Source organism: Dendrobates tinctorius, unplaced genomic scaffold (assembly GCF_039654945.1).
Source record: "Dendrobates tinctorius isolate UK_male_01 unplaced genomic scaffold, ASM3965494v1 ptg000124l, whole genome shotgun sequence".
Classification (NCBI taxonomy): domain Eukaryota; kingdom Metazoa; phylum Chordata; class Amphibia; order Anura; family Dendrobatidae; genus Dendrobates; species Dendrobates tinctorius.
In genome coordinates, this window is record NW_027361792.1 from 5442958 (window position 1) to 5514222 (window position 71265).

A 71265-nucleotide genomic window follows, 5' to 3' on the forward strand; every position below is an offset into this window, starting at 1 on the left:
GGTCTTCAGCCTCTTGACAATCCAGGCTTTGGTCGCAGGGTACACAGTGACTGCACCAGCAGAATAGTGAGTGCAGCTCTGGAGTATAATACAGGATGTAACTCAGGATCAGTACTGTAATGTATGTACACAGTGACTGCACCAGCAGAATAGTGAGTGCAGCTCTGGGGTATAATACAGGATGTAACTCAGGATCAGTAATGTAATGTATGTACACAGTGACTGCACCAGCAGAATAGTGAGTGCAGCTCTGGAGTATAATACAGGATGTAACTCAGGATCAGTAATGTAATGTATGTACACAGTGACTGCACCAGCAGAATAGTGAGTGCAGCTCTGGAGTACGGTAATTTTATGTATGTACCTTGTGTTATATAACACATTGTCATCTCTCAGAAAATTAAAAAAAAGAATAAATAAAAAAGTGAACTATAATAATACCATTTATTACCAAGAAATACTGGTGAACTAGTGCAAACAAAAAAATAACAGTATGGCCATAGTGCTGAATCAGATTGCAATCTTCATATTTTAACCTTCAGCAGGAAATTAATAGCCAAAATCTAAGCAGGAATTGTAATGTATGAAGCGCTGACTTGATTAGTTGCGGATACATCTATAGAGATCTGAGCACTGCGGAGCGGAGATCATGAGGACAGCAGCAGCAGAGCCGCAGCCAGGCTCAGGAGCAGGACCGTGCTGGGGGAAGCCGTGAGGCCGTCGTTACACAGGTCTTTCTGGCAACATTTTAATTCAAAGTTTTTCATTCCATTGTTTTCCTGGCTGACCAAATCAGAATTGCACTTGCTATAAACTCTGCAGCTGTATTGGCTTTCACCGGTTGATCCTGAAAAGGATGAAATGAATAATAATAGTGTTAATGTGAGAACTGCAGCGCGACTATTACACATTCACTCCGGGAAAACACGGATTTAAGATGTCCTAGACAACTTTTGAGGAGATTCTGAGAAGGCATGCATGAAAGTGGTTCACCCAAGATTTTAAGTTATCACCCATCCATAGTGTAGAGGAAAAGCTGAGGGTCCAACTACTGGGACCACCACTAATCCCTAGATTTAATATGCGCCCCTCTGTTCCATTCATTGTCTATGGGACTGCTGGAGACAGAGTCCAGTGCTTCATTATCTCTGCCAGTCCCACGGTGTGTCTGCTCCACGTCCTATGGATCGGACATAACTTACAATCAACCGTTTTGAAAATTTTTTTTCCTTATTTTTATAGCACACATATGCATTGTCTACTTTTATAGAACAAACCACCAACCTGGTGCCTTCAATAGACTTCCTCACACCCCAAAATATAGATTTCTAATACAGACCCCCCCTAAATACTGAACCAGAAGTCAGACCTCCATCGATCAATAAGTTATCATCTATTCATAGGACAACTTACAATATTAGTAAAACTGATTGCTATATTATTACTGAATAGATCTCTAGGATCATTGAATCTCTAATAGATTGAATGATCCTAGAGAAAGAGCCGGAAACAGAATTCACAAAAAACAAGGTTATAGGAACACCGGTGACACTACCCGGACGTATCAGAAAGAGGACGTAGGTGGTCAAAAACCTACAAATGACTGCAGTAAAATTTGCTGTCAGCAGGTGGTGAGGTTTCTGCTTGCATGGTAAAACACATACTGTACTAAACAATGAAGGTCTCCGTGCCCGAACTCCGAGAAGTCATCTCTACTGACCCAGAACAACAAGAAGTGTCCCCTCAACAGAAGTGGAATTTTTCAGGACCTATGGATCAGCAGTATGTCTGGAGAAAGAAAAATGAAGCATGCCCTGAAAAGAACACCTTGCCCACAGTGAGGCACAACGGAGGCTCCATGGGGCCTACAGTGAGGTGTGGCGGGAGCGCTTTGGGGCCCACAGTTAAAAGAACACCCTGTGGGGATAATAATGAGACCCACAGTGAAAAGAACATGTCTGAAAATAACACCGTCTACAGTGAGCAGTGGTGGGGGCTCCACGTTGCTCTGGAGCTGGAAACTTGTAGCATTTGGAGGGCAAGAGGAATTCAATAGTCTATCAGGAAATCCAAAGGGAAAACATCATGCGTTTCACGAGGAAGCTGAAGCTCAGCATCACTGGACCCTCCACCAATCCCAGCACCTCAAAGTCTACAAAGACTTGTTTTCAGAAAGACCCCTGGAAGATTCTTCAGTGGCCATCACAGTGACCTCACTTGAATCCCATAAAAAAAAAAAAAAAAAATCTTTAGTGGGGTGTGAATAAGGAGGCTGCAGCAAACCCAAAAATATTAGTGACCTGGAGGTTATTGCCCACGAGGACTGGGCTCAGATTCCTCTGGAGTTAGCGTCTAGCAATGCATGATGTCTGCGGCGGGTCATAACAGCCAGAGGGGCACTAGTAAGTCATGAAAGAGAATAAGTGAGACAGCAGCAGTCAGCTACTGCATACCTCTACACTACCACCTTCTAATTATACAGTATGGAGTCACCACTATTAGGGGACTTCTGCATTGTAGCATTGCCACCACCTTATTGTGGCACGTCCATACTGCCTGGCAGGTGGAGGTCAGTGCAAGATAATAACATATACGGCACATGTATACACCGCTCAGATATACATACGTGTGACCCTCATGCAGGCGTCTTCCGAATCTGCACAGGTGGCATTGGTGACACATTTTGAAATACTCCAATTGCTGCAGGTAAAGCATTTAATAGCCTGGACTGAAAGAGAAAAAAAACGGCAAAACAAACGGATCAGAACTTATTGGAAAGTACAATCTTTTGCGTTCATGCACTTTTTTTTTTCTCCACTCTGCCTATATGCGACATCTTTTCTGGTGACCATTTCGGTGTATGTAGCTACAGGATGTCACCCAGAGAGGAACATAAGTTTTTGATCAGTTCTGTGACCCTATTTGAAGTCCCTACATGTGCTAATAAACCAGAAGCCCTAAGTACACCGCAGAAGGCTGTGCTGTATTGATTTCCCGAGCGCTCGTAAAACAAATCTAATTAATTTGGAGTTCAAAAGGCATAGAAGAGAGTGGATTTCGCTTATAAACAATTGGCGCCCAAACAGGGATCAGATGCGTGCGTATTATTCGCTCACGCCTGTTAAGTATTACTTTTATGCTGCTGCAAGACTCCGCGCCACACTCCACCTTATGCCCCACATAGGATACTTAAAAATTTCCATACTTTATGTGCCTTTTCTCCATGGAGTAAGACTTACCTGTAGAGCATAGTGAAAGGAAGACCAGGCCGAAAGTAAGGAGAACACAGCCGATCCCAGGAGACCTCATGATTCCTGTATGTGGAGAAAACAAAATGTCAGTGAGAGTCATTTTTTGCGTAAAGATGTATTTTGAAGCTACAAAAATTTTTGCAATTGGGTTTTATTAAAACCATTTGCCTTCTAAAGCCTGTGTTTTACATTGTTTATTGCTGACTGCAGAATGAGTCAACGGAGGATCCCATCAGTGAGAGGTCAGGAGAGCAGACTGTCAGTCATTACATGTCTCACACTGGTTACGCCCCATTTTATTTACATAACATCTTTAGGTGGATTCTGTGGAAGATCTATGTCCGGCCCATAGATCTTAACAACTCATTACCACATTAAGATAGAAATACGATGAATGATTCTTGAGAAATCCATGTATCGAAGAAACCAAGGTATAATGTTATTAATCTCCCCATGACCTACATGCCTAAATAGACAGGTTAGGAGAGTTGATTCTGACAGTTTTCTTTTGAGGTGAAACTTGAACATTAGGGAAAAAATAATGTCCAAACCCTCTCTAAATATACAAACTACAAAAAATAAATATACAGTATAACTACAAACTGTGCAGAAAAGAAAATTCTCCTGCAAAGAAATAAGGTCATGACAACAAAAAAAAGGTTGTCATTAATACCATAAGGCCACTTATAAATTATTAAGAACCGCTTAAAGCTGTCTGGTCACTTGGTCTTTCATGTGACATCACACATGTGTAGGGATTCGCTCTGGTAGGTAATGGCAGGGCGGCAGTAACGAGGCAACACACAGGCAGAAAGTCCAGTGTCAGTGGTTTAATGTCACTTAGTAACCAGCAGGTTAACAGAACATAAGGAAAAAACCATACACATACTCCAGCCTGAAGAAGCACTGGTCCCAGACTCACCCCTTGCACGGGACGGGCTTAACTAAGCGGCTGCCAGGTCCTGCAGCTTCCGCCAGGTGTCATAGTCCTGCAGCACGGGGATCCTGTATACAAGTCTCAGGCTGAGTGCAGCCAAGTCCCTGTAGCTTCCAGAAACACACACACCCCTTGTGGCAATTATCAACCTCCATTACATAGGGCCCAACCCCTCCCACCAGTGGGATAGACATCACATGGGCTGATCACGTGACCCTGACATCATCACAGGTCCTGTCTTTAGGGAAAAACCCGGCCAAACATTAATCTGCTGGGAGAAACAGATCTCCCATCCAGTAAAACACCCTTTACTGTACCACACGATATAAACTACAGATCTGTGGACACAATTACAGGTGACACTTAGGGCCCCGTCACACATAGCGATACACCAGCGATCCCGACAACGATATCACCTTGTCAGGATCGCTGCTGTGTCGCTACATGATCTCTGGTGAGCTGCCAGACAGGCAGCTTCACCAGCGATCAGGACAGCGACACGCGGGTAACAAGCGCGCACGTCGCTTAGAAACCCGCTGCTTACCTTGGTTACCAGCTCCCTGCACCAGCGCGCTGGTAACTAAGGTACACAGCGGGTAACTAAGTGACGCACGCCCTTAGTTACCCGCAGTTTACATTAGAAACCAGCATCCAGCTCGCTGACCGTTGCTCTCCCGCCTGCCACATGCAGAGATGCGCTCTGGCCAGCGGGAGACCAACGATCAAAAAAATGTCCAGGGCTTTCCACAACGATCAGCGATACCCGGCAGGGGGCCGGTCGCTGATAGGTGTCACATACAGCGATCTCGCTGGTGAGATCGCGGTTATGTCACAAAACTTGTGACTCAGCAGCGATCTTGTTAGCGAGATCGCTGTGTGTGACGGTGGGGGGGCTAGTCATTAACTTGCAGTACAATCACTCAGCAATTAGTAATATGTCTGGAACTGTTAGGTTGTGTTCACACACAGCTTTTTTTAGCATTTTTTTTTAGCATTTTTTTTTAGCAGTTTTCACTATAAAACCGCTAAAAATAAGCTTCCCGGTCATTTCTATGCATTTTGCACTTTTTGCGCACATTGATGCGTTTTTCACCGCGAAAAAACCGCATCGCAGTAAAAAAACGCAGCATGCTCATTAATTTTGCGGATTTTTCCGCGTTTTTGGCTTGTTCCATGCGTTTTGAAACCGCTGCGGTAAAAAAACGCATCAAAAACGTTTAAAAAAGGCTGCATAAAAAAAAGGTGCGGTTTCTGGGAAGGGAGTCAGGTTTTTGAGCAGAAATTTTCTGCTATGTGTGAACTTAGCCTTAGGGAAAAACTAACAAACAAACAGCAGACCATAAAGGGAACCGGTCATCGGCTCTGATGCTCAACTGTTGTAACTGACACTTTCTATCTAATTTATTCTTTAAAGGAAGTCTGTCACTCCATTTTTCGAGTATCAGCTGCCGGCACCGCCATCAGGGGCTTATCTACAGGTTTCTGTAATGCTGTAAATAAGCCCCCCCCCCGATGTAACCTGAAAGATAAGAAAAATGAGTTATATAATACTCACCCAGGGGCGGTCTGGGTCCAGTTTTGGTCCGATGGGTGTCGCGGTCCGGTCCGGCGCCTCCCATCTTCTAACGGTGACGTCGTCTTCCTTGCTGTCTGTCGCGGCTCCGGCGCACTGCTCGGCCCTGTTGAGGGCAGAGCAGAGTCCTGCAGTGCAAAGGCGTCGGGAGAGGTCCGGCACCTGCGCACTGCAGTATCCTTCTCTGCCCTCAACAGGGCCGAGCAGTGTGCCGGAGCCGCGACGGGCAGGAAAGAAGAGGACGTCATCGCTACAAGATGAGAGGCGCCGTACCGCGACTCCGTCCGGACCCGGACCGCCCCTGGATGAGTAGAATATAACTCCTTTTTCTTCTCTTTCAGGTTAGATCGGGGGCTTTAGGTGTCCACTGGAAGTTTCTGCAATCTCCTGCCATCTAGGTTTGATGGGCATCTCTTTGCAAGGTAGGGCAGGGAGAGAGTCACAGACCCCTCATTACACATGGAGGGCAGGGGGAGAGTCACAGAACCCCCCCCCCCAGCACTACACATGGAGGGCAGGGAGAGAGTCACAGACCCCTCATTACACATGGAGGGCAGGGAGAGAGTCACACAGACCCCCTCATTACACATGGAGGGCAGGGAGAGTCACAGAAACCCCCCCCCCCAGCACTACACATGGAGGGCAGGGAGAGAGGGACAGACCCCTCATTACACATGGAGGGCAGGGAGAGAGTCACAGACCCCTCATTACACATGGAGGGCAGGGAGAGAGTCACAGACCCCTCATTACACACGGAGGGCAGGGAGAGAGTCACAGACCCCTCATTACACACGGAGGGCAGGGAGAGAGTCACAGACCCCTCATTACACATGGAGGGCAGGGAGAGAGTCACAGACCCCTCATTACACATGGAGGGCAGGGGGAGAGTCACAGAAACCCCCCCCCAGCACTACACATGGAGGGCAGGGAGAGGGTGACAGACCCCCTCATTACACACGGAGGGCAGGGAGAGAGACACAGACCCCCTCATTACACATGGAGGGCAGGGGGAGAGTCACAGAACCCCCCCCCCCCAGCACTACACATGGAGGGCAGGGAGAGGGTGACAGACCCCTCATTACACATGGAGGGCAGGGAGAGAGTCACAGACCCCTCATTACACATGGAGGGCAGGGAGAGAGTCACAGAAACCCCCCCCCCAGCACTACACATGGAGGGCAGGGAGAGGGTGACAGACCCCTCATTACACATGGAGGGCAGGGAGAGAGTCACAGACCCCTCATTACACATGGAGGGCAGGGAGAGAGGGACAGACCCCTCATTACACATGGAGGGCAGGGAGAGAGTCACAGACCCCTCATTACACATGGAGGGCAGGGAGAGAGGGACAGACCCCTCATTACACATGGAGGGCAGGGAGAGAGTCACAGACCCCTCATTACACATGGAGGGCAGGGAGAGAGGGACAGACCCCTCATTACACATGGAGGGCAGGGAGAGAGTCACAGACCCCTCATTACACATGGAGGGCAGGGAGAGAGTCACAGACCCCTCATTACACATGGAGGGCAGGGAGAGAGTCACAGACCCCTCATTACACATGGAGGGCAGGGAGAGAGTCACAGACCCCTCATTACACATGGAGGGCAGGGAGAGAGGGACAGACCCCTCATTACACATGGAGGGCAGGGAGAGAGTCACAGACCCCTCATTACACATGGAGGGCAGGGAGAGAGTCACAGACCCCTCATTACACATGGAGGGCAGGGAGAGAGGGACAGACCCCTCATTACACATGGAGGGCAGGGAGAGAGTCACAGACCCCTCATTACACATGGAGGGCAGGGAGAGAGGGACAGACCCCTCATTACACATGGAGGGCAGGGAGAGAGTCACAGACCCCTCATTACACATGGAGGGCAGGGAGAGAGTCACAGACCCCTCATTACACATGGAGGGCAGGGAGAGAGTCACAGACCCCTCATTACACATGGAGGGCAGGGAGAGAGGGACAGACCCCTCATTACACATGGAGGGCAGGGAGAGAGGGACAGAACCTGGTGTACAGGAATGTTTTCTAGATGCCATTATACCCCAACACTACAGAGACCATTGTTCTCCGGCCCCTCCTGAATATGCCGGAACATTCCCGGAATCTGTGGGCACAAACACAGAACAGTAATATCAGGCGTCACACGGTTCCGGGGCAGATCCTGAGAGTCTTCTTTTCATAGATTGACGTCTAACTAAAAACATGGAAAAGTCACAAAGTTTTGAGCTAAATGAACAGAGGCGAGCGACGGTCACTGCTAGTACACAAGGGGGGCGCTGGGATTTTGTTGCTTTTTTGTTTTGTTTTTTTTAAACAGAGCCTTTTGTTTTGTCACAGCCAGCCCAAAACATGCTGCACCCCAGGAGACAATCTGCACCCCAGGACATTACCCTCCCTACCAGGGGTGCAATATCTGCATTACATGGTGCCAGGCAGCTCCTGCTGATGACAGCCACCCTCCTCCCAGAAATGACAGGCACAAATGCAGCCTCCCCCACAGCAACCCATGCCAGGAGCAGTATACAGGGGACACCTTACCTCCAGAGCCTGTCTCTGTGCTGGAAGTGGAAGCCTGGGCTGCAGTCATCTGCTCCTCCAGGCCTCCTCCCCTGTCCCCTCCATGCTGTAGGCGGGGACTCCATGTTAACCCCATGACTGACAGATCTACATGAGCTAATCCTATTATTCCAGCACTTCCTCCATAGAGAGCTAACTCCTCAGCATAAAGTCAAAGCATTTTGCCCAAATATTTGCAGACACATTCCCTATAAAGTCTATGGGTTCATCAGCCATTATGTTTGGTGGGCTTTATTGTTTTATACCACACCACAAACGATATGGGGGCGACGCCGTACCCATCTGTTCTTGCTTTTAGAGGTCAACTTAAAGACGGGTTTCCATTAAAATTAGTCGGGAAAAAAAAAATCTTCCCCAAAAAGGTGCAAAAAATACAACTAAAGTCAATTTCGTCTTGGATTCTTTTTTTTGTTTGGGGATAAAAAAAAAAATAAAAAAATCATTTTTGCATTTTGGGTTTCTAATTTTGCACCATTTTCCGTCTGCAGCTTCTGTGTTGCACTGTATCATTGGTTGCAAATTGGAACATGCAGCATGAATCAGATTGGTAGAGCTCAGGAATGCTCCGGTGTTTTGGAGAAATTATACATTAAAGATCGGCCCGGAGACCATAGAAATAGATGAGACTAGCCCAGCGGGGACCATAGGAATAAATGAGACTAGCCCAGCAGGGACCATAGCAAGAGATGAGACTAGCCCAGCGGGGACCATAGGAATAGATGAGATTAGCCCAGCGGAGACCATAGGAATAGATGAGACTAGCCCAGCGGGAACCATAGGAATAAATGAAACTAGCACAGCGGGGACCATAGAAATAGATGATGAGACTAGCCCAGCGGGGACCATAGGAATAGATGAGACTTGCCCGGCAGGGACCATAGGAATAGATGAGACTAGCCCAGTGGGGACCATAGGAATAGATGAGACTAGCCCAGCGGGGACCATAGAAATAGATGATGAGACTAGCCCAGCGGGGACCATAGGAATAGATGAGACTAGCCCAGCGGGGACCATAGGAATAGATGAGACTAGCCCAGTGGGGACCATAGGAATAGATGAGACTAGCCCAGCGGGGACCATAGGAATAGATGAGACTAGCCCAGCGGGGACCATAGGAATAGATGGGACTAGCCCAGCGGGGACCATATAAATAGATGAGACTAGTCCAGCGGGGACCATAGGAATAGATGAGACTAGCCCAGCGGGGACCATAGGAATAGATGAGACTAGCCCAGTGGGGACCATAGGAATAGATGGGACTAGCCCAGCGGGGACCATATAAATAGATGAGACTAGCCCAGCGGGGACCATAGGAATAGATGAGACTAGCCCAGTGGGGACCATAGGAATAGATGAGACTAGCCCAGTGGGGACCATAGGAATAGATGGGACTAGCCCAGCGGGGACCATATAAATAGATGAGACTAGCCCAGCGGGGACCATAGGAATAGATGAGACTAGCCCGGCGCTGCAAAAGGCGATTGACAGATATGGGAGAAACCTGTCAATCACATGTAACAGCCCTGGGACAAGCTGGCCGGGAACCAATTTAAAAAAAGCTTTTTTTATCCTTAAATACATGCATTTAAATATAAATATAACTATAAAAAAATTCTGCAAAAAGAGACAACACACACGTGCTCAACAGAAAGCCTGCATGCCTTCAATTTTGGAGGCATTCAGCGCTCAGCAGAATGTGTCTGCTCCTTCGTCTTCGTGATCAGTGGGCGACTTGTTAAGTTTTTTTTTTTTTCTTTTAAAGTGCAGTTACTTTTTAAAGGTAACCTGTCAGCATGGGTTGGCACTTGAAAGTAGCATTATGGCTGACTTGAGCCCACTGGAAGGGAGTCGTGCAAAACGCCTCTTACCTGATGGCATCCCCGGCTCCTCTTGTGATTAGCCTGGTTGGCGTGATGTCATCACTGCAGCATGACGCACACAGCTCAGCCGCGCATGTCCGGTAAGAGGCGATTTGTAGGCCTCTGTCTAACAGTCATGTAATACTGCCTGGGCTGCTGAACTGGGATCCTGCAGATTCTCTCCTCTCTACTGACCGATTCTGCTTCTTCCAAAGGCATTGACACGCCCCTATGCACTTCCAATCTGATTTGCATATGACTTCTATGCTGGATTTCTCATAACTGGCTGGCCCATCCGACCTCTGCATAAAAGGTCTCATTTTCATTGGGGGACAGGCACCAAAACAGCATCACCACTAAAAATGTGCCAGCAGGTTCCATTTAAGACATCAAAACGTGTGCGATCGAGTGATTCCCTAGCTGGACTGTAAGGGCTCATCATGACGTCCCTGCAAATTGGTCTGAACGTGAACCGCTAATGAACAGACTGGCAGCGTTTCTCCCGACCTGAATGGGACAGCCTTATAGAAATATATGAAGCTGTCACACTCCGGTCCGGCCGTGTCCAGTCCGTCTATTGCGGGATCAGAACGAGATCCACAGACGTCTGCATGGGCATTTTGTGCTGGATTCAGATCACAATAACTAAGTGAGCAGATATAGTTTACTGAAACTTTATCTAACTTTTAATCTACCGCCTGACTTGATGTCATGTGTGGGGAGCCGCCTCTGCGTGCTGGTGCATACGTCCATGGCGTGGTATGGCTACAACAGCAACCGTCCCGCCAAACATTCAGGAGCTTCAGATGTGTAGATACAGTGGTATAGGGAGATCTCCATCACCAGAAGCATTGAGTAGGCTTTAAAGATATGTAACTCACAGATCCGACAAAATATACTCAGTAATCAGCAATACCCATTGAGTATATCTAGCAAAAAAAAAAAAGACTTTTTTTTTATTATCCATCATTTCTATCTCACGCAGAGGCAGAGCACGCTTTGTGGTTACTATCACTTAGCTTAAGGGTTATACTTGCGTTAGGTGGGAAAAGGATCCTTTTGCAAAACTTCATTATATGGATAAGATTGTTTCTTTACCGGGGCGCAGAGGACGGTGACCCCCACCACTAATCCCCCAATAGATTAAGCAGCACCGCACTAGAGATTGCCCAAACTCACTGCGCCACTGTGTGACTACCTCATTAGGACGGCGTCCTCTACCTCAGATTATTTCAGAAGGTTGCACCAGCCTCTTGCATAGATACAAGTACAATATTTACCACCTTTCTCCAAAAATTTCTCATGACCACTGAAAGTGAGTGCAGTTTCCAGCAACCACATGATCGGGATCTGCACAGTGCGCAGACTTTCGCAAGTTACACCACCTCTTGCTTCTCCAGGACATTGTGCAACAGGAAAGCAATGTACGTGCTGATTCTACAGGGAGCGGTCAGGCTCTTCTCGATAAGGTGTAAGTTACTCCCAAACACATAGTTATGAACAGGTTACTTGGATGCAACAACGCAGACAATCAGATGGCGGTGGTGGTCAGCCGACACTATGCCTAACGCGGGTATAGGCGCCACTGGTCCAAACAGGGGTCACCGGTACTTTCCGCTAAGTCCCCAATATGTGAGTCAGCTGGTACCAGTGTGTTCATCACACTGCCCGCCTGGGTTCTCTGAAACACGGCCCCGACCCGCACCCTGTACCGTACGTCTGCGCCGGAAGTAACGGCCCAATTCACCCAGGACTTTTCTTTGTAACGCTAATGCCGACGTCCCTGCCTGTTCCCTCTCCCTCTTCCCAGCAGGGATGCTGACATACTCACCACCCCAGCCGCTCAGTGGTGTCTTCATTCCCTTCACTGCTTCCTGGTTCCCCCGGGCCTGCTCTGGTCTCCCGACGGCGCACTTAGTACACGCATTTCCCTGTTCTAAAAGGCAGACTTTGGAATAGCCCCCAACTACTAGCTGGAAGGCATCTAGTATTAAAGGCACGCTACCCTGTAGGTAGGTGCCTGTGTAACAACTTTTTAGGGCTAGTTTGTGTTTGCCCCTTCAAGTTACTTGTCAGGTCCCTGAACCTATACCTGAACTTATTCCTGACCCTATTCTGTTAGCCCCTGAACCTGTTGTAGATCCCACTTAGTCTGAAGCTGACTAAGACACATGTTGTCTAATCCAGAAGGCCTGGTTGCACCCTGAATATAAATAATGTACAAAAATATATAGAATAAATATGAGATATTGGTCTATATTTTGGCCATGATATGCAAGCTCGCAACCCACCTCAAGGGTTCTCACATTTGTGAGTACGTACACTAAAATAAAAGCAAAGCCACCCCTCAAGGGTCCTCACATTTGTGAGTACGTACACTAAAATAAAAGCAAAGCCACCTTAAGAGGAATTAAAATCCCCTGAAAAATTCACACAGAAAAAAAAAATGCAGCAGCATTTGCCTCTTAATTCCCAATTCCTCTTATTGTGGCTGATTTTATCCTAGCGTTACTACGTCTCCATCCCGGTCTATTATATTTAGCAACTGTGCTACCTGACCTGGAGTCCCCTTCTAGCTCTTCCCTCTGGGAATACTCTCCCCATCTTTCAGTTCCTGCCTGTTCGGTTCAACCAGCAGATGGCAGCATTTGGTTGTGAATGTTGTGGAACATTGACTAATATAATTTTCCACTTCCCACCCCCTTACATAGTTACCATCACGATTAAGGATGAGCGGACCTGTGGATTTTCAAGTTCGCTGGGTTTGACCAAAGTTTGGTTCGGGTACCAGAACTCTACCCAAACTTGAACTCCATAGAAGTCAGTGGAGACCTGAAAAATTATCATATTAAAGGCTAGAGGTCTCCCTCTCTCAGTTCTCCAGAAACTCCAAAACACTAAAAGCACCGTGTCTGGTACGAACCCCGACCTTTACAGTTATTATTATGAGCAAGTCTCAACTGGTTTCGATCAAGAGTAGACTCTTACCCATATGGTTCCCGGATGGAAATTTCAATAACCGGCACTGCAGATTTGCATGTTAATTTATGCAATGCAAAATTCAGAGCAACCCCATAGCAATTTTGCAAATAAATCTACAGCGGTTTTCTTTGCCGCTACAGAGTTTCATTTGTGGAAATAACACAGTGGCTATGCCATGTAGGAACATACCCGGAATCATCCGCTCCTGACATACAAATTAAGATCACTCCCTTTTTTTTTTTTTTTTTTTTTTTTTAAGGTTCGCTTGGGGTGTGGAGTTTGTTTTCCAGAAGTTTGCCACCAATTCCTCAAAAGTCACAAAAATGTGGCACAAATGTACTCCACTGCCTCCATGGAGTGATTTTGTATACGCTTTAAATTTTTGCAATAAAATTTTGTGACCTTTTTGTGGGACATGTAATTTTTTGCTCTAAAAAGGCACAAAAGAGGTAAGAGAGAGAAAAAAGAGCATTTTTTTATCTACACAGAATTCATAAAACCGTGTGTGCTATTTTGAAGAATTTAGGGCGTAAAACGTAAATGAACGCTAGACCAAAAAAAAAGTGACCTACTGTGTAAGAAAAAAAAAAAACAACTGATGAATCCCAAAGTCTTTCTTTTCAGACCCACAAGCTCTCTGGCTTCTTCGGTGATATCTCCGAGGGTCCTCACAATCCCGCTGAATACTTCCATACTTGCCAACTGTCCTGAAATTATTAGATATAGCATACGCTACCGCTGCAGCCAATCATAGAGTTAAGCACTTGAACCCAAACAGTCTTATATATGGTAGATGTCCTTCAAATATTACAGCCACCCAAAACCAGCCGGATGGGAAATTACAGAACCGTAAAGCTAAAAATGCCCTATTTCATGCGACTGTCACCCTGTTAGGGTTCAAGATTAGGATCGATCTATATTACCTATGATCCAGAATATATGTACTCACACAGTTTCAGTTCATAGGCTTCCTCTTCCTGAAGTGTGCCGGAGAATATGAAGGGAAGTTTATGAACTCTGGCACACCTTATTCTTGTGGACAGACGTACTTTAGGAGGAAGTTTGAGAACACAACCCAACCTACTCGAGATGTAATCACAGTGTCAGACTGAAGAACATTGGACCCACCAGAGGATTTGATTCTGAAGGCCCACCTTTCTTATCCACCCAAGAGCCCAATTTCAGTGGTAAGGTTTGCACTATGTAATCTCCTGAAGGAGAAGTGAGGGCCCACCGGAGGATTCTCTGGTACTCTGGTGGGCCAGTCCAACCCTGCACAGTGTTCATAAAAAACCTACAAAAGACAAAATGAAAAAAACCCTGCAGTAATTAAATAAGTCAAAAGCAAAAGTGCATTTAAATCATACAGAGTTCTTAGTAATACTGTATTTGATCAAACATAGCATAAAAGCCGTCCCACCATCGACAAGGTGACTCTGTGGTCGGGGCGGTCCTACCCTGTCTAGTATTAAAAACCTTATCATGTGTCAAAGTTGACGTCTGTGTGAATAAGGGCAGACAAGGACCGGGTTCCAACCACTGTAAGAACTCTGTATGATTTAAATGCACTTTTGCTTTTTACTTATTTAATTATAGCAGGGTTTTTTTTCATTTTTGTCTTTTGTAGGTTTTGTATGCTTTTTGGCCATGTCATAAAAAACCTACAAAAGACAAAATGAAAAAAACCCTGCAGTAATTAAATAAGTCAAAAGCAAAAGTGCATTTAAATCACATAGAGTTCTTAGTAATACTGTATTTGATCAAGCATAGCATAAAAGCCGTCCCACCATTGACACGGTGACTCTGTGGTCGGGGCGGTCCTACACTGTCTAGTATTAAAAACCTTATCATGTGTCAAAGTTGACGTCTGTGTGAATAAGGGCAGACAAGGACCGGGTCCCAACCACCGGACACCAGTCAGGGGAAGCCTTTAAAAACAATTTCCAGCTCAGGAGAGGGAGGCCACACTCCAGCTTGCACAGAATGCAAAAATACAGAGAAAAAACACAAAAATTGAGCTTGGTTTGAGTTGGTGCACATGCAGCATATAAATGCATGTTCACGTGGCCAAAAAGCACAAAAAAACTACAAAAGACAAAAATGAAAAAACCTCCTGTAATAAAATAAGTAAAAAGCAAAAGTGCATTTAAATCATACAGAGTTCTTACAGTGGTTGGGACCCGGTCCTTGTCTGCCCTTATTCACACAGACGTCAACGTTGACACATGATAAGGTTATTAATACTAGACCGTGTAGGACCGCCCCGACCACAGAGTCACCTTGTCGATGGTGGGACGGCTTTTATGCTATGTTTGATCAAATACAGTATTACTAAGAACTCTGTATGATTTAAATGCACTTTTGCTTTTGACTTATTTAATTACAGGAGTTTTTTTCATTTTGTCTTTTGTAGGTTTTTTATGCTTTTTGGCCATGTGAACATGCATTTATATGCTGCATGTGAACCAACTCAAACCAAGCTCAATTTTTGTGTTTTACAGTGTTCATAAAGAGAAGGGAAAAATTATCCCCCCCCCCATGACAACCATGATAATAAGAATCTATCTGGAGCAATCATGAATGCCAATGTCATACTAGCGGAGGTAAAGCTCCTCTCCTAAAGTTCTATCGGTATGTGCTCTGGTTTGTCAATTTGTGCTGTCAAAAATGCAAGTACTTACGGCGGCAGCCTAAAAACCGGTAGTGCGAACACAGTCTGATTATTTCCTTGATATTTTTAGTGATAAATTACAATAAAAAAATAATAAAATAAAAATACAATTAGAAATAAAAATAGGAAAAAAAAAAAAAAGAGATACTGATATATATATATTTTTTTGCAGAACTGTTGAAATAAAATTAATTAAAGAAAAACTAAAGAAAAGCTTTGTAGAGACAAATGACAATAAAACCTAAAATAAATAAGTTAATTAAATAAAGACACAATTAAAAATACAAATAAAACAAGCATTAAAAAGACTACCGTACTTAAAAAGTTGCAGTGCTTGTTTCCCCCATGTGAGAAAAAAAATAATAAAAAATGCCAATACTTCTGTCCTTTTTGTCTGAATTCAAACAAGCGTAAAAAATGGTCTGTTTTGCCTCCTAAAAAAAACAACGACATATTTTTCATGTTTTACGCTACTGTTACATCGGTATGTCCTCTGGTTTTACTTACAAATGGAAGATATGTTTTATGTCCTAAATAAAAAAAAAAAATCAAATCAATTTATGCCATTTTTGCAATAGATTTGTAAAAAACAAAACAGAGTCCATGTGGTCTCCATTTTTTTTTTGGGGGGGGGGTGGGGGTGGCAGGTATTGAGTTCAAAGAACGAAGCTCGCCTGCAAATTAGGGTTAACTAGTGCATGTTTCATTAGGAATTGTGCTTTCCGGGTTGTTTCTTTCCCTGCCATTTGCCACAGAGTGAGTTAACTGAGCATCCAACAGTGAGCACCTTCTCTTTGTAACCTTTCGTTCTGCCTTCTTCTGAGCTTCTTTGAGCTGATTTATGACTACATCAAAGTTGAATGTGCAGATAAATAAAGAGCCTGTAAAAGCCAAACGGTGCAAAACTTTTAAGGAAACCCAGTCACAAAATCCTGTTTATTGCAATGCATTTCTAATATTATACTGATATGTTTCTATCACCAGGTTGGCCCAAATTTTCACTTTTGTGCTTCAATGACCAACTTCATCCTTTCTATACACAATCAATGCAATCCAATCAATAACTAATTCCAGGCTCATAATATGTAAACAAAAATTTAAAAAAAAAGGTATAAAATGCAATATAAATCCTATAAAAATAAATTTTACTAGCACATAATAATTAAAACAGACAAGAGACCTTTAAATTGAGTTTATAGCTATTACCCTCTCCCATTCATGAAGACGGACACCCAAATATTTAAAGGGACAGTAACATAAGGTTAGTACCGCCATGATACAGTGATAACAAGGACAATGGGTCTAATTAGAGCAAAATTAATTCCCTCTTATGACTACTACCCCTATTATTAATAATAATAATAATAATAATAATAATACCACTAATATTGGTGTATTGATCATTGATTTGTACATGTGAATGTGTGGGTAGACAAAGTGCCCTCGTACTACCATTTCAGGCTCTGGATTAGGGGTCCGTTGCAGCTGCAACTTTTGCATGCCATGCACACTTAGCAAAATTTTTTTCCAGTAATTTTTGCAGAAAAATTAGACACATAATTTGCAAATCACTAAATGAAAATATAAACTGGATGGCGCTCACTTAAATAAAAAGAAAAAGTTTTATTGTAGCAATGCAATTTTACAATAGAAATAGTGACACCTACAGACCGTTTTATGTACAACACATTAAAAACAATAATTTAGAACCTGTCCTGTTACGGTTTCATCCTCCTGTTTTCACTGGATTTTACCAGTAAAACATATTGCAAAGGGGGGCAATGAATGAAACAACATGTAAAAAGCTTTGACATCACTTCTCGATATCACAAATGGTTAAAATTGCAAAGAGCTTGTAAAACAAGCAACGCTGCAATTCACGTTCTCAAAAATATAGGGATTTTTATTTTTATGGTTTACTGTCTTGGTTACCAGTCACTGTGGCGGTCCATCAGCGGTGGTTGATTTCCTAAGTAATGAGCACAGCACTTACAAGCTCTTTCCAATAGAGCTTGTAAGTGCTGCTGTGAAGCTGGCATCCAGCCGGCCTCGGTGCCCCTGCACTCCAGAACCAAAGCTGCCTAATCTAGCAACATCAGAGCGCTCACAGATAGGGCCAGTGGCGCCACCATGCTGCTGATCTGAACTGTCAATCATCCCGCTGTCTATTGGGGTATAAAGACATCATAAAGGGGGCTCCGAGGAGCCATAAAGGAGAGGTGTCCCCTACAAGCAGCTCCAGGACCCTTTGAACATCCATCCATCTGAATGGTCGCCATGTACAGTTCCTCCAGTGGCTGTCATAAGGGATATTCCTGGCTTTCCGCAGCAAAATCTTCCCCCATTGATGGCGCTGGGATTCCCATTTTGACATCCACTTTAAATAGGATTTTTAATTAAAGGTCTAGAATGAATCCAGGTCCCCGTCTCGTCCCCATCTTCCCATATGTTGCCCTCACACTTCCCCGATGTTGTCAAATCCCATGTTACTGTAGTGGGTCTTATAAAAGCTCAAATCCGGTTGAATCGCCGGGAGACCCTTAGCCGGCTTGACCACGTTGTCATAAATGACGTCCTTGCTCGCGTGACTAATACGTCGGTAAATACTGGTGGTGTTCCACGTGGGTACAGGGGCTTGGGTGGTCTCGGGTGCGTGAGTTCTCTTCTCTCCCATGCAGCAGATACATTTATTCCTGGGGAATAAAAATCTATATGTCATGTTCAGAATGATCAGAAAGATTCTTATCTAAGAATTCTAATGAGAAACAGCGCCAGCCTTGGGCAGAGGTTGCAGCTGGTAATGCAGCTTAGCTCGTTTTATATCATTGCAATACCAGGCAAGACCTATCCTTAGGGGTGGCGCTGTTTCATGAAAAAAAAAACCCTCCAAAATATATGAAAGTAATAAAGGAGCATGTTCTATTCCAATCCACTCTATTAACGAAAGCAAGGAGTAGCTCCGACTGCCGGATAAAGCCATACAGGTTTTTCATGTTACTCACCCTCTCATGAAGGCAGCGGTTAGAAGTAATACCACAAATATGAAGGCAATGATGCACCCGATGGCGATTTTCTTCCAGGCTGTAAATAACAAGAAGCAGAAGGGTGAGGAGGAGCCATCAATTTCATGGGAATGCAGATTTTTGCAGGTTTCCGGTTCCCTGATAACAGGGCTCTGATCACATTGGATCCTTCCATTGGAGATATATGGAAAGTGTATGGCCGGCGCCACTTTATAGGCATATAATGGCATGTGTGGCCCATAGGCTCCGCTTTACACAGGAGCAATCTGTCCCAACGTGTTAAGGGGCAGTCCCGATCCGTTGCGTCATTGCTGAGAAATCAATACTTTTATCCATATGCAAATCAGACTGCAAGTGCACGGGACGTTGATAATGCACTTGCAGTCCACGACTCCTCTTCAGTTCTCCCTGTCCAGTGTCGTTCTCATCTGCTCGATTGGCAGCTGTTGTAAATGATATTATCTACAAAAAAAAATCATCTGTCTCTGCAGGCAATCGAGCCGTACTGCGTTGGGCAACTGCAGAGAAGCTGTGGACTGCAAGTGCACATGAAACCGCCCAGTGCACTTGCAGTCAAGTTTACATATGGATAAAAGTAAGGATTTCTCCGCAATAAAACGACCGATCGGGACCATATAGGTGTCCTTTTAATTGACCAATACATCGCTACCTTCCGTCGACCCCTCAAATGCTCTCTTTGGATATATTCAGCATCTGCAGAAGTTTTAGAGGCTCATATGCCGACTAGACACAGCAAAGGTAGCCGACGCGTAATCTAGAAACTCAGATAGGACACATCTATCACTTGTCACCAGGGTGGAACTAAATTGCTGACTGTTTCCTGAAGAATTTTTAAAATACTTTGTTAATACAAATAGGAAATAGAAACCTAAAATAGATCAAAAACAGCACAAAAACATCAACGGAAAATAATGAAAAAAAAAAAAACAAAAAAAACCTTGAACATGCTGTACATGGCTGAATGATGGCGCTGGGCAGGTGGCATAGATTTAGCGCCAAGGCCAGTCCTATATATGTGGCTATGCGCTCGGCGTAATGTTTAATGTGGAATTATATAACATACATATATAAAAGCACTAAAAATAATAACAGGAACTTACTTCGATTATCTTTTGTCACGAGGACATCAGATACTGTAAGAGAACAAAACGCATTACACGATGTTCCTTGCACGGAGTTCATGACATCTTTACCATACGGATTCCTCGCAGGCAGGAGAAACATATACTAAGGCCATGTTCCCATGACGCCTTCACGGTTTTATCAAAAATTTCTAAAATTGATGCAAAAACTATGAATTTTTTGACCGTGATTTTGCAAAATTGCATAAAAAAAACCTTATTCACGTGACGCTTTTTCTGCTTTACAAGATTTCTTTGACTGCGTTCTCACATTGTGATCTAAAATCACATTCACACATTTCATTTTTTTCTTGTTTTTTTTTAACCCTTGGTGCATTTTTTTTTTTTAATCTGCAGCATGTCAATTCTTTCATCATTTTTTTAATGAAGTTTTTCTCCATTGAGATCAAAGTGGGATAGTACAAAAAGAAAAAGGATCAAAATATGCATCTGCGGTTTTCTTGCCACATGTAAAAGAAAAAAAAAAAAAAAAAAAAAAAAAAAAAAAAAAAGCCTATGTGTGAACAGGACAAAAACAATGCATTTGTTTCAAAACTCCAGACAAAAAAATAGTGCATCCAAAAAATGCATCATGTGCACAGACCTCTAAAGGGTGTAGATTAGCCCTAGATTGAGGGATCAGTATTACAGACCTATAGGATGGCCCTGAGAATGAGGTCAATGGCTAAATACACATACATCATTTTTTGGGGGGCGAGACTGAAACCTTAAAAGGGTCAATAGGTTTAGAAAATCTATTTTCATATATTGTGAATGGTGGATCCTGTGTTATCTACTGTATATAGAGGTGTTATCAGTCATTGTACAGGAGGAGGAGGTGAGCTGTGACATCACCTATTGTGAATGGTGGATCATGTGTTATCTACTGTATATAGAAGTGTTATCAGTCATTTTACAGGAGGAGGAGGAGGTGAGCTGTGACATCACCTATTGTGAATGGTGGATCCTGTGTTATTAACTGTATATAGAGATGTTATCAGTGATTGTACAGGAGGGGGAGGATGTGAGCTGTGACATCACCTATTGTGAATGCTGGCTCCTGTGTTGTTATTAGCTGTATATAGAGGTGTTATCAGTCATTGTACAGGAGGAGGAGGTGAGCTGTGACATCACCTATTGTGAATAGTGGATCCTGTGTTATCTACTGTATATAGAGGTGTTATCAGTCATTGTACAGGAGGAGGAGGTGAGCTGTGATATCACCTGTTGTGAATGGTGGATCCTGTATTATCTACTGTATATAGAGATGTTATCAGTCATTGTACAGGAGGAGGAGGTGAGCTGTGACATCACCTATTGTGAATAGTGGATCCTGTATTATCTCCAGTATCTAGAGGTATTATCAGTCATTGTTCAGGAGGAGGAGGTGAGCTGTGACAACACCTATTGTGAATAGTGGATCCTGTGTTATCTATATATACGATAGATATTATCAGGTCATTTCCCGATGATAATTCTTGTACTTATTGATTGTCTGGTGAATACTTACAGGCTGGATTATAGCAGAAGGCTGAACCTTGACTTATCGTATCATCACAGGAATTCTGTTCAAAATTCCCGCCGCTCACCTTTCCCACTCCCCAATTATACCAGGCAAGACTGCTGGAAGAAAAAGTACCAGCATGGTCACACATCGTATATCGCACGGTGTTACTATATGACACATATAACATGTAGGGATATAGAGACACATGGCAGTTTTCTAAAAACAGACAAAAGCACAGTGCCCCAGCTGTCCACAGGTTGTGTGCGGTATTGCAGCTAAGCTCCATTCACTTCAATGGAGACCAGAGACAAACTGTGGATCGAGTCGGTGCAGTTTCTGGAAGAGAGCAGTCAAGTCTTTTCCTAATTCAAGTCAACGTGTTGCTTTTGAAAAGAATGCTTGAAAAGTTAGGGCAACAGCCAAAGTTTGTTGCATTTTTAGGATAAATCAGTTTTATTAAGACATTTGGAGACAAGATGCCAGGGTTCCGGCTTTTGTTGACAACAAGACGTCTGGCCATACTGGTTGTCAGGTTCACAGCTGTGACTTCTACAGAACATCTATCTGAGATACATGCTGAGGGTCTCAGTAGTTCTGGCAGTTGTGAACCAGGAGGATCAGGATGAACAGCACAGAATACCTCTCGTTCTCACACAATGGATCACATCTTACCTGCTGTTTGTTATGAGACCTTTATTCTCCTCCATCTCCTCTTTGGTGGCTATGGTGAGTCCACTGCCTGTGCAGGTTTTGTTGGCGTTTTCATAGGATGGGACAAGACTGGTAGGTATAGGAAGTATCTGAATCATCCCTGAATGTATGGAAAGACCACATTTCATAAATGAACTGGTCCGCTGTGCTCAAACTGGTCCGCTGCGCTCAAACTGGTCTGCTGCTCTCAAACTGATCTGTTCTTCTCAAACTGGCCTGCTGTGCTCAAACCGGTCTGCTGCTCTCAAACTGGCCCAATGCTCTCAAACTAGTCTGCTATGCTCAAAATGGTCCACTGCTCTCAAACTCGCCTGCTGCGCCCAAACTGGCCCGCTGCTCTCAAGCTAGTCTGCTGTGCTCAAAATGGTCCACTGCTCTCAAACTCGCCTGCTGCGCCCAAACTGGCCCGCTGCTCTCAAACTAGTCTGCTGTGCTCAAAATGGTCCACTGCTCTCAAACTCGCCTGCTGCGCCCAAACTGGCCCGCTGCTCTCAAACTGGTGGGCTGTACTCAAACTGGCCCGCTGCAATCAAACTAGTCTGCTGCGCTCAAAATGGTCTGCTGCGCTCAAACTCACCTGCTGTGCTCAAACTGGCCTGCTGCGCTCAAACTGGCCTGCTGCGCTCAAACTGGCCTGCTGCGCTCAAACTGGCCTGCTGCGCTCAAACTGGTCTGCTGCGCTCAAACTGGTCTGCTGCGCTCAAACTGGTCTGCTGTGCTCAAAATGGTCCACTGCTCTCAAACTCGCCTGCTGCGCCCAAACTGGCCCGCTGCTCTCAAACTAGTCTGCTGTGCTCAAAATGGTCCACTGCTCTCAAACTCGCCTGCTGCGCCCAAACTGGCCCGCTGCTCTCAAACTGGTGGGCTGTACTCAAACTGGCCCGCTGCAATCAAACTAGTCTGCTGCGCTCAAAATGGTCTGCTGCGCTCAAACTCACCTGCTGTGCTCAAACTGGCCTGCTGCGCTCAAACTGGCCTGCTGCGCTCAAACTGGCCTGCTGCGCTCAAACTGGCCTGCTGCGCTCAAACTGGCCTGCTGCGCTCAAACTGGCCTGCTGCGCTCAAACTGGCCTGCTGCGCTCAAACTGGTCTGCTGCGCTCAAACTGGTCTGCTGCGCTCAAACTGGTCTGCTGCGCTCAAAATGGTCCACTGCTCTCAAACTCGCCTGCTGCGCCCAAACTGGCCCGCTGCTCTCAAACTAGTCTGCTGTGCTCAAAATGGTCCACTGCTCTCAAACTCACCTGCTGCTCTCAAACTGACCCGCTGCTCTCAAACTGGTGGGCTGTACTCAAACTGGCCCGCTGCACTCAAACTAGTCTGCTGTGCTCAAAATGGTCCACTGCTCTCAAACTGGCCTGCTGCGCTCAAACTGGCCTGCTGTGCTCAAACTGGCCTGCTGTGCTCAAACTGGCCTGCTGTGCTCAAACTGGCCTGCTGCTCTCAAACTGGTCTGCTGTGCTCAAACTGGTCTGCTGCGCTCAAACTGGTCTGCTGCGCTCAAACTGGTCTGCTGCGCTCAAACTGGTGGGCTGTACTCAAACTGGCCCGCTGCACTCAAACTAGTCTGCTGTGCTCAAAATGGTCCACTGCTCTCAAACTGGTCTGCTGTGCTCAAACTGGCCTGCTGCGTTCAAACTGACCTGCTGCGCTCAAACTGGTCTGCTGCTCTCAAACTGGTCTGCTGTGTTCAGACTGGTCTGCTGCACTCAAACTGGTCTGCTGTACTCAAACTGGTCTGCTGCACTCAAAATGGTCTGCTGCTCTCAAACTGGCCTGCTGCTCTCAAACTGGCCTGCTGCCCTCAAACTGGCCTGCTGCTCTCAAACTGGCCTGCTGCTCTCAAACTGGCCTGCTGCTCTCAAACTGGCCTGCTGCGCTCAAACTGGCCTGCTGCGCTCAAACTGGCCTGCTGCGCTCAAACTGGCCTGCTGCGCTCAAACTGGCCTGCTGCGCTCAAACTGGTCTGCTGCGCTCAAACTGGCCTGATGCGCTCAAACTGGCCTGATGCGCTCAAACTGGTCTGCTGCCCTCAAACTGGTCTGCTGCCCTCAAACTGGTCTGCTGCCCTCAAACTGGTCTGCTGCCCTCAAACTGGTCTGCTGCCCTCAAACTGGCCCACTGCTCTCAAACTGGTGGGCTGTACTCAAACTAGCCCGCTGCACTCAAACTGGCCTGCTGTGCTCAAAATGGTCCACTGCTCTCAAACTCGCCTGCTGCGCTCAAACTGTCCTGCTGCTCTCAAACTGGTCTGCTGTGTTCAGACTGGTCTGCTGCACTCACACTGGTCTGCTGCGCTCAAACTGGTCTGCTGCGCTCAAACTGGTCTGCTGCGCTCAAACTGGTCTGCTGCGCTCAAACTGGCCCACTGCTCTCAAACTGGTGGGCTGTGCTCAAACTGGTCTGCTGTGCTCAAACTTGCCCGCTGCACTCAAACTGGTCTGCTGTGCTCAAACTGGCCTGCTGCGTTCAAACTGGTCTGCTGCGCTCAAACTGGTCTGCTGCGCTCAAACTGGTCTGCTGCGCTCAAACTGGTCTGCTGCGCTCAAACTGGTCTGCTGCGCTCAAACTGGCCTGCTGTGCTCAAACTGGCCTGCTGCGCTCAAACTTGCCCGCTGCGCTCAAACTGGCCTGCTGCGCTCAAACTGGCCTGCTGCGCTCAAACTGGCCTGCTGCGCTCAAACTGGCCTGCTGCGCTCAAACTGGCCTGCTGCGCTCAAACTGGCCTGATGCGCTCAAACTGGCCTGATGCGCTCAAACTGGCCTGATGCGCTCAAACTGGTCTGCTGCCCTCAAACTGGTCTGCTGCCCTCAAACTGGTCTGCTGCCCTCAAACTGGTCTGCTGCCCTCAAACTGGTCTGCTGCCCTCAAACTGGCCCACTGCTCTCAAACTGGTGGGCTGTACTCAAACTAGCCCGCTGCACTCAAACTGGCCTGCTGTGCTCAAAATGGTCCACTGCTCTCAAACTCGCCTGCTGCGCTCAAACTGTCCTGCTGCTCTCAAACTGGTCTGCTGTGTTCAGACTGGTCTGCTGCACTCACACTGGTCTGCTGCGCTCAAACTGGTCTGCTGCGCTCAAACTGGTCTGCTGCGCTCAAACTGGTCTGCTGCGCTCAAACTGGCCCACTGCTCTCAAACTGGTGGGCTGTGCTCAAACTGGTCTGCTGTGCTCAAACTTGCCCGCTGCACTCAAACTGGTCTGCTGTGCTCAAACTGGCCTGCTGCGTTCAAACTGGTCTGCTGCGCTCAAACTGGTCTGCTGCGCTCAAACTGGTCTGCTGCGCTCAAACTGGTCTGCTGCGCTCAAACTGGCCTGCTGTGCTCAGACTGGTCTGCTGCACTCAAAATGGTCTGCTGCGCTCAAACTGGTCTGCTGCGCTCAAACTGGTCTGCTGCGCTCAAACTGGTCTGCTGCACTCAAACTGGTCTGCTGTGTTCAGACTGGTCTGCTGCACTCAAACTGGTCTGCTGTACTCAAACTGGTCTGCTGTGTTCAGACTGGTCTGCTGCACTCAAAATGGTCTGCTGCTCTCAAACTGGCCTGCTGCTCTCAAACTGGCCTGCTGCTCTCAAACTGGCCTGCTGCTCTCAAACTGGCCTGCTGCTCTCAAACTGGCCTGCTGCTCTCAAACTGGCCTGCTGCGCTCAAACTGGCCTGCTGCGCTCAAACTGGCCTGCTGCGCTCAAACTGGCCTGCTGCGCTCAAACTGGTCTGCTGCGCTCAAACTGGCCTGATGCGCTCAAACTGGTCTGCTGCCCTCTAACTGGTCTGCTGCCCTCTAACTGGTCTGCTGCCCTCTAACTGGTCTGCTGCCCTCAAACTGGTCTGCTGCCCTCAAACTGGTCTGCTGCCCTCAAACTGGTCTGCTGCCCTCAAACTGGTCTGCTGCCCTCAAACTGGTCTGCTGCCCTCAAACTGGTCTGCTGCCCTCAAACTGGCCCGCTGCTCTCAAACTGGTGGGCTGTACTCAAACTAGCCCGCTGCACTCAAACTGGCCTGCTGTGCTCAAAATGGTCCACTGCTCTCAAACTCGCCTGCTGCGCTCAAACTGTCCTGCTGCTCTCAAACTGGTCTGCTGTGTTCAGACTGGTCTGCTGCACTCACACTGGTCTGCTGCGCTCAAACTGGTCTGCTGCGCTCAAACTGGTCTGCTGCACTCAAACTGGCCCACTGCTCTCAAACTGGTGGGCTGTGCTCAAACTGGTCTGCTGTGCTCAAACTTGCCCGCTGCACTCAAACTGGTCTGCTGTGCTCAAACTGGCCTGCTGCGTTCAAACTGGTCTGCTGCGCTCAAACTGGTCTGCTGCGCTCAAACTGGTCTGCTGCGCTCAAACTGGTCTGCTGCGCTCAAACTGGTCTGCTGCGCTCAAACTGGCCTGCTGCGCTCAAACTGGCCTGCTGCGCTCAAACTCACCTGCTGCTCTCAAACTGGTCTGCTGCGCTCAAACTGGTCTGCTGCGCTCAAACTGGCCTGCTGCGCTCAAACTGGTCTGCTGCGCTCAAACTGGCCTGCTGCGCTCAAACTGGCCTGCTGCGCTCAAACTGGCCTGCTGCGCTCAAACTGGCCTGCTGTGCTCAGACTGGCCTGCTGTGCTCAGACTGGCCTGCTGTGCTCAGACTGGTCTGCTGTGCTCAGACTGGTCTGCTGCTCTCAAACTGGCCTGCTGCGCTCAAACTGGCCTGCTGCGCTCAAACTGGCCTGCTGCGCTCAAACTGGTCTGCTGCGTTCAAACTGGCCTGCTGCGCTCAAACTGGTCTGCTGCGCTCAAACTGGCCTGCTGCGCTCAAACTGGCCTGCTGCGCTCAAACTCACCTGCTGCTCTCAAACTGGTCTGCTGCGCTCAAACTGGTCTGCTGCGCTCAAACTGGTCTGCTGCGCTCAAACTGGTCTGCTGCGCTCAAACTGGCCTGCTGCGCTCAAACTGGCCTACTGCGCTCAAACTGGCCTGCTGCGCTCAGACTGGCCTGCTGTGCTCAGACTGGCCTGCTGTGCTCAGACTGGTCTGCTGCTCTCAAACTGGTCTGCTGCGCTCAAACTGGCCTGCTGCGCTCAAACTGGCCTGCTGCGTTCAAACTGGCCTGCTGCGCTCAAACTGGTCTGCTGCGCTCAAACTGGCCTGCTGCGCTCAAACTGGCCTGCTGCGCTCAAACTCACCTGCTGCTCTCAAACTGGTCTGCTGTGTTCAGACTGGTCTGCTGCACTCAAACTGGTCTGCTGTGTTCAGACTGGTCTGCTGCACTCAAAATGGTCTGCTGCACTCAAAATGGTCTGCTGCTCTCAAACTGGCCTGCTGCTCTCAAACTGGCCTGCTGCTCTCAAACTGGCCTGCTGCTCTCAAACTGGCCTGCTGCTCTCAAACTGGCCTGCTGCTCTCAAACTGGCCTGCTGCGCTCAAACTGGCCTGCTGCGCTCAAACTGGCCTGCTGCGCTCAAACTGGCCTGCTGCGCTCAAACTGGTCTGCTGCGCTCAAACTGGCCTGCTGCGCTCAAAATGGCCTGCTGCGCTCAAAATGGCCTGCTGCGCTCAAAATGGCCTGCTGCGCTCAAACTGGCCTGCTGCCCTCAAACTGGCCTGCTGCCCTCAAACTGGCCTGCTGCCCTCAAACTGGTCTGCTGCCCTCAAACTGGTCTGCTGCCCTCAAACTGGTCTGCTGCCCTCAAACTGGCCCACTGCTCTCAAACTGGTGGGCTGTACTCAAACTAGCCCGCTGCACTCAAACTGGCCTGCTGTGCTCAAAATGGTCCACTGCTCTCAAACTCGCCTGCTGCGCTCAAACTGTCCTGCTGCTCTCAAACTGGTCTGCTGTGTTCAGACTGGTCTGCTGCGCTCAAACTGGTCTGCTGCGCTCAAACTGGTCTGCTGCGCTCAAACTGGCCCACTGCTCTCAAACTGGTGGGCTGTGCTCAAACTGGTCTGCTGTGCTCAAACTTGCCCGCTGCACTCAAACTGGTCTGCTGCGCTCAAACTGGCCCACTGCTCTCAAACTGGTCTGCTGTGCTCAAACTGGCCTGCTGCGCTCAAACTGGCCTGCTGCGCTCAAACTGGCCTGCTGCGTTCAAACTGGCCTGCTGCGCTCAAACTGGTCTGCTGCGTTCAAACTGGCCTGCTGCGCTCAAACTGGTCTGCTGCGCTCAAACTGGCCTGCTGCGCTCAAACTGGTCTGCTGCGCTCAAACTGGCCTGCTGTGCTCAAACTGGCCTGCTGCGCTCAAACTGGCCTGCTGCGCACAAACTGGTCTGCTGCGCTCAAACTGGTCTGCTGCGCTCAAACTGGTCTGCTGTGCTCAAAATGGTCTGCTGTGCTCAAACTGGCCTGCTGCTCTCAAACTGGCATGCTGCGCTCAAACTGGTCTGCTGTGCTCAAACTGGTCTGCTGCGCTCAAACTGGCATGCTGCGCTCAAACTGGTCTGCTGCGCTCAAACTGGCATGCTGCGCTCAAACTGGCCTGCTGCGCTCAAACTGGCCTGCTGCGCTCAAAATGGTCTGCTGCGCTCAGACTGGCCTGCTGCGCTCAGACTAGTGAACCTGTCTGCATCCTACTGACCTCGATACATCCTGTAAGTAGAAAGTTTCGTCTACTATATCAGCAGCGCAAGGGAAGCTGGCAGGTTGTCTGAGAAGATAATAGTTCTGCAGATACCTCTGTGGATGGACTCACCTGAGGTGCTATTGACACAGAATGTGGATCTGATGTTCGGACAGTCTCTGATCAAAATACCAACATTATAATCAGAACACGCTTTAAATGGTGTCAGACGGAGCATGACAAGCCTCCTCTCCTCTATCCAGCCCCACCTGGTTTAAAAAAGAAAGTTACATATCAGCTTTACTGTACATTTTCCCCCACGAAACAAAACCTCCCACCTCTCATTGCTGCAAACGATAGAGACTAAGGCTATGTGCACACGGTGCGGATCCTCCCGCCGATTTTTCCTGCGGATTTCTTCCTTTTTTTTGCAGTTTTACTGCGGTTTTCCACCTGCGGATTTGTAGAATGGAGCAGGTGAAAAACTGCAGCAAAACCGCACAAAAGAAGTCACATGCTGCTTTTTATTTTCCGCACAAAAACAGCGCGGAAAAATCCGCAGCATGTGCACCGCGCTTTTTTTTTTTTTACATACGCTATAATGGTACTGTACATCACCTGCAGTTCTGCTGCGGATCCGCAGTAGAAACCGCACCGTGTGCACAGAGCCTTAGTGGTCCTCCATCTCTAATAGTAGAGTATCTTTTTAATGCAAAAAGTAACATAGTAACATAGTTATTAAGGTTGAAGGGAGACTTTAAGTCCATCTAGTTCAAACCATATCCTGTCCTAACTTGCCCTAACATGTTGATCCAGAGGAAGGCAAAAAAAACCCATGTGGCAAACAGTACGCTTCACACTGAGGGAAAAAATTCCTTCCCGACTCCACATACGGCAATCAGACTAGCTCCCTGGATCAACGCAATATTAATGAGACTAGTGTATATACCCTGTAATATTATACTTTTCAAGAAAGGCATCCAGTCCCTTCTTAAATTTTATTAGGGAATCACTCATTACAGCATCATATGGCAGAGAGTTCCATAGTCTCACTGCTCGTACAGTAAAGAATCCGCGTCTGTGAGTATGCTTAAACCTTCTTTCCTCCAGACGTAGAGGATGCCCCCTTGTCCCCGTCACAGGTCTAAGAGTAAAAAGATCATTAGAAAGGTCTTTGTATTGTCCCCGCATATATTTATACATTGTAATAAGATCACCCCTAAGCCTTCGATTTTCCAAACTAAATAACCCCAAGAGTAATAACCTGTCTTGGTATTGCAGACCCCCAGTTCCCTAATAACCTTGGTCGCTCTTCTCTGCACCCGCTCCAGTTCAGCTATGTCTTTCTTATACACCGGAGACCAGAACTGTACACAGTATTCTAAGTGTGGTCGCACTAGTGACTTATATAGAGGTAAAATTATGTTCTCCTCATGAGCATCTATGCCTCTTTTAATGCATCCCATTATTTTATTTGCCTTTGCAGCAGCTGCCTGACACTGGCCACTAAATGTGAGTTTGTCGTCCACCCATACACCCAGGTCCTTTTCAGTGACAGTTTTGCCCAGTGTTTTACAATTAAGCACATAATTATACATCTTGTTCATTCTACCCAAGTGCATGACCTTACATTTATCCCCATTAAAGCTCATTTGCCATTTATCAGCCCAAGCTTCTAGTTTACATAAATCCTCCTGTAATATAAAATTGTCCTCCTCTGTATTGATTACCCTGCAGAGTTTAGTGTCATCTGCAAATATTGAAATTCTACTCTCTATGCCCCCTACAAGGTCATTAATAAATATGTTGAAAAGAAGCAGGCCCAATACTGACCCCTGTGGTACCCCACTGCTAACCGTGACCCAGTCCGAGTGTGCTCCATTAATAACCACCCTTTGTTTCCTATCCCTGAGCCAGCTGTTAACCCACCTACACATATTTTCCCCTATCCCCAATGTTCTCATTTTATGTATCAACCTTTTGTGTGGCACCGCATCAAAAGCTTTTGAAAAGTCCATGTACACCACGTCCACTGCATTCCCTTGGTCCAGTCCTGAACTTACCTCTTCATAAAAGCTTATCAGATTAGTCTGACAGGAACTGTCCCTTGTAAACCCATGTTGATATTGGGTCATGAGGTTATTCTTCTCTAGATACTCCAGTATAGTATCTCTTAGAAAACCCTCCAGGATTTTACCCACAGTTGAGGTTAAACTTACTGGCCCATAATTTCCAAGTTCAGCTTTTGTCCCCTAGAAAAAGCTATTGAATCACCCTGTATTGAAAATTTAAGGAAAAAGATTGCTTATTCATAGAATCACAGAATGTTAGAGTTGGAAGGGTCCTCCAGGGTCATCGCTTTTAACCCCCTGCTCAATGCAGGACTCACTAAACCATCTCAGACAGATGTCTGTCCAGCCTCTGAAGACTTCCATTGAAGGAGAACTCACCACCTCACGTGGCCGCCTGTTTCACTCATTGATCACCCTCACTGTCAAAAAGTTTTTTTCTAATATCTAATCTGTATCTTTCCCCATTCAGTTTCATCCCAGTGCTCCTCATGTTTCCATGTGCAAATGAGAATAATGATGATCCTTCTACACGGTGACAGCCCTTCAGATATTTGTAGACAGCTGTTAAGTCTCCTCTTCTTTTTTTGCAAACTAAACATTCCCAGATTCTTAAACCGTTCCTCCTAGGACATACTTTGCAGTCCACTCACCATTCTGGTCGCTCTTCTCTGAACTTGCTCCAGTTTTTCAATGTCTTTTTTAAAATTGTGGTGCCCAGAACTGGACCCAGTATTCCAGATGAGGTCTGACCAAAGAGGAGTAGAGGGGGATAATTACTTCACGTGATCTAGACTCTATGCTTCTCTTAATACATCCTAGAACTGTGTTTGCCTTTTTTGCCGCTGCATCACACTGATGACTCATGTGCAGTCTGTGATCAATTAGTATACCCAAGTCTTTTTCACATGTGCTGTTGCTTAGTTCTATTCCTCCCATTCTGTAGATGTAATTTTCATTTTTCTTGCCCAGATGTAGAATCTTGCATTTCTCCCCATTAAATACCATTCTACTAGTCGCTGCCCATTGTTCAAGCTTACCTAGATCCTTCTGAATCCTCTCTCTCTTCTATAGTGTTAGCCATCCCTCCTAGCTTTACATCGTTTGCAAATTTGATTAGTTTACCTTCAGTTCCCTTATCTAGATCATTTACAAAAAATGTTGAACAACACTGGTGACAGGACAGAACTTTGTGGTTCCCCACTGGAAACACTCTTCCAATTGGATGTGCAACCATTTATTACCACTCTTTGAGTACGATGACCGAGCCAGTTATGAACCCACCTAACCATAGTCTTGTCAATTCCAAACTTGGTCATTTTTTCAATAAATATAAATGAGATACTTCATCAAATGCTTTGCTGAAGTTGAGGTATACAGTACTATATCTACCGCATTTCCCTGATCCACACAGTCAGTGATTCCATCATAGAAGGAAATTACATTAGTCTGACATGACTTGTTTGCTGCAAACCCTAAATACTGTATTCTTATCCAAGTATTAACATACATGCTGTTTAATAGTTTGTTCAAATATGTTTCCTAGTATAGAAGTACGGCTCACTGGCCTGTAATTTCCTGGCTCCGTCTTGTTTCCTATTATGAAGATGGGGACAACATTTGCCCTTTTCCAATCTTCTGGTACTTCTCCTGTTCTCCACGATTTTTCAAAGATTCTGGCTAGTGGTTTTGCAATTTCCTCTGATAACTCTTTCAGTACTCTAGGATGTAATTCTTCTGTACCAGGAGATTGAAATTCAGGTAAATTCGCTAAGTGTTCCTTCACCACCTCTCTGTTTATGGATAGCATGGATTCTTTTATTCCTTTGATGGCACCGTGAAGATCAGTCGATGTTACAATTGCTTTCTTAGAGAACACAGAAGCAAAATAGGAATTGAAAAGTTCAGCCTTCTCAACATCATTTTTGAACACTTCACCCTTTTCATCCTGTAAAGATCAGGTCATAGTTTTCCAACCCACTTAAATAGGACCGGTCTTTTTAATCTGGTGTAAATACCGCTGTTCTCCTGAATCCGACAACGTTTTTCTTTTGTTCCCGTGACTCTCTGTTCCTGAGATATGGCCTCCTCTTCACTATATATAAATTTAGCCTTAATAGACAACTGGGTGTGGTCCTCAAGTAGACGCCCACAAGGAACATTGTAGACTCTGCCCATTTGGCTAAAAATTCCAGATTTATAAACAGGAAAGAGGAGGAGATATCTCAGGAACAGAGAGGCGCAGGAACACAAGAAAAACTTCTCCGGATTCAGGAGAACAGCGGCATTTACATCGGGTAATTTTTTTTTGTTACATATTTATGGCAGATGACAGATCTTCTGTAAAGCATTTATCACTTATCCACATAAATTTTGGAGGTCTGATGAAATTCCCCAGAATTAATTTAATGGAATAAAAAAGTATTTATTAATACAGAGATGTCAGGAAAGGTAGTAAGTTCTCTCCTGACATTTCTGTATGCGAGTGGCGCACAGGGCGGCACAAATCTGACACACAGCCACGGTCATAAGCAAATTACGGGTTTTCCCATATTGTCGGCCATACTTACTTGCAGAACTCGTAGCCCTTTGTAAACGCAACAGTGATATTCTCCAGTGTCGCCAGTCTGCTGTAGTGCGCGGCACAGGCCACTTTGGCGCCATCATAGTCTACTGAGATATTATTTGGCATGAACACTCCGGAAATTACTGGTAGGAAAAAAAAAATTAAGCATATTGACATCATTGGTTTTTTTTTTAAATAAATGTTAAGGGTTAACAATGCAGGAGTTGGTTTACATTTCCCCGTAGAGCCTCTACAGGAGAAACAGAGCATTACAAGCTCCCATTGAAATCTATGGACTCCCTGCGCAATGAATGGACGAAACGGAAAGAAAAGAAGGTTCATGAGCACAAGATTTAGCACATTGACGGAGAGATGCTGAAATGCATATGTTAGCGTAGCGCCACACTTGGCTGTGTTTGGTATTGCAGCTGATCTACAATGCCTGATGCAATCTATGAGCAGAAGTGGAGCTGATATATGGGGACAATCGGCCTCCAGGACCCCTCTTTCCTGGGAATAGTTCTGGCTGTCTCTTCTGTGCCGTACGCAGCCTTAAACCACCCGTTACCCCATCGTTCTCAGAATCGTAAGGGTTCTCTGATGTTGGACCGCCACTGATTGTAAAATGATGGCCAATCCTAGAAATATGCTATTGCTTTATAAGATGGAAATAAACATTTTAACTACTTCTTGAACGGTGACGAGCGTGTATGTTGGGAGTGGTAGTAAGAAGCGAGATCAGGAGTGAAGCATACACCATTCACGGTCCGCACCGGCTGTGTTATACAGCAGCGATCGGAGCTAGCTCTGATCGCTGCTATTTAGCCACAAAGCAGAGCAATCGCGCCACGTAATTGTTACGGGGGCCCATCGCATGGTCATTTTTTCTATATACCGTAACACAGTCATGTCACAGAATCCAAAATAATCAAAACAACTTCAGGTCCCATAAGAGAACTTAAAAATAAATTAAAAATGTACAAAAATATATATAAAATATATAAACACACATGTAAATCACTCTCATAAAAACGAGACCCAAAAAAAGAATAGATGAGTTATGGTTTATTTATTTTTTCACGATTTTATCGCACTTGGAATTTTTTTCCTGTTTTTTTTCTCACATTATATGGTACAATGAATGGCACTATTAAAAAACTGCAATTATATACCTATAACTATATAAAAAAAAAAGTTACGGCTTTGTGAAAAAGGGGAGTAAAAGACGAAAGCGCAAAAACGCGGTCTTTTTATTTCCCTGTATTTGTATCAGAATAAAGTTGATTGTCCCCCAAACAGAGATCCCCCCCAGCGACCACATACATAGGTACGCTGGGTCGGGCTTAGCATATACCTATTTTCTACGGGAAGTCAGAAGTTTTCTGCTGACAGTGTCCTCCACCAGCAGCTTATCTTCTCTGAGCACAAAAGGATTGGGCATGTTAAAATCTAACAGCCTGATCATTTGCCAAAGGGGGAAAAAAAAAACCTTATGACACCCCTTCCCATTTCTGTTTGGCTGGTTTAAGACCCCACTGAGTCTTTGAGCCTGACTGCTTAGTTGTTTGGGGCCTTTTTGTCCCAGGGCGGGGGTCTGTGATGACCCATCACGGTTCCCCATTTTGGCGTTTTCTCCAAAGTCTCCATTGCTTTAGCCACGGAGTATATAATAAAGAAAGAGATGCAAGGTTATTAGACAGGAACCTAATATATAAGATAGACCTGAATGGGAGGTAATAAGTGTATAAAACACCGGCATACGCCTTTAAGAAGTTACCCTTTAAGGGCTCATGCGGAGTGGGGTTGCAGTATTATTAGTGAGGCAGAGATGGCGGGTTTTTTTCGTAAGCCATTCTGTCTATTGCAAAACTATAAGAAAATGCTCTTGGGCTCTAATGCAAAATCTATAAAGAGGGGCCGCATTACAACTGGATTTTTTATGTGCCGGCATATAATTGGTTCAACCTGGGGCCCAGGAGGTAAGGGGGCCACTAACACCTCCAATGCAGGTGGAATTGTGCATTATGTGGAGCTATTGGACTACAGAAGGGCCCATATATTGTTATTTTGCACAGGGGCTTCTTCTGTCTGTGTCCGCCAGTGTGTAGAGGGGCTTTTAGCTCCCCTCTGTTTTAATTGTTACCTCTGCACCCAATATAGCATAGTCCCTTGGTTACAGCCACAGTTGCCAAAATAGGGTAGAAAAAAAGCAGAGTGCTACGGCCAAGACCTGGTGGGATCGTCTCACCTTGTATGGGGTCTGCAGACGATGAGATTCCGATGACCGAGATGAGAACGCAGAGGTGTAAGGTTGGGGGAATCATGCTGACGGTCTCCACTCCTCGTCCCGGAGATCTGCTGTCTGGAGGGATCGTGCGTCTTCTGATACTACAGGGAGGATCTGGAGCCAAATCTTGTGTGACACAGACCGGCCCACCCTCCCCGGGGCTGAACACAGGGCTGTGACGTGAGAACGCACCTGCAGCTGTGTCGTCAGCGTCATTCTGTACCTGACAAGTCACCATGTGGGATCTGTGACTGCAGCCATCTAAGATGATATCACTGGGTTATCTCATATGCCCTTATACAGCAGATCAGTTTAAAGGGGCTGTCCCATTTAGAAAACCCCCTTAAATACACCCTAGTCTGAATCTCATCCATTGGACCGAGTAGTTACAAAAAGTGTCTCTCGCCCTGAAGGAGCCAACCTGCTGATGTGAATGGGCACTGTGTAATGCCTCATTTCTCCAGCGGAAGCGCTGTAGGGAAATCAAACACTTGCATACTGATGAATTGTTCCAAAAAAAAAAAGGTGCATGTCTCTTTAAAATGGAAAAAAAATTGCAGTATATAGAAAAAAGAGCCACCCGTCCCTTTCCAGAATATTCCATCCCAAATTATTTCAGCCACCCCAAGATCACGTCCCTCTACGGCACTCATACTGTAATGCTAACAGCCGTCGGCCAACCGAATATTCACTCTCTCTCCCAGTTAATATGGGTGAAAGCTCTGGGTATCGATGGATTATTTAGCACTTGTCAGGTATATCGGAAGACATTTGATTCATCAGCCATAAGGTATTTAAGGCTCAGCCATGTTGGGTCCTTGTATGAAGCATTCCTCCTGACGCACGCGGTGGTTAGACACCCGGGCCGAGGTCACATTCTGTAACATGTCCCACCAACACCCAGATTCGGTGCGGAGTCCCATCAGACATCTGGAATCTGGTGGAACAAGTTCTGAAGTTTCTACATCTTGCCTCCAGCGACATCATCATGTAAAACCGCGCTCTTCTGTCTGCGGCTGTTCAGTTGCTGCAAACTACAACTCCCAGCATTTTCACAGTGGACAAGTTTCCATCGGCTCTTGGTGGCTTCTGGCGTTTCACAATGAGAATAGTCATCGGCTTTGTTCCTGCCATGATGGAAATGTGACAAAACCCAATCATCCATGGGATTTAATACTACTCTACCTTGGTCCCCTAAACCACCATAGGGCAATGTTAAACCCCCCCGATAAAAAACAACAAACCTTCATATATTTTATTGAATTCCTGCCTCCTTTATTAATTACCAGTTGTAATAGAGAAAAATCAAAAGCCATACAGACATCTCCAGAGAAGGAACATATCACCTTTACTTTAAACATATGGGATTAATTATAATTTGGGAAGTGAGAAAGAGCTGACACTTCAACCTCCATTGAATTAGGGACCTCTTGCAGTGACCAGGTAATTACATCAGGAGATCGTCTCTAAGCATTCATTTACACAGAGGTGATGAATTACACTTCCAGTGTCAGCTCTTCCTCTGTTGAAAGCACTGGTCCTCAGACCTTTTGGAAACAGTGGTCAGTGATGAATATTGGGGTTTGCATCTATCCGATATTTATGGGAGATATATTTTTGGCATTATAGAGAAGGGACAAACATAATGCATTAACTCACATCACCGCAAGGCCATTCTATCCCCTCCAGCTTAATAATGTTCTGATGAATGATGCTATCCATGCCATGTTTCATATCTTCAGAAAGGTAAAATCACGATAGGAAAAACGACGACTATATCTACTGCCTGTGACCCCCCCCAGGGAAGGAGATATCCTGAAAGTTGATGATCTCATAACCTTCTCAAACACCCAGACCCTGAGTTCACCAAGGGGAGGTATGTGGGTGCATCCTTGATCTAATAAAAAGCAGAATTTGGGTCATTGAATTTTGTTAGTCCTGGAAGGTGCAGCTTTAAGTAGTTCTCTCCATTTTCCTTAGGAGTACCTCCCTCCGCTAAGCTCTGTGCCATCAGGTATAGTATTTTTTGTTATCCCTTTTATTGTATGTAACTGTATATACCTTATTGTTTAGTTCCTATTTTGTAACATCTTGTATATTTTTATAAACACTGCCTACCTTTCCGGATTAAATATGTAAAATTCAATAGCTCTATTCCTCTTGTTCTGTAAACTGCACACCTGAAGCCATACGCTACCAGTAACGGGTGTCCGATTGATTTGTATAAATGATTGGTGGTGGCTGCTAGTGGCTCCTTTTTGCTATTGCGGAGTTGGCAGTGATTGCCCTGGGATATACGGTACATACATATTACGTGTTGGAATCGGAGATGTATATACCATACACTTACCATGAGTTCCCCAATAGCCAGTGTAGGAGTAGAAGCAGCCGTGGCCTCGTCCATCACTCGTCAGTCAATTGCGTAATTGTCCTGACGATTGGAGGTAGCGGACAAACTGACTGATGGATTGAATTCTCCCCAGTGTATTAATCTTACGACGACCACTTGTTTAGTTCACGGTGGAAAGCCTGTCAATCATTGCAGCTTCCTAAGCATGCGCAGAAGTACACTCAGCCTCACTGTGGATGCCCAGGGAGGTGAAAGTCAGTACGCATGCGCAAACTTTGTACAGCGCGATGTGGGGAACATCCCAGTGGCCTGAATTTTGACTCCTAAGGCCACGTTCACACATCCAAAACTGCAATATGTATTTTTTTTTTTTAACCACTGACTTTTTCAATCTGCTCTGATTATTGCAATTGGAAGAATTTTTTTTTTTTCTTGGTATAGAAAAGGTGGAATTCTGGGATTAAAAGTCCAATCCAACAGAGAAAAATGTGCATCAAAAAACCGCACTTATCAATTTCTTTAAATGCACAGAGCGCCCGAGGTTTTAATGACGTCACATCCACGCTGATTGAACGGTTAGTGCATTTTCGCAGCATTTTTTTTTTCTACCAACATGAAAAAACAGTTGCGACATACGTTACACACCTTTATAAAAAGAATAACGAATGAGATTTAAGAAATCTCTTATTTATTTTGCTTTTCCTATAAAAAGTTTTTTTTTTTTCTGCATCAAAAACTGTACGTGTGAACAAGCCCCTAATTGCAGATTTGCACATCAGAAGATGGACTTAGTTTTCGGGGATCCAGTGCCTCCCACTTGACCGAGAACCGATAAGGATAGGAGGCGCGAACACAACTAGCGGTTTTTTATCTAAAAGTCTGCTGCAAGTTACAGTAGCAGCGCCGCACGTTAGATTTTAAGAAAGCTCAAGGAAACGCTGCAGAAAATATCCAGCGTCGCGGAGCTGAACTCCCCAGCAGGTTAATCTGTCCGTCGCAAGCCAAAAAAATTGAAATGTGCCACGGAACTGCTCCGTTTCCGCAAACAAGAAACCGCCGTAAATATCGTGTGTGCACACAATGCAACAAAACCGCAGGTGAAATACCGCTGTGGATTTGGCTGCGGAAAAGGTGCAGATTTCCATTGCAGGTGGTGACATTCGCATTATAAACTGATAATAGACGCTACTGAGAAAAAAAAAAAAGGGGGGGGGAAACAAACATTTTAGCGCTTTGAGCCGTGTCGCAATTTCCAGTTGACTCCAGTGTCAGACTGCAATGAAAAAGGCGCGTGTGAATTCAGCCTGAAGGGTGACGCCGTGTTACATTTCCATGACGAACTTTGCTCTCCAGTCACATTGTGCCCGATGCACCGGCACAACATGTCAGAGCGGTTACACAGGACAGAGGGGGTGAGAACATTTGCAGCGTGCAAACACTAAGCCAGGCCGTGTACAACGCAGACGTCATCTCACATAGGGAGTGACGATGAGGAGGCTGCAGACGATCAGCGGTGGCCGGTCTCCTAGGCAAGGAGCACAATGCTTACGAGCGGATTGCAATGACGTGTTTTGTTATACACAGGTTTATTTCCTTTGGGGGTATTGGAACAACAACAAAAAAAAAAAAAAAAGAGTAAAAAAAAGGCAAATTGAACATAATTTCACACAACACCCCTAAAATGGGCCGGACAAAATTGTTGGCACCCTCAAATTAATATTTGGTTGCACCCCCCTTTGGAATAAATTACTGCAATCAATCGCTATCTTTCTGCTGGAGTTTTGGAGTACTTTTCTTAAAAAAAAAAACTGCTCCAAGTCTCTCATATGTGGGGGTGCCTTCTCCCAACATCAATTTTCAGATCTCTCCACAGGTGATCAATTATGCAAATAGGCTCCACAGACTTTATTTGCATATTCGTATTTCCCAGGGAGCAATGCACCTAGGATTTCACTGATTGAGCGCCTTTGCCGGCTGCCGCAGTGTTTTCTTTGACTGGTCTCCCTGAGGTCAGTGATTGTTTCGTGACACAGGTGATCAATAGGATTTAGATCTGGTCTCACTGGTGGCCACTTCAGACATCTCCAGCGCTTTGCTTCTATACATTTCTGGGGGCTTCTTGAAGTATGTTTGGGTACATTGTCCTGCTGGAAGACCCATGATGTAGGATGCAAACCCAAGCTTTCTGACAGTGGGCACTGCCTTGCCACTGAAAATCCTTTGGTAATCTTCAGATTTTATGATGCCTTTACACAGAGTAAAGGCAGCAAAATAACCCCAAAACATCTTTGAACCTCCACTATATTTGACTGTAGGTAGTGTATTCTATGTAGGCCACATTCCGTTTTCCGTAAACAGTAAAATAATGTGCTTTCCCAAAAAGCTCTAGCTCTGTCTCATCTGTCCACAAAACGCCCTCCCAGAATACATTTTGGCGAAATGCAGTTTACATTTTTTATGTCTCTGTCAGTAGTGGGGTCCTCCTGGGTCTCCTGCCATGAAGTTACATTTCATTCACATCTGGATGAACAGTTTACACTGACACTGATGCCCCCAGAGCAGGCAGGACAGCTTGATTTTCTTTGGACCTTGATTGGGGCTGCTTATCCACCATCTAGACTATCCTGCGGTACAACCTTTCATCAATTTTTCTCTGCTCTCCATGTCCAGGGAGATTAGCTAATGTTGCATGGGTTGAAAACTTCATGGTTATGTAGCTCACTGTTGACAAAGGAACATCAAAATCTCTGGAGATGGAAATGTAATCTTGAGATTATGAATATTGTTCTACACTTGTGGTTCTCAAGTCCTCAGACCGTTCTCTTCTCTTTCTGTTCTCCATACTTAGTGTGGCACACACAGACACACAATGCAAAGATCGAGTCAACTTCTCCCCTTTTTATCTTCTTTCAGTTGTGATTTCCATATTGCCCACACCTGTTACTTGCCACAGGTGAGGTCGAACGAGCATCACATGCTGGAAGCAAAGCTATTTACCCAAAATTTTGGGAAGGTGCCAACAATTTTCTTAGGCCAATCGTTGGGGGTTTGTATGAAATTATGTCCAATTTGTCTTTTTCTCAGTTTTTTTTTTTTTTTGCTTTGTTCCAATACACACAAAGGAAATAAACAGGTGTATAACAAAACATGTGGAATTGCAATAGTTTACTGGATGAAATACTTATTTTTCTGGAATAATTTCAAAGGCGCCAACACTTTCGGCCATGACTGTATAATGAAGAAAAAAAAAACAAAAAAAAAAAAACATCTCTCAGTGGCCACGTGAAGTTGTTCATCATGTGACCGCTGCAGCACATCAGCCGATATTTATTGTTATGTCACATAATGAAAGACCGCACAACATCACTAAAAATGGTCCAAGAGGGGAATACGTTTTTTTTTTTATAGCATTTAAGAAGTAGTTGCCCATCTGCAAACAATCCCTTTAACTCATTTTGCTAAGTATTGTATTCAAAGCTAGACAACCCCTTTAAAAAAGATATAGGCTATGTAGACACATTACGTCCATGGTATCCCAACTAATTGGAAGCATGTGGCAGCGGTGACGAGATTCATCCACGTCTCATCCTCAGCGCTCTCTGGCTGCGATGGATTCTGCCATCATGGAGCTCACGCACCGATGCAGAACCTCTTGAATCTTCACATTTGTTGAAGGCCTTATTCCCAGCTTCCCCAGGCTGCTGCCATCAGGGTGGACGCTCCTGCTTGACCGACAGCTCATAGCTGCAGCAGAATTGCAGAATTGTGCCGCCAGGGTGAAGGCGCGCGCTCCCGACGCGGCTGTAGGTTTGCGGCGCCGTGACCAACCAGCAAGACTTTGGAGCAGGATCCGTTCTATAGACCAGAATGGAGACGGAGCGATCAGGCCGTACACGGAAACTGCGCATGCATAAGAAATCGGCCCCCCGACACCCCAGCCGGACAGTGTACAAGGAGCAGGAGACAGAAGCTTCCGCTACTGAACTGCAAAAATGGCGGAAACCCCGAGCCATTGACAACGTATGGGCGATGACTGATTAGCACCTTTTAGAAAACCTTTATAACACGTCCCCATTGGACCCACGGCGCAGTTCACATTGACACCACGTTTCTTAACCCCAAAAGTTTATTATTTTTCATTTACCAAAAATTCTTATGCCGTATGCATCATAAAAGTAAAGTATATAAATTATGTAAAGGAGCAAAAACAAACCCAAAGCGTTTCTGTAAGCGGGTCTGATCTGACGGAAGCGGCGCGAACTGATCCGTTCTGACGTAATTACCAACAATAGGGAGGAAAGTAGTCGCGTTGCAGTCAGGTCTCTCACACCAGCGATGGCAGCCACCGAGCTCACTGCAAAAGCTCAAAGATCACAAACAGCCGATAGACTGTAGAGGATTAGAGAAAACATGGCGACCTTCTTCCAGAAACAGCACCACCCTGCCCCCATTAAAGTGTGCAATACCAAGAAGCGACCTATAAAACAGGGGTGGCGCTGTGTGCAGAAAAGCCGCAGTGTTTTTGATCCGATATGGGAAGAATCAGACGGACAAGGATCGTAACTCAATGCCTGGACTGGCCGGCAGCTCTCACAACCGAAGCAGGACGGCATCTGTTTCTATGCGGCTGGCACTCAGGTCAGGAGAGCCGACAGCCAGTCCGAGCAATGAGTGTGATCCTCATCCGAGTTATATGGCCAGGTGACTCTTCCTTAAGAATAAAAGGATACGTCCACGTGGGACCGACGCACAGCAGATTCCACGAAGCAGAAAATCTGCAGATTAAATATGGTCCTGCGGCTGCATAGATTAGGAAATGGGGGTCTCATAGAGTTGAAAACCAAAGTGAAAACAGAAACCCCCCCAAAAAATAACTTATTAACCTTCTTGAGAAGCATATAGGACTCAATTCCAAAGCTCATAAAACAGGAATCCTACTGGGCGCCTGGGGAATATGATCAGGGTTAGTCTTGCTTTACCAGATCGGTCCGGTTGTGGCGCCATCTAGTCCCTATTTGTCCCTTTATCATCTCCCTACCTTGCAGCAGAGGTTGGCAGCGGAGGTTGGTACTCTAAATAATAAGTGTCCGTAACCATATCATATGGATGGAGAATCAGCTGCAATTTTCCAAAATTGGGACAGGCCGGCCCCAGCGCTGATTTTTTTTTTTCGAGACACACCTCTAACTTGAAGAGTACCAACAATGTACATATAGAGTACATAAGATTGTGGTTTTTGCTCAGAAGTGTTTATTTTCATCATCTCTTTCACTATTTGTGTCGTGTTGAATTTGGGTTTATTCAGGGTGATCGGGGATACAGACTTCGAGCGTGGGCTCCATTTCACAGAAATTAGGGGGCCAACGTCTGCTGCCAGGAACGGAGGAGATAAAAGGACGACTAGGTACTCAACAGGTCCAGTATCTGGCATCGCCAGCTGGGAAAACGAGGCTACCCCCGATCATATCCCCCAGACACCCTATAGGATTTCTGTCTCTATATGATTGGGAAGTATGAGTCCTATATGCTTTAAAAAAAAAAATTAAAGTTATTTTTTAGAGGTCTATATTTTCTCTTTGGTCTCGGTTTTACCAAGTTTGGTTATTTTTTAATCATGGTTAACCCTTTTTAGGTCGAAGAACCTATAGATTATAGTGTTTGCATGCTCAGAACAACCACTGGATATATTTACAGTGGGGGGGTCTCAGTATGGTGGTCTTTCAATACATGTTATTAGATGCTGGCAGCTTTCCCTGGCTACATTTGAGTGGGGGTTGTCTTTCATGGACATCCCCTTTAAGAATTATTGGCACGGTCTGCATAAATCCACCTGACCGATTGGATATATTATAGGTGCATCCCTCGGCCCCCAATCACCTTCATCGCCAAGAGTTCTGCACCGAAGATAAACCCCGATAATTAAGTCTTAGAAAAGCGAAAATGTTCATTGCTGTGTCTCTTTCAACTGAAGACCCCCAGCTCGGTGGTCACAATAAGATTTGTACATAAATTAGAAAAATAATGGACCGTCCGCAGCCGGGAGCGCCAGGCCAGGACTCAGCCGGGCGATGAAGGCTTGTGATGTCCGCACCGAGCAAAATCTCCCTCCACAGTAGTAAGTGACACAAGAGAATACGCAGACCGGACATCACCGCATAGATACGCCGAAAGCAAAGAAAAAAAAAAAAAAAATGGATCCTGGCAGGACGGCTCCACTGGCTGCAGGTACAGCCGGCGCCTCTCAGGTGTTGTATCGGGTGCACCGGGCTGGAGGATGGGGCATATTCAGTACTCGCCTTCTCTCCTCATAATCATCAGTGTCTGTGGAGTCGTCGTCATGTAGAAAACAATCATTGCAGCTCTCCTCCTGCACAGGAGAAACACAAACGCTCGTCAGGTGCTGCCCCCGTCAGGAGAAGAGCAGAAACTGCAGTTATATCTATGGTGCACCACAAATGGTTAACACCGAGGAAGCAGACAGTGGATTCCAGGGGTCTGGTCATACTTATAGTTTATGCTAACATTTTAATAATTGAATTCCAGTTTCACATCTGCCCTCATTGGCCTCTTCTCCCCACCAGTGTATAACATCCAACCTTGTTACTGCGCTTACGCCCCAGGTTCCCCTCATCCCGGGGATATTATGTCCAGCCAAATTGGTCGTTATACCTGTGGAATCCAGACCACCTCTAGTATCAGCACACACACTGCGCCCCCGCCCGGGAGCTTCATGGCAGAGCAACTGCATGCAGCCGTACATCACCAAGCACAATGCCGAGCGTCGGATAGAGTGGTGTAACGCCGCCACCACTGGACTCTGGAGGAGACGTGTTCTGTGCAGTGACGGATCGCACTTCTCTATCTGCGTCTGATGGAGGAGTCTGGATTTGGTGATTCCAGGAGGACGTTACCCCCTGACTGCATTGTGCCCCCTGTACAGATGGTGGAGGGGATACTGCTATGGGCTGTTATCAGGGGGCGGCCTCGGACCCTCAGCTCCAGTGATGGGAAATCTTCATCTTCAGCACAAGACATTGTGGACAATTGTAGCTTCAGATTTCAAGGAATAGTTTGGGGAAGACCCTTATCTGCCCCCCATGACTGTGACCAATGCGCAATACAGAAATAGAGGGGGGAGTTTCTTTTATTGGTGACGATAGAACAAATAGTCACGCTGCTACTTACTGTAGAAATGGTAGACACTCGAAATGTAGGACATTTCATGTGAAATCGGGGAATGGTGACATTAAAGACCTCGCCTCTGTTGTCCATCCGATGGAAGGTGTACGTCCCCTCCATATACCCCGAGGTTGTGGAGAAAGTCGTGCAGCTGGTGTACTCGTATCCTCGCCCCGGCCTCAGTTGGGGGTAATCACCTGAAAGAACAAAATGAAGACTTGCTGTGAACGCCCTAAGGATAAGTCATCAATATGTCATTGGGGGTCCGAGAGACCACTGATCAGCCGTTCTCAGGTCCCAGCACGGCTTTGTACACTGTAGTTGAAGTTTTCAGTACTGCAGATCAATGATTTGAGATCGGCTTCTACACGGTGTGCAGCGCCACGGTGGCCCAGATATCTGACTGTTTGGAGACTTCTCATCGTGGAGCTTTGCCTTTTTTGTCCTCCAGCAGAGTTCACGCATGAATGGAGTCAATGCAGAGTTTGATGTAAAGCTTGGAAAAATAGAAGTCTAAGACAACTGAGCAGATGGCGCACAACATAGTGGGAGCTTTATATGACTCACTTATTGATCGCTGGGGTCCGACCTCTGGAGGCACCACCGATCCTTAGAACTAAGGCGATGCTGGGTCCTCTGTACAGTCTTCGCCTGTAGACAGGGACGTTCCCAAGTGTCGGGAAGCCCCAAAACGATCAGGCTGAGCCTCATCATTCGTGGGATTGGAGAGTGTCCCAGAAGTCAGCGATCAGCCGATACTTATGGAGATGGGAGCATCACTTTAATTTAGCAATTGGGGTAGTGGGATCCGCATTCTAGTGCAATTTATCTGCGCCAATTAAGGTATGAAGATACTAGAAAATACTCCAACCCAATGACTTCTCAGCAGTAAGCCAAGTTACCCACAATCTGAATAAAGTGGTTGTCCTGGCACAAGTACTGATGACCTGATCAGATCGATAGAGGTGGCGGGAGTCATACCCCAACCGTTCTGGTGTCATGTTCTCTGGCAGCCGCCGGATTTATACACTTTGAACAAAGCTGCTGAGCAACAACTGCATTCAAAAGAATAAGAGCTATGCTGCAAGAGAAAATACCGGACTGGCTGGGGTGCCGGACTCCAACGTGTACGATACAGATGGTTTATTCTATAGGCCGGGGTCACCCTTGCGAGAAACTCGCACAAGCCTCGCGTCTCAATACCCGGCACTCGGACCAGAGCAATACATGGAGCCGCACACTCCGGTCCCTAGTGCCAGGTATTGAGATGCGAAACTCGTGCGAGTTTCTTGCAAGTGTGACCCCGGGCATATACAGGTCATCAATACCAGAGCTCGTTTTGCTCCTATCATCAGCATCTTACACGTGTGTGCATCCTCTGCATGATACATCTGTGACCGCAGCAAACTGTGCGACTCACCCACCACTCCCGGGCCCTGCACCTCCTCCACATTTCCCTTTGCATCAGTGATTCTCCAGTAGCGGCTATCGAGCTGGCACGCTTTCTCTGGCAATGCATTCTTGGCCATCTCCATCCTGGGAAATAAAAGGAACAACAAGAAAAAACTAAAGAAAAAAGGTAAGTCCACCATAGATGCGCAGTCACTCTTCACTGTGCAGATAAGACTCGGGCTACTACGCTACGTTTATTTTGGGGTTGCATTTTTATGTTTATTGCACGGTAGATGTGACCTGACAATTATGGAGATAAAATAAAAACAAGCAAACTGTATAAGTTTATCTTATTGCTTCAATCAAATATATATCAGAACTTTTTGTCCTCCATTTTTTGAGACCTAAAAACTTTATTTTCTTTGTGCTGTGAACTTGTCTTCTGAGTGGCGAGCTGTGAATTTTTTTTGGCACCATACGCCGTTATTTTTTTTTATGTTGCATTTGTTCAGGGAGGTGCGGTGACTGAATACTGCAATTCTGCGGTTTTGATTTCGCCTCGGTTAACAGTACGGAGTCATTTTACATTTTTATTGCATTTTTACAGATGTGGGATACAAAATATGATTTCATTACATTGTTTTAGTTCTTACCAGGAGACTTGAACCTGTGATCAATCGATGGTTTATAAACTGCAATACTTCAGTGCCAATAACCATCGCCCATGACGCCCCACCATAGGAGTGCCAGGACAGCTGTGACCGGGGGTCTTCGTTAGGTCCCCAGGGTGCTATAATAATGCACTTGTATTGCAGGCGGGTTGCCAACCGTTGCCCGAATGGACACCAGGATCCTTTCACACCATTAAATGCCGCTGCAGGTGATCGTCAGGAATGAAATAGCAGCGACTGGAGCTAGTCCTGATCACTGCTGTTAGAGGCAGGTGCTGGCTGTATGGCGCAGGGCGCACCTGTCCAGGATGGAGCAGACTTCCCTCCCGAGTCATCCTGTATCTGTCACATTTTGCATCACATACAGCCCCGGCTCCGTGTACTCACCGTATTCTGTAGGTGAAGAAGTAATGTGGAGGGTGGATGGAGCTGAGCTCCGGCAGGAAGGACGTGGAGACGGATATGGTGATGTCATCAGTAGTGGCCACGCAGTCCTTTTCCCGCTCGTACCTGGCAGAGAGAACAGGGAATAGGTAAAACTAAGGGAGGCCGGTGACCGATTGCACGTGTACGGCTCTAGGGAATTATGTCACAGCCGCACTAGTGTGCAATAATGACGATATATTCTAAGATCTGAGTCTGGCGCCACCCGGTGGCTCCATCGCATACTGATCTGATGTCATTTCCAAATTTTTGCACTACCCACGTATGGAAAAAAGCTCAATCACGATAAAAAAAAAAAAAAAGTTTGTCAACTTTTCTAATAAAGTTTTGTATGTTAATTGTGCACCAATCAACATTCCAGCTTGCTGTCTTGTCTGTGAATGGAAACCTTTTTTTGGGAAGGGGGGAAATTCAATCTAGAAGAAAGAAAAAATGTCCTAAGGCTACATGTCTGAGCTGTGTCAGCGGGACATTATCTGGATTTTCAGCCTCTGGGTGTAATCAATGCATTTATTCACTGACAGCAAGCATAGTTATCGAAAATATTCATGAAATTTAGGAAAAACCTTAAAGTACACATGCACACAGTGAAACCGGACCACAGTAGTGACGAGATCAATCTGCGATACCTGAAAATCTGGTCCCGGATGATGGGGTAGTCCTTCGAGACGACACGGTTCACATACGACGTAAACCACTGGGTGAAAGAGGTACCTGCGGCAGGAAACTGACAACATGAAATCACAGCGTTCATGCGGAGCAGTGACGAGCCTATGGCTGCTCCTGCAGAGCCCCCTGGACACACGCATGATCATTTCAGCAGAGCGTGCACAATGAGAATGGGGGAGGAAATCGCTTCCATGGTTTCTACTTGCGGTTCTTCCCCACTGGGAACAAAAGGATCAAGCCAGAAGCAATCCAACTGCTGACTTCTCTCTAGCAGACATGTCATTGTGAGACCCACCCCATAAATAGTCAATGCTTGGCTCAAAATCAGCAGTTATGGCCGACCTTAAAGGGGTCGGCTACCTCTGTAATAACACTTTTCAATACCTCCAAGGTCCAAAAGCAGAAAAAAAACAAAAACCTCCCCTCCTGGACCGAGACTGCTACTTGTGCTGTGCCCCCAGCGACCTTGTGACATTGTTTGTCATATAAGCGCTGCAGCCAATCAGCCACCGATTGTCTGCAGCCTCCACAATTCAATCACGAATGATCGGAAATCATAGGATCGCTGGTGGTCACATTGCAGGCCGGCCCAGGGAGGCAATTTGCTTCTTTTTTTTTTTTCCTTACATTTTGTTGTGCATAAAGGAAGTATTCACAAGGAGCTGTACAATAGTGAACAACCCCTTTAATATATATATTTTTTTTTACGGGACTTAAGGCCTTTTTTGCCCCTCGCAGATCCTACCTGTAATAAACATGTCCAGGGCCGCGGGGTTATGCGTCGTCTGGTCCTAAAACACAGAAGGATCCAATTATGTGGAACAACTTTCATCACAAACGTCCTAATAAATATCACAGTAAGGAACAACGCGAAACCCGGAGCATCAGCAGCAGTGGTACAGCCAGACCATCCTGCTGGGACTTGTAGTCTCTTACCGGACACTGGTAGAAGATCTCATTGCGACACCGGCCTTCCGTGTCCGCCAGAGACAAGTACTGACTGAGGCCGGTGTGGATGCAGAAGGTGATTGGAAGGCACTGATTGAGGCCGATCCTGCGCTGGTAGCCGCCCGCCGCCGTGTCTATGTCCAACAAGTCCTCGGACCGGTAGTGGTTGGATAACGCCATGCTGCCCATCAAGCTGAGGGGAGGTGAAGGGTGAGAGACGCACGACGGTAGGAGGTAAAGCAGCAGCTGCGCCATCGGGTGCCGGCTCTTACCCAGGTACCACAAGCTTCTGTCCGTTGTGAATCCGCAGGGAGCAGCGATAATCGTCGGGGAGTTTGGAGCCGATCCTTTCCTCGATGGTGTTAAGATCCTCCTCCTGCACGCCGTCTACAGGAGAGCGGAGGGAGAAGGCGAGGAGAGCGGAGGGAGAAGGCGAGGAGAGCGGAGGGAGAAGGCGAGGAGAGCGGAGGGAGAAGGCGAGGAGAGCGGAGGGAGAAGGCGAGGAGAGCGGAGGGAGAAGGCGAGGAGAGCGGAGGGAGAAGGCGAGGAGAGCGGAGGGAGAAGGCGAGGAGAGCGGAGGGAGAAGGCGAGGAGAGCGGAGGGAGAAGGCGAGGAGAGCGGAGGGAGAAGGCGAGGAGAGCGGAGGGAGAAGGCGAGGAGAGCGGAGGGAGAAGGCGAGGAGAGCGGAGGGAAAAGGCGAGGAGAGCGGAGGGAGAAGGCGAGGAGAGCGGAGGGAGAAGGCGAGGAGAGCGGAGGGAGAAGGCGAGGAGAGCGGAGGGAGAAGGCGAGGAGAGCGGAGGGAGAAGGCGAGGAGAGCGGAGGGAGAAGGCGAGGAGAGCGGAGGGAGAAGGCGAGGAGAGCGGAGGGAGAAGGCGAGGAGAGCGGAGGGAGAAGGCGAGGAGAGCGGAGGGAGAAGGCGAGGAGAGCGGAGGGAGAAGGCGAGGAGAGCGGAGGGAGAAGGCGAGGAGAGCGGAGGGAGAAGGCGAGGAGAGCGGAGGGAGAAGGCGAGGAGAGCGGAGGGAGAAGGCGAGGAGAGCGGAGGGAGAAGGCGAGGAGAGCGGAGGGAGAAGGCGAGGAGAGCGGAGGGAGAAGGCGAGGAGAGCGGAGGGAGAAGGCGAGGAGAGCGGAGGGAGAAGGCGAGGAGAGCGGAGGGAGAAGGCGAGGAGAGCGGAGGGAGAAGGCGAGGAGAGCGGAGGGAGAAGGCGAGGAGAGCGGAGGGAGAAGGCGAGGAGAGCGGAGGGAGAAGGCGAGGAGAGCGGAGGGAGAAGGCGAGGAGAGCGGAGGGAGAAGGCGAGGAGAGCGGAGGGAGAAGGCGAGGAGAGCGGAGGGAGAAGGCGAGGAGAGCGGAGGGAGAAGGCGAGGAGAGCGGAGGGAGAAGGCGAGGAGAGCGGAGGGAGAAGGCGAGGAGAGCGGAGGGAGAAGGCGAGGAGAGCGGAGGGAGAAGGCGAGGAGAGCGGAGGGAGAAGGCGAGAAGGGAAGGAGGCTCCGGTTACAGTAAGTCACAGCATGAAAAAGTGCCAATATCGCTCATAAATAGAAGCGCTATCATACGGCAGTCACAAAACCCAAACCTTGCAGACAGACCAACATTCTTGCAAGTTTTCTTTTTGCATCTCATCCTACTGATTGTCTTGGCTTCTAGCCTGTTTTACCATTACCTCCAGAGCTGCATTCAGAAATCTGCAGTATGACATCAGTCTGGAAGAAGCATTTTCTGCTGCACTGCATTGTCAGGATGTAGTGAGCACATCGGGCTTGTACCAAACAGTCGGTGACATCCCCAGCACAGTGATCAGCGGAAGTTTGAATACAGCTCCGGAGGTGTAACAAAATACTGCTCCTTTATACAATACCTTTCAGAGAACTGATCATCCGGGGGCAGTGTTCTCCCAGATAGGCCTTCAGGGTGTCCCAGGCCGCCTTCAGCTTGGCGTAATGATGCATGTACCTTCCCAAATCATTATAATATTCCAAAAATGTCACCTTCCAGCTGCAGTTCTTCTGGGCCTTCTTGTCCCTGGAAGAAGACACTAGACTTTATTAGCCATCGTTAGAAGCTGAGTTTTTCAGAGGCGCATGCAATAAAAAAAAAAAAAAAAAAAAATTGGGACCCATAGGTGGACAACCCCTTTAAGAGAAAAAAAGCTGCAAACCACAGAACCTGAGGTCATGGGGTTAAATCCGCTGCAAACATGTGACACGTCTGCATGCGACGCCGGGTGGATTTTGCTGCAGGATCCATTGCGCCCACTTACTCGGACACCAGCCAGTACCGCCGGCACGGCCACTTCCACAGGGGATCATGGTTGCACAGTTGGTTAAATCTTCTGTTCAGGAGACTGCAGCTGTAATATATAGATAAAGAAGGGGATGGTAACCGGCAGTCGCAGGGTCAATAAGGGCACAGATCAGATTATTAACCACTTAATGCCTGATCCATCATGCCTCCATGGGATCAGCTCCAACCCCTCTTGTTTAACCCCCTAGGTGCTGCTGTCCCTACTAACCACAGTGTATGGGGTGGTCAGACAGAGGGGCTCCCCACGTCAGCCCATCGCCCCAGAGAGGGGGGAGCCACAGGAGGAGAGCCGGAATGGGGCCGACATGTGGGGGGGGGGGGGGGGGCGGCTGTTTACTGCTCCCAGGATCTGTCCCCACCAGATACCGATCCCTCAGGGGCCTCTAATAACAACTGCTTATCTCCGGGCTCCATGTGCAAACACTGACGATGCAGAACCACAGCCCAAAGTAAAGATCAGGAGGAAGACAGAGGGAGAGGAGGCCTCCAGCCAGCAGAACAGCGCCACCCGAGTGCACGGGCGACGGCCCGAATTACAGCTCCGGCCCCGGACAGGTGGGGGGAGGGGGCGGTGATGGGAAAATAACCCAGATTTCAGTCTTTGCAATCTGCAGCAAAACGGCAGAGCGGGTGTGTCGCGAGGTTCCGCAGCAGCCGGGGAGCACGTCACAATGTCCGACAGGTAAAAGTCTTGTGAAACGCACAGTCACGATAAACCTGCCCCACAACCTCCATCTTGCCCTCGGACGGGGTTTTCTTTTGCCATTTCTCAGACACAGAGTCGGACAGATCCACGGGGCCCCCCCATACACAGTGCCGGCCGGACCCGCGGGGACCCCCCATACACAGTGCCGGCCGGACGCGCGGGGACCCCCCATACACAGTGCCGGCCGGACGCGCGGGGACCCCCCATACACAGTGCCAGCCGGACGCGCGGGGACCCCCATACACAGTGCCAGCCGGACGCGCGGGGACCCCCATACACAGTGCCGGCCGGACCCGGGGCCCCCATACACAGTGCCGGCTGGACCCACGGGGCCCCCCATACACAGTGCCGGCCGGACCCGTGGGGACCCCCATACACAGTGCCGGCCGGACCCGGGGCCCCCATACACAGTGCCGGCCGGACCCGCGGGGACCCCCATACACAGTGCCGGCCGGACCCGTGGGGACCCCCATACACAGTGCCGGCCAGACCCGCGGGGCCCCCATACACAGTGCCGGCCGGACGCGCGGGGACCCCCATACACAGTGCCGGCCGGACGCGCGGGGACCCCCATACACAGTGCCGGCCGGACCCGCGGGGACCCCCATACACAGTGCCGGCCGGACCCGGGGCCCCCATACTCAGTGCCGGCTGGACCCACGGGGCCCCCCATACACAGTGCCGGCCGGACCCGCGGGGACCCCCATACACAGTGCCGGCCGGACCCGGGGCCCCCATACTCAGTGCCGGCCGGACCCGTGGGGACCCCCATACACAGTGCCGGCCGGACCCGGGGCCCCCATACTCAGTGCCGGCTGGACCCACGGGGCCCCCCATACACAGTGCCGGCCGGACCCGCGGGGACCCCCATACACAGTGCCGGCCGGACCCGGGGCCCCCATACTCAGTGCCGGCCGGACCCGTGGGGACCCCCATACACAGTGCCGGCCAGACCCCGCGGGGACCCCCATACACAGTGCCGGCCAGACCCACGGGGCCCCCATACACAGTGCCGGCCGGACCCGCGGGGACCCCCATACACAGTGCCGGCCGGACCCACGGGGACCCTCATACACAGTGCCGGCCGGACCCACGGGGACCCCCCCATACACAGTGTCGGCCGGACCCACGGGGACCCTCATACACAGTGTCGGCCGGACCCACGGGGACCCCCCCATACACAGTGCCGGCCAGACCCCGTGGGGACCCCCATACACAGTGCCGGCCGGACCCGGGCCCCCCCCATACACAGTGCCGGCCGGACCCGGGGCCCCCATACACAGTGCCAGACAAGGCGTCGTCATGGCGACTATGCTATATCCACACTGATAGCCAGGACTCTCCGCTGTCAGTGGTGACTCGCTGTCCGGCCAGGTCCGGTCCGTGCGGTGCATAAGGCGGAGCAGCCGCCACTGATACCTCAGCAGGTCCCGGAAGTCCAGGTAGGACAGGATCAGCAGCAGCGGGTCGGACGGCAGCTCCGCCAGACTCAGCTCCGTGCTCCCCGCCATCTTGCAGCCGAGCAGCTGAGCGGGCGTGACTCCTCCCCTTCCCATTCACAGACTCCGCCCACCTAAACCCGAGACCACGCCCTATCCGGCATTCATAACGTTGAAGGTGAGCGAAGGCTCCGCCCTGCATTGACAGGCCACGCCTGCGGGGAAACCGATTCCACGCCCCACACTGGATTTCTAATATAAAATGCGAACAGCAGCTCCAGAACGTCTACATCACCGCCTCCTGAGAGGACCGCCCGCTGCACGCTGTGACCCCGCCTCCCCGAGGGTCCGAACGAGAAGGGCGACACGTAACCCCGCCCTTTCGTAGTGACAGACCACGCCTTCCCCAAAGACACGCCCCTATGTTTGTAGTATGGACCGTCAGATTAACCTTCGCCCCTTCTGATTAATGGCACGCCCTCTACAAGACTGGGACACGCCCTCTACAAGACTGGGTCACGCCCTCTACAAGATTGGGACACGCCCTCTACAAGATTGGGACACGCCCTCTACAAGACTGGGTCACGCCCTCTACAAGACTGGGACACGCCCCCTACCAGGGGAGACTGGCGGCGGAGGCGGCGCCGGTTTCTCCGCTCTTCTCTCCGCTCGGTCGGGGTCGGCAGTCTCTGTCACGTGTTGGAGATGTTTGTGGTATTTTATTGTATCACAATCTGTAGAGGATGGAAAAAAAAGCTGTAATCTTGCATTTTTTGCACTGACTTCTAGGGCAAATGTAGACTTATAGGACCTGTACTTAGAGGAAGAGTTTTCAGCAGGTTCATGATCATCACAGGCAGGATTACAATGGCTGATAACACCTCTATATACAGTAGATAACACAGGATTCACCATTCACAATAGGTGGTGTCACAGCTCACCTCCCCCTCCTGCACAATGACTGATAACACCTCTATATACAGCAGATAACACAGGATCCACCATTGACAATAGGCGATATCACAGCTCACCTCCTCCTCCTGTACAATGACTGATAACACCTCTATATACAGTAGATAACACAGGATCCACCATTCACAATAGGTGGTGTCACAGCTCACCTCCTCCTCCTGTACAATGACTGATAACACCTCTATATACAGTAGATAACACAGGATCCACCATTCACAATAGGTGGTGTTACAGCTCACCTCCTCCTGTACAATCACAGATAACACCTCTATATACAGTAGATAACACAGGATCCACCATTGACAATAGGTGATATCACAGCTCACCTCCTCCTCCTGTACAATGGCTGATAACACCTCTATATACAGTAGATAACACAGGATCCACCATTCACAATAGGTGATATCACAGCTCACCTCCTCCTCCTGTACAACGACTGATAACACCTCTATATACAGCAGATAACACAGGATCCACCATTGACAATAGGTGATATCACAGCTCACCTCCTCCTCCTTTACAATGACTGATAACACCTCTATATACAGCTGATAACACAGGATCCACCATTCACAAAAGGTGATATCACAGCTCACCTCCTCCTCCTGTACAACGACTGATAACACCTCTATATACAGCAGATAACACAGGATCCACCATTGACAATAAGTGATATCACAGCTCACCTCCTCCTCCTTTACAATGACTGATAACACCTCTATATACAGTAGATAACACAGGATCCACCATTCACAGTAGGTGATATCACAGCTCACCTCCTCCTCCTATACAATGACTGATAACACCTCTATATACAGCTGATAACACAGGATCCACCATTGACAATAGGTGATATCACAGCTCACCTCCTCCTCCTGTACAATGACTGATATCACCTCTATATACAGCAGATAACACAGGATCCACCATTCACAATAGGTGATATCACAGCTCACCTCCTCCTCCTGTACAACGACTGATAACACCTCTATATACAGCAGATAACACAGGATCCACCATTGACAATAGGTGATATCACAGCTCACCTCCTCCTACTGTACAATGACTAATAACACCTCTATATACAGTACATAACAGAGGATCCACCAATCACAACAAATGATGTCACAGCTCACCTCCTCCTCCTGTACAATGACTGATAACACCTCTATATACAGTAAGTAACACACGATCCACCATTCACAATAGGTGATGTCACAGTTCACCTCCTCCTCCTCCTGTATAATGACTGATAACACCTCTATATACAGTAGATAACACAGGATCCACCATTCACAATAGGTGATATCACAGCTCACCTCCTCCTCCTATACAATGACTGATAACACCTCTACAGTATATACAGTAAGTAACACAGGATCCACCATTCACAATAGGTGATGTCACAGTTCACCTCCTCCTCCTCCTGTATAATGACTGATAACACCTCTATATACAGTAGATAACACAGGATCCACCATTCACAATAGGTGATGTCACAGTTCACCTCCTCCTGTACAATGACTGATAACACCTCTATATACAGTAAGTAACACAGGATCCACCATTCACAATAGGTGATGTCACAGTTCACCTCCTCCTCCTCCTGTATAATGACTGATAACACCTCTATATACAGTAGATAACACAGGATCCACCATTCACAATAGGTGATATCACAGCTCACCTCCTCCTCCTATACAATGACTGATAACACCTCTACAGTATATACAGTAAGTAACACAGGATCCACCATTCACAATAGGTGATGTCACAGTTCACCTCCTCCTCCTCCTGTATAATGACTGATAACACCTCTATATACAGTAGATAACACAGGATCCACCATTCACAATAGGTGATATCACAGCTCACCTCCTCCTCCTGTACAATGACTGATAACACCTCTATATACAGTAAGTAACACAGGATCCACCATTCACAATAGGTGATGTCACAGTTCACCTCCTCCTCCTCCTGTATAATGACTGATAACACCTCTATATACAGTAGATAACACAGGATCCACCATTCACAATAGGTGATATCACAGCTCACCTCCTCCTCCTATACAATGACTGATAACACCTCTACAGTATATACAGTAAGTAACACAGGATCCACCATTCACAATAGGTGATGTCACAGTTCACCTCCTCCTCCTCCTGTATAATGACTGATAACACCTCTATATACAGTAGATAACACAGGATCCACCATTCACAATAGGTGATGTTACAGCTCACCTCCTCCTCCTGTACAATGACTGATAACACCTCTATATACAGTAGATAACACAGGATCCACCATTCACAATAGGTGATATCACAGCTCACCTCCTCCTCCTATACAATGACTGATAATACCTCTATATACAGTAGATAACACAGGATCCACCATTCACAATAGATGATGTCACAGCTCACCTCCTCCTCCTCCTCTTTACACAATGACTTTTGCACACGCTCATTTGATAATAATTTTATCATTGTTACATCAATAATCTATCTTTATTATAATAAAACATAAAGGGTCACAGTCTGGTCTTTGCAGATAATATACAGATGGTTTTTTTTTCCTGAAACAACAGGAAGTTTAGTTTAAAAAGTTATACAAGTCAGTGTGAAAATAGGAAGAAAGAAAAGGGAAAAAAGTAAATAAAAACACATAGAAAATGTTTGTTTTTTTTTAAAATTAGATTCCAAGTAATATAGATTCCACCTCCAGCTAGCCTCCCAACAGTTTGCAGAGGTGTGCATGTGATTGTAATCGATGCTAATTGAGTGAAGGGTGGAACCTTTTTTTTTTCCTATATAAATGTGTCTTTTAATAGATATATATGATTTTACCTGATGAAGGCTAATTTCATGTATAGCCGAAACGCGTTGTGTTTTTATGTCTAATAATAAACTGGATATTCCTTTAATTATTCGGAGTAATTAATGAATCAGCCGGAAGCGCTCCATGACAAACTGGAAATCCTTTTCTGCAGTGTGAAGATAGCGAGATTTCTCATAGTGAAACATGGCGGCCAAGCTGATCTATACAGCAGCCGTTCTCTGACCCTCTCGTTACATTTATAACATCAAAAATCTAATAAATATCTAAAAAATACCAGATTGTAAAGTAAATAAATAAATAAGAAACGGGGCGCTCCTGGCAATGATTCCATGCCGGCGGGGAGCGACAGGCTTCGTAAGGTGCCATAATCTCCACTATATACTGCAATACGGAAATGCTGGCGATCAGATGGCTCTGAGTCCTTTAGAGGGGGGAATAAAGTGCAATGTATCAAAAATGTTTAATAAATACAACAGAACAGGGGAAAAAACACACAAAAGATTAAATCACCCAGTGGCAAGAAGTATTCGGTATCCAAGTCTGTAAAAACGCCCCCCCCCCCCCCCCTTTGTGGAAAAAAAAATATGGATAAGGTGCATTTTTTTTCACTATTCCATTTTTTTTCCGTTTATCAGTGCACTTTATGGTAAAGTGACTGGTGTCATTCAAAACTACGATTGTCCTGCAAATAGAAAAATAGGGCTGCAGAAGAATAAAAAAATATATAACTCTTGGAAGAAGGGAAGGAGTAATCAGAAAATGCAGAAGAGGTGCAATATATGAGACTTTCAAAACCTTATAAACTTGTGATGGATCCATTATTTTGCAGATCTGCTGGAGTTTGCTATCTAGGTCTAGGGGCCTTCTGATCATTGAAAGCGTGCAAATATAATTTCTCTGGTTAGCCAATAAAGGTATCACTCCTTGAATACTTTTCTCAATTTTTTGGGGGGACATAAGTATTTACATCTACCTGGGTCTGGCATTGCACTGCATACATGAATCTGATGCTGTAGGACCTCATTTCTGCCACTAGATGTCAGTCTAGGAGCGCACAGTTATCAGATTGGCGCAGCATAGTGGCGCTGATGGCGGGTGAAGGGACAATAATATGAGCGCTCTTTATTTAGTGATGTGCACACATGCACCGAAGACGTACTGATAGGGAATCTAGATTGTGAGTCCCATTTGGGACAGAGATGATGATGTCTGTAAAGCAGCGCTGCTGTATAAAATAGCGCTATAGAAGTAATAAGCAATGTATAATAAATAAATATGCACAAGAAAAAAGTGTGCCCATTGTGTTTCATCATATGGTGCCGCTGCATTACTGCTTACACCGGGGCAGCACGGCGGCTCAGTGGTTAGCCTGGGTTCGAATCCCACCAAGGACAACATCTGCAAGGAGTTTGTATGTTCTCCCCGTGTTTGCGTGGGTTTCCTCCCACATTCCAAAGACATACTGATAGGGAATTTAGATTGTGAGCCCCGTCGGGGACAGCGATGAAAATGTGTGCAAACTGTAAAGTGCTGCGGAATATGTTAGCGCTATATAAAAATAAAGATTATTATTATTATTATTAATTATTATTATTATTATTATTATTATTATTATTATTATCATCACTGGAGGCATCTTCCCTAATGTGAGATTGGATGGAGCATGATATATATATTTTTTATGTTTGCAGAAAATGCGAAAAAAAAATAGTCTGTGTTCCTCCACAAGAAGTAAGAGGTACAGTTATGCCGTCTGCTTCTTAGTGAGAACTCCATTGGGGTTCTATATAATATAGAGCCATAACAGAGACGTACGTACACAAAGTACGCAGCCCAAAGATATCGTCTAACCTTTAAAGATGCGTGGAGAATTAAACAAATATATATTTTCCTACAAATTCAGGGTATGTTCACACTTTGCCTAAGGCTGAGTCAGACGGACTTTTTCGCCCTGCGGATTTTTCCGCGCAGAATTGAAGAAATCCGCAGGTCGCATGTCCTGCATTTTTCCTGCGGGTTTCTTCCATTTTTAATGCGGTTTTCTTGCGGTTTTTGTGCGGATTTGGAGACTGGGGAGATGAAAAACCGCACAAAAGAAGTGACATGCTGCGGATTTTGTACCGCAGGAAAACCGCGCGGAAAAATCCGCAGCGTCTGCACATCGTTTTTTTTCCATTGATTGACATTATACTGTACATGACACTGCGGATCCGCAGCGTTTCTGCATCGTGTGCACGCGGCCTTATTGTAGCGTCCCCCCCCCACACTTTCTACGTTACCACGTTGCAGAATTGAGATTTCGGACATCTTGTGCGCCCGCTGCTTACATTTCTCCTCGCAGTTTTGAAGCAGTCTCACGTCCATTCTTTCAGTATTTTTTGCAGATTTTCACATATTTAAATGAATGCGGCAAAACTGCATTAAAAGCTTTTTTTTTTTTTTTTCCGCAGCATTTTTTCTGTCAACATTCAATAACACTTTAGGAAAAAGAGAGAGATTCCTCCAAACACTGGGCCCCATTCTCCAGGTTACTGGGGTGAGGAGGGAGCTCAGCAGTCAGCACCCCCCAGCGGTCAGAACGCGAGCCCCTTTCCTGGGGCTCGGCGATTATAAATCCATATGTTGCTGTGTGTTACGCTTTATTTCGTGGTGTGTTTGACGTTACAAATCATGTGCGGATCATCCAATAGGAATCTTAAAAATCACAAGACGTCTCATTTTTAAAAATACCGGTAGTGAAACACACCGGGCCTCATTTTATCAAAACGGTCTAAAAGGTTCATCTTTCTTTGTTGACCATAGCAACAAATCAGAGCTCAGCTTTCATGTCTTAAACTGCTCTGGAAAAAATGAACGCTGCTCTCTGATTGGTTGCTATGGACAGGCTAAAAGAAAAAACAAAAACAAAACATGAACTGTCATGGCTGCCCATAGCAACCAATCAGGGTTCACCTTGCATTCCGTGAACTGCTCTGGTAAAATGTAATCTGCGCTGTTATTGGTTGCTATGGGCAACTAAGACAACTTTTCTTCTAGACGGTTTGGATAAATGAGGCCTGTGAAATTGAAAAATGGCAGAACTATTGAGTCGTTGTGGGCCGTAATCCATCTTCTGCCATACACCCGCAGCGATTATTGACCATCTTGCAGCCCCCTGGAGGGCCAGGGCCTGATAACGTTATCTCTGGGTTATTATCAGGGGTTGGTTCGGCCTCAGCAGGACACATCTTGATGGAGAAGTGTTGAAGCCTTGGTGGCTGATAACAGAGGACAGTAGTCGGCAGTGAGATCCGGTAGAAGTAGATATTTGGGGGGCTCTCACTCTTCACAAGGTAACAACACCTCCGGAAAAAAATGGTGACTGTCACTGCCCCATATTACAGCTCACTGAAGGGCGCCAGGTACCTGAACGGAGGTAAAGGGATTATTCCCATCTTCACAAATTGGTCCAGTCAGGTTGTGCTGGTAAAAACGGCCAATTTTGCCATTTACGGCTCAATAAAATTTAGATCTGTTCTTGAGATATTAACACTTTTCTTTATTTCACAGCTCATTGCCAAGGAGACCGACCTCCGCTGCTAAAAAGCAGAACATGCGGAGAGCTCGCAAGCTCTTTTCTAGACAGCTTGTAAGCGCTGATTTGAAGCTAGCCAGAATCAACGGAGAAAGCTGCAACCTCCTAATCCCAAGCCAGCTTCAGAGCAGCGCTTACAAGCTGTATAGAAAAGAGCTTGTGAGCACTGCGCATGGTCTACTCTTTAGAAGCGCTGGTCGGTCTCCTAGGAACAGAACTGTGAGCCAAAAGATAAATGCGAATATCTCAAAAACGGCTGCAAATTTTAAAAAGCAGTAAATTGCAACAGTAGTTCTTTTTTAAAGCACTTGTCCGACAATATCCGACTGTTAAGATGGGAGTAACCCTTTAATTTTCATACATAATAAAAAACAAACAGAGCTGCAGTGTACAGCATGGGGGAGGACCAGAACATCAGACTGCGCCTCGATGAGATATATAAATGTATATTCCTATGTGTTTAAGGAAGACGTGGCACAAAGTTTAATGTGTTGGCACATTTGTGCCCAATTCCCAAAATCGGGGTGGAGGTGATGGTGGGGGGGAGACACTTGAAGTTCTCGGATGCAAATAAAAAACTTGTAACAGGGTCATCTTATAATATTGGTCTCATTTTATGGGGAAAAAAAAGAGAACTTTGGGGTTTGCTAATGCTCCAGGACCCAGCGCAATCATCAAAAAATACCTCTGTGCTGCTGGAACACGTCCTCCTACTTACTGACGTTCTCCTTCTACTCATTCCGCTTCTTATGTCTTCGCTGAAATAACTTACGATGAGTATACGGTCACTGTCTCCAGGAACCTCAGCATACTCCTCTCCTGCTGTTGGTATCATTCCAAATGATCTGTAAGTATCAGCGATCTTAGGAGCCAATGAGAGCGGTGATCAAGTATCAGCCAGAAGTGAAGCCTGGGTTTGATAAGCTGCAGTCTCTTCTGATCTCACCACATTACTATCACTGCATCTCTAGAGCACTTTGATGTGGGGATGATACTGGCAGCATTGATGTCCATGCATATATGTCACCTCTTACAGACTCATGGTGACCACAGAGTCCACTGCTCATCAATCAAACTGAAATAGGGGATTTAAAAAAGCTATTTTCCATAAATTTGCATTTTTGCTTAATCTAGAGTAAATGCCGCTGTTCTCCTGAATCCGGCGTTGTTTTTCTTTTGTTCCTACGCCTCTCCGTTCCTGAGATATGGCCCTTTGTTCCCTGTATATACATTTAGTCTTTTTTATACAAGAGGGTGTGGTACTCAAGAAAGTCTTTTTAGGGGTCACGCCCATTTGGCTAAAAAAGACAAGCTTTATATACAGGTAAAAGTGGTCCATATCTCAGGAACGGAAAGGCGCAGGAATAAAAGAAAAACATCGCCGGATTCAGGAGAACAGCGGCATTTACAATGAATAACAAAAAATACATATTTATGGCATGTGGCAGATCTTTTTTATGGCTACTTTCACACTCGCATCGTGTTTTCCATAGTGTCCGAGATATAGTGTAGAGCAGCGTCTCCAGGCACAGAGTTAGAGGTGGTCATTTACTTTATATAAATGCAGATTCCAGTGGCGCCATACAGTCATCTAATTTGTGTGGGGTGTTTACTCTTCAAGCGGAAAAAGGATCGGGCTGTTGGATTTCAATATGACCCATCGTCTTATTAACTGTTAGCGACACAGACTCTGGGTTGCACTGTCTACAGCTGCCTGCAGAATGGGTTAACTGGACATCTTTCAGCGAGCTCCTTCTGATGGTCTGGCAGGAGACTTTGTAACTCTATCTTTTTCTGAGTTCCACTCAGCTGTTTTATGACCATAGACCACATCAAAGTTGAATGTGCAGGGAAACAAATAAAAGCAACACTGATTTTTCAGCCCCAAATACATTCATTTAAAGGGGTTGTCCAGAACTTTTGTATTGATCGCCTATCCTTAGGATAGGTTTTCAATATCTAATAAGTGGGGATGCAACATCTGCCCCCCCCCACCAATCAGCTATTCCTGACGGCACAACAACCCATCAGATATTGATGATCTACGGCATATCCCCGGCATATGAACGCTGCAGCCAGTGATTGGCTGCAGAGGTCACGTGTATAAAACGGGAACAGGATGTACAGAGCTGCAGATCTGGCCATTCATTGGCTGCAGTAGTTACATGAACATCCATACAGGACGAGTGGGATCGATAGGTGATGTGATTATTATCTTATTGTCCATGCTGGGACATTTTTTTTTTACATTTTTTTTATTTATAGGACTGGGCAACCCCTTTAAGCATGATGATCGATCCTTATTCTCACTGATCCCCCTGCACTCGTGTACTCACACTGCCAGGATTCCCGCTGCTCCGGGGACACGGATTGCTTCTTTTATGTACGATGTTCTTAAATTAGGGGAAGAATTTATTAGGACAGGATACTGAAAGCAGACAAGACTTTTATACCCGACTAACAGAAAATAACATTATTACACACCGTTCACATAGACTCTGTAAAATTCTGTAAATTGTCTGCTGGCACAAAACACATCACATTATACTTAGTATTTCGTTCTGCTGCTCCTTGTCCTTCTCAGGGTCGGGCCTCATACATATTGACGTATTACAGATCCATGACACAGTGCTCATATGCTTTAACGTGCACTGTATTACGGCAGCATCATATGGCGGCACACATTGTACTGAACTGCTAAACTGTTGAATGCATAATACATTTTAAGTTTGCTCTGTTATTCCAGAATCTAAAAGTATTTATGTTCTGTCCAACTGAGAATCCGTTACCAACCTACATAGAATTCATCTAGATAAAAACTCGGTAACTTTGTAGATACAATGCACTACTTATACTCCAGAGCTGCATTCACAATTCTGCTGGTGCAGTCACTGTGTACATTACATTACATTACTAATCCTGAGTTACCTCCTGTATTATTCTCCAGAGCTGCACTCACTATTCTGCTGGTGCAGTCACTGTGTACATTACATTACATTACTGATCCTGAGTTACATCCTGTATTATACCCCAGAGCTGCACTCACTATTCTGCTGGTGCAGTCACTGTGTACATACATTACATTACTGATCCTGAGTTACATCCTGTATTATACCCCAGAGCTGCACTCGCTATTCTGCTGGCGCAATCACTGTGTACATACATTGCATTATTGATCTTGTACTGATCCTATGCACATAGTGACTGCACCAGAACAGTGAATGCAGCTCTGGAGTATAATACAGGAGGTTAATACAGAAGGTAACTCAGGATCAGTACAGGATAAGTAATGTAATGTATGTACACAGTGACTGCACCAGCAGAATAGTGAGTGCAGCTCTGGAGTATAATACAGGATGTAACTCAGGATCAGTAATGTAATGTATGTACACAGTGACTGCACCAGCAGAATAGTGAGTGCAGCTCTGCAATATAATACAGGATGTAACTCAGGATCAGTAATGTAATGTATGTACACAGTGACTGCACCAGCAGAATAGTGAGAGCAGCTCTGGAGTATAATACAGGATGTAACTCGGGATCAGTAATGTAATGTATGTACACAGTGACTGCACCAGCAGAATAGTGAGTGCAGCTCTGGGGTATAATACAGGATGTAACTCAGGATCAGTAATGTAATGTATGTACACAGTGACTGCACCAGCAGAATAGTGAGTGCAGCTCTGGAGTATAATACAGGATGTAACTCAGGATCAGTAATGTAATGTATGTACACAGTGACTGCACCAGCAGAATAGTGAGTGCAGCTCTGGAGTATAATACAGGATGTAACTCAGGATCAGTAATGTAATGTATGTACACAGTGACTGCACCAGCAGAATAGTGAGTGCAGCTCTGGAGTATAATACAGGATGTAACTCAGGATCAGTAATGTAATGTATGTACACAGTGACTGCACCAGCAGAATAGTGAGTGCAGCTCTGGAGTATTAATAAGACATAATTCTGCACTCTTGTAAAAAGAATAAAAATTGTGTGAAAGTGCAAATGTGAGCCTAACTTTCTGTAATGCAGTATACATGAGGTCAGTGGTTTCCCTCACCCTGGAGCTTCGGAGGATACTGTATAAACCATTCCACGCAGGAAGGAATATGTCAGTTACATTTAGATGGTCATTGACCCTTCAACAACAAAGAAAGATTAATTTTAAAAATCAAAAAGTGGAAACTAAGGACAGAGATATTCGTATTGCATAGATTATCCGGCATCGGCCAATGATATTTACAAATTATTTTTCCAGTCCCTGACAAAAATTGCAGCATAGCATGGCACCAGTGTCACCAGATAGCTTTCCTGTAGCTTGTAGGTATCCACCAAAAAATATTGCCCTATTCTTGTCATTGCAGAAGCACCACGGTGAGGTCTGAAGTAGGAGCATCCTGTGAGTCCGCTGACCGAGACCTTGGAGGAATATCTTGGCTTCAGTGTACTAAGTAACTCAATGTCAGTTGCGAATGTCATAGTGTGTGATCTACTTAGAGAGGGTGCATCCGATGCTACATCATCCCGTTAAGTTTGGTCCATTCGTAGATGTCCTGCTCGCACACAATGTCCGAGTTGATGAGCAGGTAACGGTCACCGACACAGAAATGTTTCTGACAAGCCGCGCACTTGAAGCACTCCAGGTGGTAGACTTTGTCCTTCACCCGCATGGTCATTTCGTAGGCTCGGATCCTCTTGTCACATGAGGCGCACAAACCGTCCTGACCAAAAAGCCTGGAAAGAGAATCACAAACAGGATACTGTTATGGGGAGCACAAAATGATAGGAGTCATGGCTGCCACCATGGGAATGGTCCAATGGATGATACAATGTGGGATGACCGACTGTACAATGTGGACTGAAGGACTCTACAATATGTGATGAAGGACTCTACAATGTGGGATGATGGGCTGTACAATGTGGGATGATGGGCTGTACAATGTGGGATGATGGGCTGTACGATGGAGGATGACGGGCTGTACGATGGAGGATGACGGGCTGTACGATGGAGGATGACGGGCTGTACGATGGGGATGAAGGACTCTACAATGGGGGATGAAGGACTCTACGATGGGGGATGACGGACTGTAAGATGGGGGATGACGCACTCTACGATGAGGGATGATGGACTCTACGATGGGGATGACGGACTGTACAATGGGGGACAATGGACTGTACAATCGGGGATGAAGGACTGTGCAATGGGGGATGAAGGACTGTATGATGTGGGCTGAAGGACTCTACAATATGTGATGATGGAATGTACAATGTGGGATGATGGGCTGTACAATGGGGATGACGGACTGTACGATGTGGCATGACGGACTGTACAATGGGGATGAAGGACTCTACAATGGGGGAAGACGGTCTGTACAATGTGGGATGATGGACTCTACAATGGGGGAAGACGGTCTGTACAATGTGGGATGACGGACTGTACGATGTGGCATGACGGACTGTACAATGGGGATGACGGACTGTACGATGTGGCATGACGGACTGTACAATGTGGGATGATGGACTCTACAATGGGGAAAGACGGTCTGTACAATGTGGGATGATGGACTCTACAATGGGGGAAGACGGTCTGTACAATGTGGGATGATGGACTCTACAATGGGGGAAGACGGACTGTACAATGTGTGATGACGGACTGTACAATGTGGGATAATGGACTGTATAATGGGAGATGATGAACTGTACAGTTGGGGAAGACGGACTGTACAATGTGGGATGATGGACTGGTCAATGTTGGAAGATGGGCTGGGATGTACCGTGTGGGATAATGGACTGTACAATGGGGAATGATGGAATGTACGATATTGGATGATGGACTGTACAATGGGGGATGATGGGCTGGGATGTATCCTGTGGGATGACGGACTGTACAATATGTGATGATGTAGGTGATTACCTATGAAATGTCTGATGATGGACATTACAATCATGTATCGGTTGTACTCTACATGTATGATGGTGGCATATAGAGCGTAAACCATTTTCTCTACCTTAAGTAATCTCTCCGGCACAACTTGCGTCCTAATTTGTAGTAAAGTCTCCTCCCGACTTCCCCTAACCGGCATCCACACAGGTCACAGCTTAGACAGTCCTCGTGCCAATATTGGTCGATGGCCTTTAGGAAGTAGCGGTCCCCAATATTTTGCTGGCAACCCCCACATGTCAAAAGTGAAGGTGGGATCTGCAGGACTTCATCCACGGGCTCACTGTTGGGAAACAATATTCATAGAGGTCACGGTGTGTGGACATTGTAAGATGTCTTTCCGTATCACCTGCCATCTGCCAAGCAGAAGTCATTAGCGGAGTAGACCACCAAGTGGCTGTCACCTCTGGATGAGGGTCACCCACAGGGTGCAGAATGGCCGAGTGCACACTGCACCACCTGCACTTGTGAATTTTAACACAACAGTGTGGCTTAAATATTTCTCTATCTAATGGGCTAGTGAGCGTCCTATTCCCGAAGCCATCGGAAAACTTCCTATCCCCCAACCAAAATTCACATATCCAAAAACCAAGATGAGTCCTCAGCCAGCGACACAGAAAAGCACGTGGCACGATGGAGAAACACATGGCGTCCGCTCTGCATCCTGACCTGTCTACTAATAACCCATTTATGGAGGACTGCCGATATTGGCAAGACACATACACTTTTTAGGAAAACATTCCAAACAGCTACTAAATGTATCACCTCTAGTCTGGGGTCCTCCTGACTAATACTGGGGTACAGAAGGATCGGGCAATGTTGACTTACCCCCCGGGAGCTTTTCTGCAAAGCAGGCCATCAGTAAATCACTGTGCCTGGGATACAGGGGTATTGGGTCCAGAGGCAAGGACCACCCCTGGTTCTCACACATCCCCCAGTCATGCATCAGCTCGGAAGATAGGAAAACGATGGGAGCAGCAAAACCGAAAATATGAGTTCTGTTCTCCGCTGATAAGTTGCTCAAAAGTTTATTCAGCTGCTTCATAAATGTACGGGAAGGACAGTGACCACTAGAATGACGGCATTACAGACCGTGTCGGACTGGGGCCCCCAGAGCTCACCAGTAACCATCCCCAAGGCCCCACCTTTCAGCTACATGCAAATGTGACATTATCCTCAATCACAAATTTATATAACAATGAACTGGATGGATTGTTAAATGAATAAGATGCCGCCTTTGTATATAGTGACTCATGTATACTGTGCCAAGTACTGCTCATATACGAGGGGGGTGGCCCACCGGAGGATTCTCCTGTTCTCCTATGGGACAGTCCAGGCCTGATTACAGATCTGGCTGAGGTTGTCACTCATCTATCTATCTATCTATCTATCTATCTATCTATCTATCTATCTATGTAATTACTATCTAATCTTTCATATACAGTATGTGTATCTAATACTATCTATGTATCTATGAAGAAATTGTAGAAAATGTAGGCAGCTCTCCTGGAAGTATTCAATGCAAAAAGTTCAAAAATATATTCGCCCATGTGTAAAGTTTTACACAAGGTCCAATAAATGGTTGCATTAAATATTGTTTGTGGAAAGCTGCCTACATTGTTTTGTCTTATATTATTTGTTACCTACAATAATATTCATCTTGTTCTTTCTTCCTCTCTCTCTTTCTTTCCTTTCTCTTTTTCTTGTTTGTTTTATTTCTTTTTCTCTTTACTTCTATTTTTTCTTACGTTACATTGTTCCTACCTTTACCTCTACTTTCTGTCTGATACCTCACCTTTCTGCCAGGCAATTCAGAGTTAATAACCTGCACACAGCCAAGGGGAGACTGCATTTTAACCCTTTGGTTTGAGCTCTTTGACTTAAGATAACGGCTACGTTTTACCTGCAATCCCCTCTCGGGTCTGTATTTCATCGGGATTTCTATGCCAGTGGCTCTGTGTTTTGCAGACACTCCTGGTTCTGGCATAGAAGCACTGATGTGTGAATAAAGCCTTATAAATCTCCTACATCTCATCTCCCTGCCCTGTAAACTGGAGACGAGGTATCAATCTCCTGCACTGTGTACAGTGTTGGCATCCCTGACATGAGGCGGTGGGCGATATTGGGGTCTTACGTTGCATATTGGGGGTCGCGCATCACAAGATCATTCTATAGAGCCTATTCGTGCGCCAGTCTACTCTTTGCACACCTCAAGCCCCGTTTAATGTACTGCAGCCCCAATGCAAACCATTGCCCACCATCCTTCATTTCGGCAATCGTCCCCAACTCCGTCCCCGTTGTCAATTCACATCGACGACCCACTCTATCCCGGCTGTCCCCCCCCCCACAGACCCGTTACCTGGGTCTTACGTCAAGGTGGCACCCCGCACCCAGCTACGCCCCACCATGTGCTCTAACAATAAGACCCCCCGCCCCATGTGCTTACTCTGCAGGGTCCAGGCTCTTCCGCTCTATGGCTGATGACATTTGCCTTCTCCGGTGCGTCCCCCCCCCTTATTATCCAAATCAACGGTGCGTCGTCTTCTTCGCACCCAGCCACGGTCAAGGGTTTCGCCGTCACGAGTCCGCGCATCGGGGTCCCCTAATGACTGCGCTTGCCCCCCGACTCCCAGGGTCACTCAGTGGAGATCTCCGCTTGCCCGTCTCCATCGCTGAGCAGCCACATCTGGCAGATGAAGGCGTCCCTGGTACAAGAAGGGCAGGTCTGGGAGGGAAGCCTGTGTCGCTGTCACTTATATAGCGGATTGCTGTCCCCTCTGCAGCATTGCCGCCTAAGCTCAGCCCCTTTGCTTTCATTTCCTTTTTCCTGATGACCATTCAAATACAATAGAAGGAAATGGTATTTAAAGCCACAGCTGCTCACATCTCTGTAACTAGCCCTCCAGGGCTCCTACACTGCAGCTGTCCTATTTATTAACCCCCTGGATCCCTGGGGGGGGAGAAAAACCGAGCGCAGCTTTAAATTGCACGTAGCTTTTAGGATTGCAAAGGTTAATTCTTCCCGGCTAGTAAGTGGTTGTATGGCGGTGTATATACAGTGCGGCATCATTATAGGAACGCCGTCCTTGCACGCAGCGTGCGGAGGATTGGAGACGGTGCCGCCATCAGTAAAGTCGCAGCCTGACCTCCCGTCACCGCAGCAGCGATACCTGCTGACGATGCCGCTGTCAGGACGGTGAGCGGTGGCCCCTGGATAGGGCCACACGCAGAGACCAAGGCAGTTACGGGATACGTCTCATCGTGACACTTTTTTTTTTCCAACCATTTCTTGATTTTGTTTTTATTTTGTGACTGATGCGTCTTTTATCGTATGGTGTAAAGGTTTAGCGGTCGTTGTTACTGCCACCTAGCAGAAATAAGAACGGAAATAATGGAAATTCAGAGAGCCGAACCTTCCGATAGATATAATGCCAAACAGTACAACCACTCGGTAGCCAAATACGACTTCCACATGGTGCCAAAATAATAACGTAATCCACTGACCGTATAATAATGCCAGGCGGTATCCAAATAGTGCCATGATAATACCGTCATACAGTAGCCAAATAATACATCCATGTAGGGCCCACATAATACATCAATTCAATGGCTAAAAAATACCGCCAAGTAGTAGCCAAAAATACTTCCACATAGTAACAGCCTTTTCCTGGGCAAATAATACTGCGATACAGTTGTTAAATAATACTCCCTTGATTCCACACAATAGTGTCTAAATAATGCCGCCATAAAGGAGCAAAATGGTAGTTCCAGATCGCGCCCACATAATGAAGTGATGTAGCCATCCTCCCATATGGAGTCCACACGATATATGTATCCAGTGACTAAATAATACTGCCATCCCAAAAATGATGCAGTTTAGTGCCGGCATAATATTGCTAAATATTCCCACACAACACTGCCATTAGTAGTGTTTTTCCACTCCACAGGGGGCTATGCTCCCACACGGCTGTCATTGAGTTCCAGACTAAGTGAAGTTTTGCCTAAATGTAAGTCATACGTACAGACGGCAACTTGTCTGATAGCACAGGTGTCACTCAGCGGCGCGGGGCTCGGGCGCCGGATACAGGACCTCTTCTGTTCAGCAACTGATGGGTTTCATTCCAAAACTTTGTATTATATG

General features: G+C 46.6%; 4 protein-coding genes across 6 annotated transcripts; all 4 read right to left on the bottom strand.

Annotated features, from left to right (window-relative positions):
* Positions 1–430: 430 nt before the first annotated feature.
* On the bottom strand, positions 431–8467 carry LOC141046941 (CD59 glycoprotein-like). Of its 2 annotated transcripts, none has more exons than XM_073541780.1 (4): positions 8313–8467; positions 3240–3314; positions 2627–2728; positions 431–847 (listed from the first exon to the last, which is right to left on the bottom strand). In XM_073541780.1, the coding sequence occupies exons 1-4, from the start codon at positions 8425–8427 to the stop codon at positions 648–650; spliced, it is 492 nt and encodes a 163-aa protein (XP_073397881.1). In that variant the 5' UTR covers positions 8428–8467; the 3' UTR covers positions 431–647. The 2 variants fall into 2 exon arrangements, with proteins under 2 accessions (XP_073397881.1, XP_073397882.1); XM_073541781.1 differs by lacking the exon at positions 8313–8467 and adding an exon at positions 7833–7884.
* Positions 8468–17466: 8999 nt separating this feature from the next.
* On the bottom strand, positions 17467–36118 carry LOC141046944 (uncharacterized). Of its 2 annotated transcripts, none has more exons than XM_073541784.1 (8): positions 35659–36118; positions 33415–33553; positions 28908–29044; positions 22208–22346; positions 21539–21648; positions 20008–20040; positions 18866–18944; positions 17467–18556 (listed from the first exon to the last, which is right to left on the bottom strand). In XM_073541784.1, exons 1-8 carry the CDS (start codon positions 35933–35935, stop codon positions 18319–18321), a joined length of 1152 nt encoding a protein of 383 aa, XP_073397885.1. In that variant the 5' UTR covers positions 35936–36118; the 3' UTR covers positions 17467–18318. The 2 variants fall into 2 exon arrangements, with proteins under 2 accessions (XP_073397885.1, XP_073397884.1); XM_073541783.1 differs by having other exon boundaries at positions 21539–21651; positions 35659–36116.
* Positions 36119–42155: 6037 nt separating this feature from the next.
* FBXO3 (F-box protein 3) lies at positions 42156–53933 on the bottom strand. Its single transcript, XM_073541782.1, has 11 exons — positions 53775–53933; positions 51606–51695; positions 51204–51367; positions 49623–49737; positions 49339–49543; positions 49148–49193; positions 48363–48447; positions 47677–47799; positions 46647–46762; positions 45233–45423; positions 42156–44414 (listed from the first exon to the last, which is right to left on the bottom strand). Exons 1-11 carry the CDS (start codon positions 53909–53911, stop codon positions 44289–44291), a joined length of 1398 nt encoding a protein of 465 aa, XP_073397883.1. The 5' UTR covers positions 53912–53933; the 3' UTR covers positions 42156–44288.
* Positions 53934–63568: 9635 nt separating this feature from the next.
* Positions 63569–69943, bottom strand: LMO2 (LIM domain only 2). The gene is made up of 3 exons (XM_073541787.1): positions 69571–69943; positions 67192–67407; positions 63569–65917 (listed from the first exon to the last, which is right to left on the bottom strand). Exons 1-3 carry the CDS (start codon positions 69609–69611, stop codon positions 65698–65700), a joined length of 477 nt encoding a protein of 158 aa, XP_073397888.1. The 5' UTR covers positions 69612–69943; the 3' UTR covers positions 63569–65697.
* Positions 69944–71265: the final 1322 nt, after the last annotated feature.

Bases quoted from the DNA above. Each gene is read 5' to 3' on its own strand.
- LMO2 (XM_073541787.1), bottom strand. From the start codon at position 69,611: ATGTCATCAGCCATAGAGCGGAAGAGCCTGGACCCTGCAGA. The intron at 67,408-69,570 runs GTAAGCACATGG...GTTTCCCAACAG, and splicing joins AAGAGCCTGGACCCTGCAGA to TGAGCCCGTGGATGAAGTCC. The intron at 65,918-67,191 runs GTAGAGAAAATG...TTCTCTTTCCAG, and splicing joins TGCCGGAGAGATTACTTAAG to GCTTTTTGGTCAGGACGGTT.
- LOC141046941 (XM_073541780.1), bottom strand. From the start codon at position 8,427: ATGGGGTTAACATGGAGTCCCCGCCTACAGCATGGAGGGGACAGGGGA. The intron at 3,315-8,312 runs GTAAGGTGTCCC...CTCCACATACAG, and splicing joins CACAGAGACAGGCTCTGGAG to GAATCATGAGGTCTCCTGGG. The intron at 848-2,626 runs GTATGTATATCT...CATCCTTTTCAG, and splicing joins CGCCTGCATGAGGGTCACAC to GATCAACCGGTGAAAGCCAA.
- FBXO3 (XM_073541782.1), bottom strand. From the start codon at position 53,911: ATGGGAAGGGGAGGAGTCACGCCCGCTCAGCTGCTCGGCTGCAAGATG. The intron at 46,763-47,676 runs GTGAGTACACGG...TTTATTTCCCAG, and splicing joins TTCTTCACCTACAGAATACG to GATGGAGATGGCCAAGAATG. The intron at 45,424-46,646 runs GTGAGTCGCACA...TTGTTCTTTCAG, and splicing joins GCAGGGCCCGGGAGTGGTGG to GTGATTACCCCCAACTGAGG.
- LOC141046944 (XM_073541783.1), bottom strand. From the start codon at position 35,935: ATGGTGACTTGTCAGGTACAGAATGACGCTGACGACACAGCTGCAGGT. The intron at 22,347-28,907 runs GTGAGTCCATCC...CCATACATTCAG, and splicing joins CTGTGTCAATAGCACCTCAG to GGATGATTCAGATACTTCCT. The intron at 18,557-18,865 runs GTGAGTAACATG...TTTATTCCCCAG, and splicing joins ACCGCTGCCTTCATGAGAGG to GAATAAATGTATCTGCTGCA.